The sequence below is a fragment of the Stigmatopora nigra genome, chromosome 17, assembly GCF_051989575.1.
Source record: "Stigmatopora nigra isolate UIUO_SnigA chromosome 17, RoL_Snig_1.1, whole genome shotgun sequence".
Taxonomy (NCBI): domain Eukaryota; kingdom Metazoa; phylum Chordata; class Actinopteri; order Syngnathiformes; family Syngnathidae; genus Stigmatopora; species Stigmatopora nigra.
In genome coordinates this window covers 9,687,480-9,746,848 of record NC_135524.1, presented here as the reverse complement: position 1 = coordinate 9,746,848, position 59,369 = coordinate 9,687,480, and the positions used below count along the sequence as shown (strand labels likewise).

The 59,369-nt window shown below is 38.6% G+C and overlaps 3 protein-coding genes across 9 annotated transcripts; 1 reads left to right on the top strand and 2 right to left on the bottom strand.

Moving 5' to 3' along the window:
- Nucleotides 1–2,696: 2,696 nt before the first annotated feature.
- Nucleotides 2,697–15,931, bottom strand: LOC144211036 (progestin and adipoQ receptor family member 3-like). The gene is made up of 7 exons (XM_077738021.1): nucleotides 15,746–15,931; nucleotides 11,564–11,798; nucleotides 11,323–11,485; nucleotides 8,974–9,129; nucleotides 8,697–8,894; nucleotides 6,711–6,801; nucleotides 2,697–4,514 (listed from the first exon to the last, which is right to left on the bottom strand). Exons 2-7 carry the CDS (start codon nucleotides 11,734–11,736, stop codon nucleotides 4,378–4,380), a joined length of 918 nt encoding a protein of 305 aa, XP_077594147.1. The 5' UTR covers nucleotides 11,737–11,798; nucleotides 15,746–15,931; the 3' UTR covers nucleotides 2,697–4,377.
- A 2,296-nt stretch (nucleotides 15,932–18,227) lies between these two features.
- LOC144210439 (anthrax toxin receptor 2-like) lies at nucleotides 18,228–33,144 on the top strand. 7 transcript variants are annotated; one of them, XR_013329386.1, is made up of 18 exons: nucleotides 18,228–18,543; nucleotides 20,541–20,612; nucleotides 21,829–21,900; nucleotides 22,020–22,101; nucleotides 22,187–22,291; nucleotides 23,417–23,485; nucleotides 25,186–25,266; nucleotides 25,352–25,412; nucleotides 26,730–26,828; nucleotides 29,063–29,135; nucleotides 30,202–30,280; nucleotides 30,382–30,477; nucleotides 30,557–30,601; nucleotides 31,059–31,276; nucleotides 31,389–31,484; nucleotides 31,629–31,802; nucleotides 31,905–31,985; nucleotides 32,653–33,144. XR_013329386.1 is itself a non-coding variant. In XM_077737105.1 (17 exons), the coding sequence occupies exons 1-17, from the start codon at nucleotides 18,419–18,421 to the stop codon at nucleotides 32,692–32,694; spliced, it is 1,452 nt and encodes a 483-aa protein (XP_077593231.1). In that variant the 5' UTR covers nucleotides 18,228–18,418; the 3' UTR covers nucleotides 32,695–33,144. The 7 variants fall into 7 exon arrangements, 4 of the variants coding, with proteins under 4 accessions (XP_077593231.1, XP_077593233.1, XP_077593235.1 ...); XR_013329385.1 differs by having other exon boundaries at nucleotides 31,614–31,802; XM_077737105.1 differs by lacking the exon at nucleotides 31,059–31,276.
- LOC144210438 (ras-GEF domain-containing family member 1B-B-like) lies at nucleotides 32,840–49,674 on the bottom strand. Its single transcript, XM_077737104.1, has 13 exons — nucleotides 49,378–49,674; nucleotides 41,874–42,395; nucleotides 41,678–41,800; nucleotides 40,590–40,727; nucleotides 39,918–40,133; nucleotides 39,146–39,220; nucleotides 37,467–37,559; nucleotides 37,297–37,399; nucleotides 35,321–35,400; nucleotides 35,033–35,224; nucleotides 34,592–34,715; nucleotides 33,978–34,050; nucleotides 32,840–33,901 (listed from the first exon to the last, which is right to left on the bottom strand). The coding sequence occupies exons 2-13, from the start codon at nucleotides 42,387–42,389 to the stop codon at nucleotides 33,868–33,870; spliced, it is 1,767 nt and encodes a 588-aa protein (XP_077593230.1). The 5' UTR covers nucleotides 42,390–42,395; nucleotides 49,378–49,674; the 3' UTR covers nucleotides 32,840–33,867.
- Between the last annotated feature and the right edge of the window lie 9,695 nt (nucleotides 49,675–59,369).

The following is a 59,369-nucleotide window of genomic DNA, read 5'->3' as shown; positions in this document are numbered from 1 at the left end:
CATTATCTTATCTTCTGAACCACTTTTTCCTCACTAGGGTCTCGGGGGATGCTGGAGCCTATCCCAGCTGACTTCGGGCCAGAGGCCTGAATTGGTGGCCAACCTATTGCAGGGTACGAGGAGACATACCAGCATTTACACTCACACTCATACGTAGGGCCAATTTAGAGTGTCCAATTAGTCTACCGTATATGTCTGTGGAATGTGGAACAAAACGGAGTACCCCGAGAAAACCCACGTAAGCCCGCGCAGAACATGCAAACTCCACACAGGTGGACCAACTTGGATGGTCCCCCACTGTGTTGCCAAAGCCCTACCTCTTCATTATGTTTTATTACATTTTATTTTACATCATCAAGATCTATGGATCTCTTTCATAACATTTCAAAACAAGTTGGCTCCATTTAGTTTCTTACAAAATTTCGATTTGCCTAGTGAGGCATTTATTGGTACCATTGTCTGGACCAGTGGTTCTTAACCTTGTTGGAGCTACCGAACCCCACCAGTTTCATATGCGCATTCACAAAACAGCACCAGTTTTATATGCGCATTCACCGAACGCTACTTTAGTGTAAAATAAAAATGTGATTTTTTTTTTCAAATTCAAGATATATAAATTCCCCGCAGCACTGATTGGCCAAGCAATGTCACGTGATCATCTGCACCCAATGAAAGTCAAGCAGGGCATGTCATGAATACACATGATGAGTCAATGTTTCTTGACCTCCACGGCAGAGGCTCCACCAAACCCCTTAGACCAGACTGGCGACAAGTCTAGAGTGTAGTCTGTCTTCCCCCCAAAATCAGCTGGGATAGGCTCCAGGAAAACCCACAACCCTTACGAGGATGTGCGGTATGGAAGATGAATGAATGAATGTAAATAAAGCTTGTAAGTCTACCGTACATGTCTGTGGAATACGGAACAAAATGGAGTACCCCGAGAAAACCCACGTTAACATTCATCTAAAACCCAGCCTAGATGCAACAGAGGTTAACATTCATCTAAAACCCGGCCTCCATGTTCAATAGTTGGAATTAACTAGTAAAATAGTAGAACATACATAAACATAACATAAAATACGTACATTAACAATGCTTATATTGTGAAAAGCTGCAAAAAAAAAAAGAAAAGGGTAAGTGGTACAATGACTTTTGCGAATCCCTGTATAAAAATATGTTTCTGTATATTCCAAGATTAGATGTGCCGCATCCGACTGAATTTAATTGAAAGATTTTATTCTCATTATCAAGAACAATAAGATTTGAAGATTCGCCATTAAGTGCAAAAACAAATAAAAAATAAATAAGTAAATAAGTAGTCAACGTGAATAAGTGGACATAAAAATAATTAGGTACAAAAAGTGACTAAAGTGGTAGGCAGTTTATGAAGTTTTAGTGCAAGTACATACAAGATAAGATCTTCGTCTTGTTTAGGCCGTCCTAGGTGCAGAACTGGAGTTGAGTATGGTGATGGCTCTAGGGAAGAAACTGTCCTCTGAGTTTGTATTGGCTGTTATGGTCCTTTAGCATATTCCAAAAGGAATGAAACATCGTGATTCACAGCTTTTATGATACAATTTTCAAACATAATTTCTCCTGTTACAAACTGTGATGTCTTGCTAAACATCAATAATTCAGCATGTAACTATTGAATAAATATTGTTACAAATTTTCGTACCATACAGCTCTACAGCTTAGTCACTGGTAGTTTGAGGTGTATGTTTACAGTGTGTTTTGCAAGGGTTTTAAATCAAGCAATATTTTTTTTACTGAAATTTGAAGAAGTCTACGGGGGTGGCGAACAATTAGACAAAAAGAGCAAAAACTTTAAACTGTGAATCAAAGAGCCACACAACACAGTGACCTGCGAAAACAGACCGACACACAAAAACGCACAATATAAACCATATTATTCACCATAAAACTTTCTTCCCCTTATTATATTCATTCATTTTCTGAACTGCCTAATCCTTATAAGGGTCACAAGGCGTGTTGGTGCCTATCCCAGCTGACCTTCGGGCACGAGGCAGGGGACAACACCCTGAATCGGTGGCCAGCCCATCGCAGGGCACAAGGAGACAGACAACCATGCACACTCACACCCACACTTAGGGGCAATTTAGAGTGTCCATTCAGCCTACCATGCATGTTTTTGGAATGTGGGAGGAAACCGGAGTACCCGAGAAAACCCACGCAGGTCCGGGGAGAACATGCAAATGCCACACAGGTGGACTGACCTTGATTTGAACCCAGGACTTCAGAGCTGTGAGGCCAATGTGCTAACCACTCAACCCGCCGAGCCGCCCCCTTATTATAATTAAGATAATGTATTGTTTTTAGTGGGTCCTGATTAATTTGAGTGTTTTATGAGAAAGAAAAATAATAGATAGATGAAACCAGACAAAGAGCCACAGCACATACAAAATATAAGAAACAAAGAGCTGCATTCATTCCCTGTCTGTCTCGACAATCAGGAACAAAGCCACCATTCCTCCCTACGGGCATCGCTACCAAGATACTAATTAAATTAGCCTTGTAAGAGACTTGTTTTTACCTACAAACCGATAAATTCCACAGAAGTTCAGTCTCAAAACCAGGAGACAACTAAGAACCTACTTATTTGAAAGCAATGAAAGAATAAAATTGAATATAAAAAATATATTTCTCTTCAAGACATTATGAGACCCAACAGTAAATACTTCCCAACATTCTTTATTCAAAATAGATTTTTGTTCACAGAAGGCCTGACATTATCTTAAGTTATAAAAGTCAGTTCCAGAACGTCATGAAAAACCTGCATTGTTGAATTTTAAAAGAAAGAAATTGTGCATAAAGCAAGACAGTAGATGTACTGTATACATTTTTTGAGGTACCGGGCAAAAGACATGCAGTACAACAATGACTGAGACAAAATATTGTAGAAACAAAAAAAATGATTCACTTCAAACTGGCAAAATGTTCACACACACGACATACATTACAATACAGTGGTCACACAAAGCTGGCCAAGTTATTTTTTAGCCTGTAAAACAGGAGTAATACAATGTCAGCTAATCTGCCATTAAAACATGCAGTCACTCATCCAAAAGGATACAAAACCTGATTGCATAGCATGCATTATGTACTGTAGTTATAAAAGATTGATAATGATCATGTCATATTTCTCTGAATTTGTAAGTTTTATATTTTAGAATACAGAATATGTACAGTATGTCATTTTTCTTCATTGACTCAATTGCTGTCAGTGGGTGGAATCCAATTTAAATCAATGGGAACCAAATTAAAATGTGCCAACAATGTAAACCAATTCAGTTGTGATTATTTTTCTACATTTACATCTTCTGACTTTTGCCATCATGACATTTTTTAAAAATAAAATCTTAGCTTTGTAAACCATCCCATTTGATGCAAAACACACAAATGATATTAAAGATTATTTGGCAAACAACAAGCAATGGAGTGTATTACCTACTATTACCTACTGGTGAAGTTCTCTTACTAAAGCCCCACCCTTTTCTAGTAAATTGCATTCCATGACAGCATAGGTGGGGTTAATTCTTTTTTGGTCAACATATTAAATTACAGTGTTCCCTCGCTACTTCGCGGTTCAACTACTGCGGACTCAGAGCTTCGCAGATTTTTTGGTGAATTTTAAAAAAAAAAATACAAATATTACATTGAAAAAACATATTTTAGTTTTTTTGTTATAACATGAATTTCACTCTCTCTACCCGTATTCTATATGGTGTACTGTATACAGGGTGGTAATTTTAAAAAAGAATATTTTTTGTTTTAATTAAATTCAAATTAAGCATTTCTGAAGGGGAATCCCTACTTCGCGGAAATTCACTTATTGCGGGTGGTCCCGGTCCCCATTAACCGCGATAACTGAGGGAACACTGTATTGGCAATATTATATACCTAGCAGCCAAAATATAATTACAGCAATTGAATTGTTTGATATTGTGATGCTGAATTGGCATCAGGTACATCAATCACAATGTCATTTTACTGCTTCTGAACAAAAATTGTGACATGCTGAATAAATATGATCAAACAGGCCCCCTGTTCCCTAATTTTCAACATTCACAGTAGCACTTTGTTAAATAAAAGGGTCCCACTATCACTTCAAATGTGCAAATGTATGTTTGAGTTTCCTGTCTCTAACAAGATACTGTAGTTCTATATAAATACAAACTTCATGCAATCAAACCTGGTAAATTGCAGTCATCTTCAATTGACCTGATACTGACATATAATCGTTTTGCTGATCATGCTTGTTAAAAAAATAATGACCAAATGTAAACATTTTTGTCATTAACAAAAAAGGACTTGGTTTGTTTGGTGAAGTGTATTGAGTGCATTGTTTGATCATTGTCATTTTGTTCTTGGCTGGCAAGGTTGGCTATGACGGAACCTCATGATATCCACTGCGGTCTGGTGCCACCAGTAAAGCATGGCAACCACCAAAACGTGCCACACCTGATGACTAGCGCCGATGTAGTTCACATGGCCTAAAAAATACAACATACATTTGAACATTAGGCTTTCACGAAGCTGTGCGTAAACTAAAACAAAGCAAAGTTGACCCAGTTTTGTGGAATTATCAGAACTACACATGCCAATTTTAATTTCTGAAAATACAGTGTTCCCCCGCTACTTTGCGTTTCAGCTACCGCGGACTCAGAGCTTCGCAGATTTTTTTGGAAAAAAAAATACAAATATTGCATTGAAACAACATATTTTAGTTTTTTTGTTATAACATGAATTTCACTCTCTCTACCCGTATTCTATATGGTGTACTGTATACAGGGGGTATTTTTTTTTTAATTTAAAAAAAAAAGTTTTTTTTTTTGGAATTAAATTCAAATTAAGCATTTTTGAAGGGGAATCCCTACTTGGCGGAAATTCACTTATCGCGGGTGTTCCCGGTCCCCATTAACCGCGATAACTGAGGGAACACTGTATAGCAACCATTGCGCCAATATTTTTTTAAATAAAAGGGTTAGCCCCTGAGATACTCTGTGCTTTTTACCAGTTACCATAGACATTATTCAGATTTTGCCTTGTTAGTCAACACCTTGCGCATGCAAGTATTATTTTTGTCCACATGGAGTCGCCATTCCCGAGTTCTACGGTTATTTTGTACAGCTTTTAAAGGACTAGACTGGATTGTTTAGGACTGGTCTGTTGAGTTCCATGGGCATCAATGAATTATTGCATAGTGACAGTCAAGCAAGCGTAGTTCACTCACTATCAGAGCTGCCAACCTCCGTCGACCCCATTTCTGGAGTTAATGTGATTCACACGTAATTGATATAAAATGTAAAAAAACAAAAGAAAACAGGACAATTTAAATCAAACTGTTATTATCATGTTTATGGATTAATTGAGATTTTGTGTTTTAGCAAACTATTGAAAGAGTACAGCATAATGAAAATAAGTTTATTTTTGTGTTTGGGTCCTTCTACGTGTGTTTTAGTCAGTAGTTCCACCATGTGTAACACTGAAGTTGCACTTGCATGTTGTACAATGTGTAAATGTCGGTCCTTTTGGAGACAGCTTCAACATGGGATATCTCGTCGAATACGAACCAATATATTTCCAGTGTTTCTGGGTTTCTTATTAGGGAGTTTTCTCTAAATTGCCATCCATTTTGTGCTTATCCCGAGCAGGCATATTGATAAAACATACCAGTGCTGGGTACTCCTACTTCCTATAGAACATACGATAGGATTTGTTTCAAAACAAAAGACCGGTGGTTTAGTCAGCCTTAATAATAAAGGTAACATAGTAAGCATAATCGACCGGAGGCGGTCGATCAGGTTTTTATTTGATTTTTGTGACTATTTTTATCGTATGCTTTTTTTGTGGGAAAATTGCGTAGACAAATATCTTTGAAACTATTTTTTTGTAAATCTGCAATACTAAAAATATATTTTTGTACTCCCGTGATTGAGTAAGATTCCATATTGCTAAAAAGTACCATAAATCACTAAAAATGAACCAATTGAAAGAACCATTCATGAATTTTACGACGCAGACGGGGCGCAGACACTTACAGAATCCTGCCTATCAACGACCTCCGGTCGAATAATTACTGAAGTCGCACAAGACAAATCATTTCTCAGAACGTTTAACTCAGATTAATCACAATGCACTCGTGTTACCAAATTCATCCGGTTAACAGTGCAGTCAAATCGAGGCATTTAAATTGGAAATTTGGTACTTTTCCAAAATAGTTAAAAAAAACCCAAAAAAAACAAGGACAACTTTATTGGAATAGGCGGCCTGGTGGTTAGCACATCAACCTCACAGCCTCTGGCCCTAAGTCAGCTGGTATGGGCTCCAGCACTCCCTTTCGGGCCTAGTGAGGATAAAGCGGTTCAGAAAATAAGATGAGAGATTTTTTTGGGATTTCCGGAATTTAGGGTGGTTGTCAGGAGTCCCGGAGTTTGCGTTACTTTTATGGGTCAAGCCCAGGAATTCTGGAGAGTTTCGCAGCTCTGCTATGATTGATTTTATCTCATTTATGACGCATGTATATGAATCTGAAATTTGGACTCTTTCCTCTGCAAACTTTATCAAATTGTATTATGTAAGTTTCATTAAAACCAAGGATTTGTACAAACACATTCTCTTAAATGAAACATGAACATTTGAGGAGGTGGCGCATGGTATTGGTCAAATAAGGAGTGAAAGAGGCTTACCAGGGAAGCAGCGCTCAGGCATTTTGGTAAGATAGAAGACAAAGGCAGCTGCTCCAATGAGGTACATGATAATTAGGCGAGGCAGGAACATCTGCACAAATGATAAACCTGCATTGGTAAAGCAACGTTGAATTAAAATGGTCTTTATGAACCAGGTGGGAGAATCACGAGCTACAGCAGGGGTTTGCACATTTTACCTTTCAGGGTACTTTTGAATTAGCTACAAAAACACATAACTCAACAGTCAAGATAATGTAAGTATGAACATAAACATAGGAAGATACAATACATTGTAAAGTCCCACTGCACCCTATTGGTGGACAATCACTAAATAAGTTAAACCTGTGCTTTAAAAAAAAAGATCCAACTGATATTGGTGTTTAATTATTTAGATGTTTAATTCATGTTGTCATGTCTGAGGTCGTTTCATAAAAGTGTCCTTAGGTGCCCCATATGCCATTGTTTCCCTGAAAGTACAGTAATACCTTGACAAACAAGAAATTTGAGATATGAGTAAAATTCCGAGCAGATATCTAACTTGAGATATGTGACACATTTTGATATACGAGCATACAGCCAGGTGGTTGACGCAAGAGGCTGCTTTATGATTTCACCGCACTGTCTCTCTTGCCGCATCTCCCTCGTGCAAAGATCTCTACGAGCACTGGGCCGAGCGTTCCCATATTTCCGGGTTTTTTTGGCTTAGGCAGTGCAGAATTAAGGAAAACACAATAGATCCAAAGCAAGCCGGTGCAATGAAGGGTAGTATGATGACAATCGATATTAAGCACAAAATAATGGACCTAAAAGTAGGTTTGCTGAACTTTACCTAATTGGTTTTTTTGCAGTGGCAGACAATTTAGACAGTGCATGCGTTTGTTTTCATTGGTGAAAAAAAACATACACAAAATTGTTTCAATGAATGTCAATAAAAGATTGAATGCCGAAGAAAGTGGGTGACAGGCTAAATTGCTTTGACAAAGCTTATGTTTTTACCAGTTAACCTTTATGTCAAGTAAAAATCATTTCAAATGTATTTATATAGTCAAAAATGATGACATCATCCCAGGCTGATTTTTATATGAAAGAGATAATAATAACAATAATCGGACATAGGCTTTGTCATCATCATTGACTCGACAAAAGCCTAATTGTCATCATACCCAGAAACTGCGTATAACGAAATTGGTGGTGCTTTTCCATAAGGTGCATTTTCCCGGCAAAAGACCCAAATAAGTGAAAATAATTTCAGACTCGTAATTACTCGTAATTTGGTATTCTGCCGTGATGGATACATTGCATCACCCCCGAGCGGATCACTTAATGATAAAATAATAATAAAGTACAGTGTTCCCTCGCTACTTCGCGCTTCAGCTACCGCGGACTCAGAGCTTCGCAGATTTTTTTCAGGAAAATAAAAAATTTAAAGATATTAAGTTAAAATTGTAAATTACAACATTTTACAAGAGGTGGAAACAAAATATTCAATAAGAATTAGTTATTGCATCAAAAAAAAAGGCCAAAGAAATGGTCAATAACATGGTGAGAGTTCAGGAATCGCATTGATGACGTCATGGCTGTTTACAGGCGCATCTTCACCGCCCAAAAAAACAATGTTCACAAATCCCAATAACGATGTTTCTTACATGCAAAAAAACTGCAGAAGACCCTCCATCCGGACTACTATGATGTTTTTGCTTGGTGGTGCTTTTGTGCACGTGTTATACATTTCTTTAAGCATTTTTGAAGGGGCACGCCTTCTTCGCGGAAATGCAGCTATTGCGGGAGGTCCCGGTCCCCATTAACCGCGATAACCGAGGGAACACTGTATTAACAGTAAATATAGAAAACAGAAATGCAATTACAGTATTCAATGACGACTCCCTCTGATCTAAACCCCTTGGGCATGAGGTAATCAAAACTTTTGATATCACCACCAGTCGGTCGTTAACATATTGATCACTATTTTTCAGTAATTTTCCTTACCTTTACAATGTCACACGTGAGCCCCCCGTTGAGCCACACCCAATGACATGTTGGAACCACGCCAATACACGCCACGGTGAAGAAGATGGACAGCCTCGTACGACGCCACTCAGCGGTCATATAGCGTGGGTGGAACTGAGCACCGAATACAAAGAGGATCATGCACAGCACCGTCAGCGAGTAGACCTGACGCCAAAACTGATGAAAGCCAAACATAAGAGTTGATCAGCTGTTGTACTGTAATTAGCGCCAAAAGAAAGATGGAGCTGGCACGTACATCATTGCAATAAAAGGAGTAAAAGATGCCTGGCACGTAACAGCCCAAAATGCCGATAGAAATGCCCGCATAGTCCAGCGCCAACCAGCGGCGACTCGTCTTCTCTGATCGGTGGCACAAGAATAGATGATACCCGACAGAACACAGCATGCATACCTGGGAGTAACATAGGAACAATATTATAAATAATGTTAGCATCCTAAGGTCAAGTTTTCCATTGTATCTTCATCAGTAGTACATAAAAGTAAGGGCACCACAGGTAATGATCAGAACTTGCATTTAAAAAATATTGCTCATGTAGATCAGCATTTTCTCTTGAATATGTCACGTATAAGACAGTAATATTTGATAAGTGAAACATGTTTTATAAAAAGTTACGGAAAGTGGGTAGTAATTGTTAAAACATAAGAAGCCAGGTGTATAAATTTGGCCAGATTCTCAGTAATCAGGTTAAACTGTCAATAAAGTAGAGTCGTACCTCTGATTACAAAATCAATTGGTTCCAGAATTTTTTATCTTAACTTGAATGTTTCGTAACTGGAGCAGTGATTTATATGTGATTTCATTGCACGGCCCTCAAAAAACTACCAACTAAACCCTTTAAAAACGGCCAGTGTCCCTCCCATCTTTATGTGAATGTTGTGAGAAACAGACCAAAAAGAAAAAAAAATGATAAGAAAATTATTTACTAATTCAATTAAATGTATAACAAGCAGGGCGGCCCGGGTGCTTGAGTGGTTAGCACATGGACCTCACAGCTCTGGGGCCCTGGGTTCTAATCCAAGTGGGTCCAGCTGTGTGCAGTTTACATGTTCTCTCCGGGCCTGCGTGGGTTTTTCCGGGTACTCCGGTTTCCTCCCATATTCCAAAGACATGCATGGTAGTTTGAATGGGCACTTAAAATTGCCCTTAGGTATTGAGTCTGAGACTGAATGGTCGTCCGTCTCCTCATGCCAAGAGATCTGGCCCGAAGTCAGCTGGGATAGGCTCCAGCACCCCCTGCGACCCTAATGAGGATGAAGGGGTTCAGAAAATGAATGAATGAATAACAAGCATGCAAAAACTTGTTCTATTCATGCAGTAGTATAGTCATGGCCAAAGATTTTGACAAAGCTTTCACAAAGTCTGTTCTCTCTGGGGTTTTAGGTGTAATATTTCCAGTGTTGACACTTCTTTTTCAAGACCTTTGCAATTCTCCCTGGCATGCTGTCGCTCAACTTCTGAACCAAACCTTGACTGATACCCGCCCATTCTTGTAAAATCAATGCTTGGAGTTTGTCAGAATTTGTGGGTTTTTGATAGTCTACCCGCCTCTTGAGGATTGAACACAAGTTCTCAATGGGATTAAGATCTGCAGTTTTTTTCCTGGCCAAGGACCAATCTCCTTCCCAGTCAGGCACAGAAGAAAGTCAGATCCAAAAGAAAGCCTACCGTCGCTCCCCAGTCTCATTCCTTTATCCCGTGTCTGCCAATCCACAACTTGGTTTTTGCAACTTAGTATTAAGAAAAGGCCCGTCTGTGACAAGTCTTCCCCAGACCAGGAGATTAGTTTGGGATCTCAGCTGTGACCTTCCCTGGCTCTCTTGACAGTCAGGAACAAAGCCACCATTCCTCCCTTCAAGCTTCCCTACCGAGCTAATTGAATTAGCTTTGTAGAAAAAGACTTATTTTTACCTATAGCCCAAAAAGGCTCTTAAATTTCACATACATTCTGTCTCCAAACCAAAGGATAACTTCTAATTTGAAAACAATTAAAGATTACACGTGATTAGAAAAAAAATATTTATCTTCAGGATACTGGAAAAGTATTTAAGTTTAGGGTGATTTTGTAACCTGAAATTCGTACATAGATGCATTTGTATGTAGAGGTATGACTTTAGTCGCCACCCAAAAAGGGGTTTACCAGATTGTGCTGAAGGTAACTGTTAAACACACCTTGAGTCACTGCGTAGATGTATTTTTATTTTATTTCTGAGAAAGTGCAGATGCTCAAGCAAATTAAATATCCCTTTACAGATAAACCAGGTTCAACTACAAAACACACCTATCTGAGGTATTACAACACAATACAAACCAGTTACTCACATTTTTGGGAGGAGTGAACTGAATGAACCTGTCTGAGGGAACGTGAATTTCTTGAAATACTAACGAGTTATCCTAAGCAAAACATCCAGTAGTTTCGAAAATAGGGCTTTTGCTATTGTGGAGTTAGATGCCATGACACAATTAACTGTTGGGTGTGTCGTCTTCGAGACAAAAAAAAATACCGTCATAGGCTGAATGACTTTTTAACCTATTTTATCACACCAATTTAAATGATAACACATGTACTGAATGTCTACATCTTACCTGAAAGCAAAAAAGACCTATGGCATAGATGACATAGTCCTCTCTGCTGGCTCCAGAGGCCGGCAGAACTTTCACAATGTCGTTGACCGCCAGAGAGAAGAAAAGAAGGAAGCCCAGAAGGTGGCTCCAGATGTTGATGGTCTCATTGGACAGAACAAAAATACTTGAGAAAAACAAATTGGACAGTTAAGCTGGCACATGAAAGTGTTTTTTAAAATATATTTATTATAAGTAATCTCACCTCTTTAGGCAGAGTTTGGAAGGCAGGTGGGCCCTATAACCATCGGTGATGTAAGGGTTCTCTCTGAGGTACATGGGGAGTTGGTCAAAAGTATACAAGTGTATCTTCTGTGGTATGAGCATAGTCCATTCTGCATAACTTCCCAGCTCAACGTATTGGGCCATCTTCAGCATGGTATATTTGCTTCTTTTTCAAACTAACCAGTTTGAAGTTGGGGCAGGGTGGGAAAATAAACCTGACGAAACACATTTTTTTAATTTTTAAGTTACTATCAAAATGATACAGAACCCAGAAATTGTTAAGATTTCCATTCATCAGTGTACTAAGATGAACGGATCAACAGAGAGATGGATAAGATAGTCAATTGCTTCAAAACCTTTGTGGAAAATTAAAATTCAAACGACTTTCAATTTACCTACGCAATTCAATTGAAAATCATTTAACATATTTTGGGGGAGCAGTAACAAAAATATATGTATTCATTCATTCATGTTCCATACTTATTTGGGGAGTGCTAGAGCTTATCCGAGCCAACCACAGGCAGCAGACAGGGAACACCATGAACAGGTTGCCAGCTAATTGCAGGGCACAATGAAAAGGACAACCACTCACGCTCACAATCACACCGAATGCAAAAATCTATATAACAGAGCCAAATGTATACAGTGTTCCCTTGCTACTTCGCGGTTCAGCTATCGCGGACTCAGAGCTTCGCAGATTTTTTTTGGAAAAAAAAAATACAAATATTACATTAAAACAACATATTTTACAGTTTTTTTTGTTAGAACATGAATTTCACTCTCTCTACCCGTATTCTATATGGTGTACTGTATACAGGGGGGTAATTTTTTTTAATTATTATTTTTTTTCTTTTTGTAATTAAATTCAAATTAAGCATTTTTGAAGGGGAATCCCTACTTCGCGGAAATTCACTTATCGCGGGTGGTCCCGGTCCCCATTAACCGCGATAACCGAGGGAACACTGTATATAACTTTACTTGCTGTGCTCATAATTTTATTCAAAGTCATTTAGATGAATGTCAGCATACACTGCCACCCTTTAATGTGCCTCTTACCAATATACCAATATATATCCTCAATTATCAACCACTAATCTCTTTGCCTCCACCTTTAGTGGGCTCAAATTCTAGCCGAACGAATTCCAAAGCATGTTGCTGCCACCATCACATTTTATTGTTGACGATTTTTGTGATGTATTATTTGAATGAAGAATGTCTTTTGGAATAATGGACAAAAATTAGACTTATATTTCGAAAGTGATCAAAAATACGCTTCTGTGTGAAAACGGACCAGTGAAACCAAGGTGGATTGTTTGAATAGTTTGTCATTTTATATGTAGACATTTTATCCCTTTTCCTTTTCTTCTGAGCCTGCCATCCTTTACCTCAGAGTGAAAGGCCAACTTTTTGGCCAAGGAGGTTTATTTGCTACATCAGCAGGGCAGTTCAACTGGTTTTCTATCTTCTTTTTTTCTATAGGTCTTTGTTGGGCTGTTCCTGGAATGCATTTTGTTATCCTTGTTGTAGTGACAATAAAAATACCCAGGCGTGGCCAACAAGTTAGACACAAAGAGGCAACATTTTAAACCAAGAGTCATAGAGCCACACCTTATGTCAGAAGCAGCATAAAAATTAAAATCTCCCAAATTCTCTTCTCATCTCATTTTCTGAACCTCTTTACCCTCACTAAGGTCACCAACTAACTTTAGGCCAGGGGCGGGGGACACCCTGAACTGGAAGTCAGCCAATTGCAGGGGACAAGGAGACAAACAACCGTTCACGCTCACACTCATAATTAGGGGACAATTTAGAGCAGGGGTGTCAAACATACGGCCCGCGGGCCGGCTCCGGCCCATCTGGTGGTTTGGTACGGCCCGGGGAAGAAAGCTGCATTGTATAAAAAAAATATGATTTTTTTTTTTACAATTTGTAGTTCTTGTATTATCCGCTAGGGGGAAAGTGTTTTAGTACATGCAGACAACATGAATTGACACTTATTTATGTTCTTATGTTATTCTCTTGTTCATAATATATTGTTCATAATGTAAAAGGAAAATTCTTTTAATAAACATTTTGATAATTTACTCATTCTTTGCACTAATTATTAGTATTAGTGACTAATACAAAGGAAAAAAAGTGGGCTTATTATTAGTTCAATGTAATTTTGAAATGAGTTTACTGATCCGGCCTGCTTGATCTCAAATTAAGCTGTATTCGGCCCACAGACCAAAGGGAGTTTGACACCCCTGATTTAGAGTGTCCTTTCAGCCTACCTAGAAACCGCAGTATTCGGAGAAAACCCACCCAACCCGGAGGAGAACATGCAAACTCCACACAGGTGGACGTGAACTGGATTTGAACCTCGGACCCCAGAGTTGTGAGGCCAACTCGCTCCAACGGGACCCCCTAACCAGTGTTAAAGGAAGAGCATTCTGTCTTCCTTCTCGGGTTCAATTAATTACAGATGTGGAAGATGTTGGTTCTCCAAATACAGGCTGGAGGTTATGAACAGTGTCTTTGAAGCTTTTATTGCAGAATATTCTGAGCACAGGTGAACCACAGGCAACGCTGTCTTCCACAAATGTGCCGAGATAGACTTACATACACCTTTATTTTTTTAAGAGAATGGTACCAAAACCAAACAGGGATTGAATTTTCCCCTACTTCACACAGTAAGCTATTTGTTATTAACCGGCAAATAGAAGATAACAACAACGTTGCAAGTCTTCAAGGACACATCTGGCTACAGGACAGAGCTCTACTAAGGAGCTTGAGACTCGTGGAGTCATGACTAGAAACGGGCAAAATACACATTTCAATATGAGACCCACTTCACCAGTATGTACAGTGTTCCCCCGTTACTTCGCGGTTCAGCTATCGCGGACTCAGAGCTTCGTGGATTTTTTTGGGGAAAAAAAATACAAATATTACATTGAAACAACATATTTTACAGTTTTTTTTTATTGTAACATGAATTTCACTCTCTCTACCCGTATTCTATATGGTGTACTGTATACAGGGGGGGTGAATTTAAAAAAAAAATGGAATTAAATTCAAATTAAGCATTTTTGAAGGGGAATCCCTACTTCGCGGAAATGCACTTATCGCGGGTGGTCCCGGTCCCCATTAACCGTGATAAGCGAGGGAACACTTTATTTGTCTATATAAATTTCATCAAGAATTTAAGAGCCAGGGCAGCCCAGCATCTTGGGTGGTTAAAATGTTGGCCTCACCGCTCTGGAGTCCTGGGTTTAAATCCAGGTCCACCTGTGTGGAGTTTGCATGTTCTCCCTGGCCTGAGTGGGTTTTTTGGGGGTACTCCGGCTTCCTCCCACATTCCAAAAACGTGCACGGTAGGCTGATTGGACACTCTAAATTGCCCTTTATGGTGAGAGTGTTCATGGTTGTCCGTCTCCTTGTACCCTGCAATCGGAAACCGGAGTACCCAGAGGAAACCCACACATGATTGGGGAGAACGTGCAAACTCCACACAGGTGGACCGACCCGGGAATTGAACCCAGGACCCCAGAGCTGTGAGGCCGGCGTGCTAATAACTCACTTCACTGCGCTGCCTCCAAATCGTCTTATTAACATAAATTATTATTTTTGGCCCCTAATGAATTCGGGTGTGTTTTAAGATATAATAAACACAAGAGAACCATGAAACGAGGCAAAGAAGCACAGTATACACCAAATATGATAAGAAGGAAAGAGAAGCATTATATTTGGTCGGGAGCCGCAAGCAGCTCGAGAGCCGCGTGTTTGCCACCCATGCCATAGTCATGCTCTTTTCATTTTAAAAATGCCCAATATGCACAAAACTAAACAATGAAGACACATAAATAGACACATGCTTCAATTTAGTAACTAAAATGTTTCAACAACGGTGTACTTTTGAGTTATTTATATCGACCTGCACGTCTTCCTTTGAATGACATCCTATATGTTGCAATATTGATCACATCAGACACCACCAACCCAAGGCAAAAGGCAACAATTTTAAATCAGACTAAGACTAGCGTATAGCATGTGCTCTTCACGTTTTATTTTTATTTTTCACCCGAATGAACATTTAGAAAATCTATACTCTCAGATCGGACTGGTTATCCTAGCATTGGCAGGCATTATTTGGGGCAGCTAAATTGATGGAAATAAAACTCACCAGTGAGCTCTAGTCCTCGCGCCACAGCCAGTAATGTCTCGTGTTTGCCATGATCTCCCCAATGAGTCAGGCCGCTGGCGTGTCTGCTTCCAAATAGATCATAATTGTTCAATAATGCGCCCAAGGCAAAGTCAGCAACCATTACAACGCATTTTTTGTATTCGTTGTAAACAATTGTGGGTCTCTCTACTGCCACCGACTGTTCAAACAGAAGTTTTTCATCCGCAGCCCATTCATTAATGAAATGTGATGGGAAAGAAAAACGTCTTTTATTTATTCAAATTGCTTGGCAAATTTCACATCCTTTAAGAGAAATCCTTAAACTATTCTCAGTTCCAAAGTGTTTTCCCTGATATTGATTGCTATTGTAGTTTTCTATTATCAATAAGAAAGGGGAATGCATTTTTTATAAGATTTAATTCTGTTAATTTACTTTAGGTTGTGCCATCAGGTATTTTCAAAATGCAATAGTTTTAATGTAATTGTAATTTCTGATATATATCTAATTGGTGGTATTTATACAGATTCATTATATATTTACACCTAATACCATTGCTTATGTACATACATTTTGATGGTAGCTGACATTGTTGTCAACACAAGTCATAGTTGACCAATTTTGACATATTGGCTGGCCACCAATTCAGGGTGGCCCCCACCTCCTGTCTGAAGTCAGCAGGAATTAGCTCCCGCACTCCCCGCGACCCTTGTGAGGAAAAGCCGTGCAGAAAATGAATGAATGAATGAATGAATTGAACAAGGGTCTTGGGGGGTGCTTATCCCAGCTAACTAGAGGCACCGGGGTAGGATACCCTTTAATTGGTAGCAAGCCAATTGCAGGGCACAAGGAGACAAACACCCAATCACGCCACACTCCTACCTTGGGGCAATTTAGATTGTCCAATCAGCCTACCATGCATGTCTTTGGAGTAGATGTGATGTGAGAGGAAACCGGTTTACCCGAAGAAACCCCACGTAAGCCCAGGGAGAGAATGCAAACTATACACAGTGAGGACCGACCTGGGATCGAATCCTGAACCCCAGAGCTGTGAGGCGCTAACCACTCGTCCACTGGAATGAGTTCCAGCACCCTCCGCGACCCTTGTGAGGATAATTGGGTCAGAAAATGAATGAATGAATTAATAAAGATTGGAGTGATTTCCAAAACAAAGCTGAATAAGGACGTCCAGAAAATTAAGCCAAAATCAACATTGTGTGCTGTAATGAAAGCTCTCCTTATAAAGATTGAAAGTGACACCCAAAAGCAAAAGAGCGACCATTGGACACAAAAACAAAGGTTTCCATGATGGATTCTACACAAGGCAAAGATTTGATGTCCTGACAAAACGACTTTGGTATGTATTTCATGTTATGACATCATACCCTCTCCATGTTGATGAGTAAATGATAGTTGATGCATCATGAAAAAAGCACAATGTAGATTTTTGTTTTGTTTTAAAAGGGTGGGACTGATTTCTGTCTTTTTGGGTAGTGCTGACCAGAACTGATCCCAAAGAGAACATGAACTATCTGGAGCTATTCTGGAGCCTATCCCAGCTGACTTTGGGCCAGAGGCAGGGGACACCCAGAATTGGTGGCCAGCAAATCACAGGGCACCAGGAAACAGACAACCATTCATGTCCACACTCATACATAGGGGCAATTTTAGAATGTCCAATCAGCCTACCATGCATGTCTTTTGGAATGGGAGGAAACTGAGTACCTGGAGTAGAGTACCTAGAGAAATTCCACGCTGGCCTGGGTAGAACATGCAACCCTAAATCGGTAGCCAGCCAATCGCAGGGCACAAGGAGATGGACAGTCATGCACACTCACGTCAATACCTAGTGTCCAATCAGCCTACCATGTATGCGTTTGGAATGTGGTAGGAAACCGGAGTACCTGGAGGAAACCCACGCAGGCCCAGGCTGAACATGCAAACTCCACACTGGTGGACAGACCTGGATTTGAACCCAGGCACTCCAGTGTGAGGCCGACGCGCTTAACACTCATGCCAGCCTGCCCAGAAAGGAAAATTATTTATATATATATATATATATATATATATATATATATATATATATATATATATATATATATATATATATATATATATATATATATATATATATATATATATATATATATATATATATATATATATATATATATATATATATATATATATATATATATATATATATATATATATATATATATATATATATATATATATATATATATATATATATATATATATATATATATATATATATATATATATATATATATATATATATGTAATAATAAAAAGAATACAAAAAATAGCAATTCAGTCATGATTTAGTGTATGTAAAGTTATGACAGTATTGACATGACTAAATAACAAAATACTGCTTTTACAGTATTACATGTCCAAAAACAATAATGTAACAACAACTGACCGCTTTAATTTTGAAATGTGTGTGTGGGTGGTCCCGTTCGGATGCGAACACATGCTTCGGACGGCAAAGGCTGATAGTATATAAACCGTTTAAGTGTACTCCCATACTCGAATTTCAGGATGTGAGCCCCCAAGAGGAATAATAAACCCGCTATGAAGCTAAAAGAATTATTGAATTAAAAGGAAGAGAAATCCAAACAGCTCATTTTTGGTGTGGCAACGTGAGGACTATGGGTCGTTTTTGGATGTGCTACACCATCATTCTTTTTACCGCAATTTTAGTCGATTCAACCTCCTCGGTGGATGACGAGGAATCCTGCAGTGGTGCATTCGACGTGTATTTTGTTTTGGACAGGTAATGGATAATATACTGTTTGAGAGTAAACATAAGTGCAGTGTTCATTCGTTGCCCATGTATGGTTGTTTCAATTGGGATGTTCTCCTGCAACGTTAACCTTACTTTACCTTTTACCGTTAACTTTAACCAAGCTTGGAAAAACACATTGCAAGTTCACTTTGGCATTAATGAAAGATTACCTATATGCTCACATTCATTTTTGTAAAAAACTGTTCGTACTTCTGTCTGTAGGTGTGAATGTGGTTGTGATGAATCAATCCTGGGTGTGTCACACAAGTTGCAGAAGTACTGAATCATCCATAACCAAATAATAACAAGTGTTTATATACATTTTGATTGATTGATTGATTGATCGTTCTAGTGGACCGGTGGTGCGATTGGTTACCGTGTTGCCCTCACTGCTCTGGGGTCCTTGGGTCGTGGGTTTAAATCCAGGTCACGCCCACCTGTTTATTTTTTTTGGCAGTGGCTCCTTGGCCGGTAACCGGTCAAATAGTCGCAGGGGATATTTAGCCGGTAACCAGTCAAATAGCATTATATGACCCCATCTGGCTATTTAGCCGGTAAGAATTCTGTGTGGGGTAAATAGTAAGAAACTACGGCTATGGAGCCACTGCCTAAATAATAGTCATTACATCCCTATTCACCTAATGTTAAAATATATCAATTGGCAATAAGACATCACATTTCAATAAGATTGGTTGAATGGTTTAGAGGAGGGATGTCAAACATACGGCCCGCGGGCCGGATCCGGCCCGTCTGGTGGTTTTTATACGGCCCGGGGAAGAAAGCTGCATTGTATAAAAAATGAATTTTCGTTAAAATGTGTAGTTCTTGTATTATCCGGTAGGGGCCCCAGTGTTTTAGTACGTGCAGACAACATGAAAGCAACACTTAAATATATGTTTAACTGTGTAAAAGTGTTGTTAAAATTGCACATACTTTATTTATGTTCTTATGTTATCCTCTTGTTCATTATATATTGTTCATAATGTAAAAGGAAAATTCTGTTAATAAATATTTTGATAATTTACTCATTCTTTGCACAAATTATTAGTATTAGTGACTAATACAAAGGAAAAAGTGGGCTTATTGTTAGTTCTATGTAATTTTGCAATGAGTTTACTGGTCCGGCCCGCTTGATCTCAAATTAAGCTGTATTCGGCCCGCAGACCAAAGGGAGTTTGACACCCCTGGCTTAGAAAATCCCCTATTCACTCAATGTTAAATAATAGGTTACCAGCTACCTTCTTTTTTAGATGTTCTCTGCGGGCCTGCGTGGGTTTCCTCCAGGCACTCTGGTTTCCTCCCACATTCCAAAAACATTCATGGTAGGTTGATTGGACACTCTAAATTGCCCCTAGGTATGGCGGTAGGTGTGCATGGTTGTCTGTCTCCTTGTGCCCTGAGATTGGCTTGCTACTGATTCAAGGTGTCCCCTCCTCTGGCTTGGAGTCAGCTGGAATAGGCTACAGCACCCCCCGCGACCCTAATGATGATAAAGTGGTTCAGAAAAGGAGATGAGATTATTAATTACATGAAAAAATATAATAATTGCTACCATTTGAAACATTTGTAAAATAATAATACCAAGGAGACAGACAACCATGCACAATAACACTCATACCTAGGGACAATTTAGACCGTAATTTAGTGTCCAATCAGCCTACCATGCATGTCTTTGGAATGTGGGAGGAAACTGTAGTACCCGGAAAAAACCCATGCAAGAACATGACAACTCCACAAAGATAGACCCTTTAAATTCTTCATAAAATTTATAGAGATTATACATTACTGGTTACGGCCCCAGTCAAAACATCTCCAATCACGATACACTATAAGCACAACCACAATAAATCTTGCAGTAAATTTCAGAGTCGTTCATTTCAAAATTGATCAAAGTTAAAGGGAAAATAGTTTGCTACCTCTTTTTACACTATGTCGTCTCCTGCTGCAAAAATTTACCTTCTGGTGTGTGCCGGTTGTGTTCACAGGTCAGGCAGTGTCTCAGAACACTGGCATGAGATCTATGATTTTGTGAGGGAGCTCACCAATAAGTTTGTCAGGTGGGTCAGGAGACATTTTGTTTATCCTTACAAGTTATTTCCCCACGTATATATATCCCCATGGCCACAAGAATGTTTATTTATGGTACACATGGGAGTGTAACAATGTAGGACAAACCTATTTTGGGAAGCTGACATGTCGGACATAGCTCCAAACCATTCTGTTTAATGTTGGATAAGCTGCGTGTGATATCTTTCGGTTTACAGTATTTTACTTAGACCTGAGAGATAAAACCTTCATGTTAATTATGTAAAATATCGATACATAATATATAATATGAAATATTTTTTGTCAACAGCAATGATAATAACTTTCAATAAAATTTGATGGATTTAAACTACAATTACACTACGCAAACACCATGCGACGTGAACGCTAAATCTTGAACAACATAACTGTGTCACGCTGACACATGTTTCTAATGAGTGAAATTTGTGAATGCTGCTCTGGAATTGGCTTTCACCGGCTTGTCCATGAGTACATAATGTTGTGATGGACAATTCAGTGTACCGTATTTTCACGACTATAAGGCGCACTTAAAAATCTTAAATTTTCTCCAAAATAGACAGTGCGCCTTATAATCCAGTGTGCCTTATATATGGAAAAAACAAAAAAAACAAAAACAAAAAACCACCACTGTCGGATATTAAAAAAACACAAACGCCTGAACTGAAACAATACTGTTAAATATGCAAATGCCATCTTAGTTTACAACATCTTCCATCATATAGCTCCTCCCCCACCGCAAGATTTTATACAAAAAAACCAAAACATCTACAATGGCTGGCTCTAGAGGTGACTGTGTAGTGAGTGGTTCATACCTGCAAGTCAATAGCAATTACCGTATTTTCACGACTATAAGGCGCACTTAAAAGTCTTAAATTTTCTCCAAAATAGACAGCGCGCCGTATAATACAGTGCACCTTATAATACAGTGCGCCTTACAATACAGTGCGCCTTATATTTGGAAAAAAATGTCATTCATTGAGGGTGCGCCTTATAATGCGGTGCGCCTTATAGTCGTGAAAATACGGTACTTTATTTATTGGACTTATACATCTGTAAAAATCAACCAACTCTCTGTCTGAAAGTTTTTAAAATACACCGCAGCTGATTTGGAATTTTGGTACCAAAGCTGTGGATAGTTTCAGGGAACATGCAATCCATATTCACTCTCATTTGAACTGATATTTCCCAATAAAATGTGTGTTTTAGTCCAAGGATGAGGGTGTCCTACATTGTATTTTCAGCTCAAGCAGTTGTAATCCTGCCATTAACTGGAGACAGGTATTTTAAATCCTCCTATATAATGCAGAACCAGAGATAACCAGATTTCACACACTCTTTTATCAACATTATGTTTATTTTAACCTGTGCTGTCCACAATGGGATTTCTCACTTCGCAGGTCCAAGATAGACGAGGGTTTGACAAAACTGAGTCAAATCAAACCTGCTGGTGAAACATACATGCATGAAGGTTTGAAAGCAGTACGTACATATTCTGTATATAATTGTAGCAAGGATCCATAAAATGTACACGCTCACACAGTTATATTTGACTTCATTTCGTCAGGTGGCGGGGCAGATGAAGGCGCAAAAGACACTGTCTCGTAGCATCATTATTGTTCTGACTGATGGCAAGCTAGATGTTTACCCCTTTGAGCTCAGCATACAAGAGGTGGCACACACACACACTTTTGTAGTTTGTTGGTGTCATAATGTGAGGTATTTTATGTTTGTAGCTCACCTGTGTTCAATAATGCAGTGCATTTACTATATTTTCCCGACTAAATGTCTCACATTTTCATAGTTTGGTTGAGCCTGCGAGTGCGACTTATATACCATATTCCCAGGTGCAATTTCTTTATTTAGCCCATACAATAGATCAGGGGTGTCAGACTCCCTTTGGTCTGCGGGCCGAATACAGCTTAATTTGAGATCAAGCGGGCCGGACCAGTAAAATCATTGCAAAATTACATAGAACTAACAATGAGCCCACTTTTTTCCTTTGTATTAGTCACTAATACTAATAATTAGTGCAAAGAATGAGAACATTATCAAAATGTTTATTAACAGAATTTTCCTTTTACATTATGAACAATATATTATGAACAAGAGAATAACAAGAACATAAATAAAGTATGTGCAATTTTAACAACACTTTTACACTGGGTCAGCACGTACTAAAACACTCCGCTCCCTGGCGGATAATACAAGAACTACAAATTTTAAAGAAAATTCATATATTTCTTATACAACTCAGCTTTCTTCCCCGGGCCGTACCAAACCACCAGACAGGCCGGATCCGGCCCGGGGGCCGTATGTTTGACACCCCTGCACTAGATGCTTTGGCTCAATGGGTGCAATATATGGTAGTGATATCATGAAACATACACTAACATGCATGTTAGCATATGTTTTAAAGAAGGCAGAAGGATCAAACCTAAGTTTGATTGTGCTTTATTGACGTAATAGGAACTCACGTCATGCTCTTCAAAGCATTCAAACATCTACAAATTCGCTATTTCCATTTTAACATGTTTCTTCTAAGTTTCTGATAAAATAAAATAAAAAATCCCCCGTGCCCCCAAAAATGAACCATCTTATATATATTTTTTCCTCTTTCTAGTGTATACTGTAGTTGGTGTGACTTATCTTTTGGAAAATAGAGTAAATATGACTGAACGAAATGGTCTTTTATTACCAATGATGAGTAGAAGTGAAGTAAAGTTAATGGATAGTTTATTCCACATCATCTTCTCTTTGTCAATGTTATCTGACTTGCTGTTTACGTTGTTGCTAGGCTGACAAGGCCAGAGCTTATGGAGCTCGAGTGTACTGCGTCGGGGTCATGGACTTTGACGACAAGCAGGTAGAAGCTCTATTATATTTTCTCACAGTCACACTAAGGGGTTTATTTGTCTCTCGCTGGTCCTCCGTGTGTGTTTTTGCCTTATCTGATGAGACAGGCCTTGCTAAAAAAGGAATTATAAAGATGCGTCTTTCAGGTTAAGTTTGACCGGGCTTTTGTAGAAATATTACATGCTTTTACTTAGATGGACTTTTTAAATGAAAGAATTATGTTTAATTTGATGTCCTTGAGTTTATCCGATTGCATCTGATGCCAAAGAAAATACTACTATTTGGACTAGGTAGGAGTGGTGAGGTTCCACCTCGCAAAGCCAAACGATTTGGGGTAGAAGGCAACAAATAAATAGAAAAAGAAGCTCTTCTCATCATTCTGTTATAAATGTCAATTAATTTATTACTAATAGACACCCAATCTATTTGAAAGCTTCGCTTCAATCCCTCCCACTTCAACTCAATAAAACGCCAATGACCAGCAATGGCTGCCAGTGTTTTGATTTTGTTTTTGTAGTTTTTGTAAAAAAAAAATGGGTTGCTTGGTTTTATGCTTTTTCCCCCTGTTGTCCTTGTCTGAGTGATTGTCCATTGTGTTCGTCGTTTCTTTGCCCCTGATGTATTCCATGCCTGTTCCTTCGTGTGTTTCCCAAGTGTTCCTAATTGTCTTGTCAACCCATGTCGGTCTATGTAAACTCCACTGATTGTTATGTCATTCGTCGGATCGCCTGCATTTGTTTGTCCTCGCCATGTTTCCACGTTGCCTCGATTCCCGTTCCATATACCTCGTTCCTCGCTTTCCCGTGTCTCCTTGTCAGGTTTGGTTGTGATTTTATTTCTCAGGTTTGGTTGTGATTTTATTTCTAAGTCTTTGTTATTTTCTAGGATCCTGCTTAAGTTATTAAAGTTTTGGTTTGAGCATCAACTCCCTCGTCCTCGCCTGCTTGCCTGCGATTGGGTCCTAATTCCTTGTTACCTCACCTCGCCGTCTTGCCAAGGACATAACATTTACTGTTAATTTTTGGTCACTTCCTTTTGATTTTGGGGGCATTTCTGGGTAACTTCCTGTTGCCCTTGGGGGAAACAAATCACCTTTAAGTCACTGAATAGGAAGTCACCCAAGAGTGTCCCTGAGGGAATTGGAAGTAACTCAAAATCAACTGAAAATTACCTGTATTTGGCCTACTATTGTAATACAATGACATAATGCAATATCTTACACTGCAATATTTTAAAATTGTCTTGCCCGGACGTGACTTTTTAAATTAATTATTTATGTTTTCACTGAAACACACTTTGTGCAGTAGCACCACTAATTTCGTTATACGCATCTGTTGTATAATGACAATAAATGCTTTTTATTTGATTTGAGTGTACTCACAACTACTACTACTACCACCACTACTACTCTTTCGGCATGTCCCGTGAGGGGTCACCACAGCTAATCAACTTTTTCCATTTTAACATAGTGCAATGATTATATCTACTACAAGGCTTGATGATAAGCTTTAGAGCAGGAAGTCATTAGAGTGGTCTAATCAAATAAAGCCAGATAGCTTCCTGTCCGGCAGGAGATGAAAGCATCTTTGTTTCTTTTCCTCCTTAAAAGCTGTTGCAGATAACAAATCCAACACTGAATGCATGCTGAAATGTACACAACGTTAACAGGTTAGTCATAAATTGAGGATTCTTCTTTTATTTGTTCTTCAGCTCGCTGAAATAGCAGACAGCGGGGAGCAAGTCTTTCCCGTGTTGAGTGGCTTCCATGCTCTCAAAGATGTGGTTGGCTCGGTGAGCTCCGGTCCGGTCAAAAGCGGTGCAAATCAGTCCCGTGCTGCGGCACAATAAGAATGTGTGTACCTCCTTTGCCACACAGATTCTGAAGCAGTCCTGCTCTGAAATTTTCACTGTAGAACCTTCGAGTATTTGCGTCAACGGTAAGGTGATTGCCGTATTTTCTCACATATAAGCCGCCCCCACGTATAAGATGCACCCTTAAAATTTCCGTGACCGGACGTTTGGTCGACGGACACTTGGTCCCCGGACGTTTCGTCGAACGGACGTTTGGTCGCCGGATTCGCTCGCTCTCAAAATTATAATCATGAGAAAGAGTTTACTGTTGAAAGCGATCAACCAGGTAACCTCTCGCTCTCAACATTATAATCATGAGAGTGAAAGAACTGACCGCTGACCAAACGTCCATTCGACGAAACATCCGGGGACCAAGTGTCCGTCGATCAAACGTCCGGGTACCAAAATTGTCTTTAAATCATTGAATTGTATATCGTGTTTAAGCCCCACCCCCTGATTGACAATTCTCCCCTCCATATTCATGGTTTTAATAGGGAGTACAAATGTGTTACTTTGAAGGGAAAATCTTAAGAAAAATAATCGTCTGTGGTATTTCTAACATACTTTATGAATCAAAAGCACATAATTAGGGTCAACCAGCAGAGCGACCCAGCTTCGCTGGTCCCAACTGCTTGGGCGACAAAGTCTCCACTTTCGATGCAGCCGTGCCGGCAGTTTCCATTGTATCTTTCTGGGTCTCGGTATTGAATTTGATGCAAAACAAAATAGTCCGGATACAAAGTGATTTTTGCGCAATCGCCCCGGGCCGTAAACATTCCTTATTGGAAGTGGCCAGAAGAATGTCGAAATATTTCCCAAGTGGATCCAGCAAAAACGACAAAGTAGTTGAGATAATCCCTAACAATTAGCCCCCACAAAATGAAATATAAGGGCGCAAGTGTACGCACCACACGAGCACACATTTGACCAATTGGTATTCAAGGTGAGCAGTAAGAACTGGGCAGATACGTGCCTAAGTGTGTGCATACACGAGCCCAAATTTAAAAATCGAGCACGGTATTAACCGCATTCAAATTGGATGTACGATTTTGTCTGATGTAAATGGACAAACACACTAACGAACACTCACATTCTCAGAAATAGTAATATGTATAGGTTTAGATATAAGGAAGTTAGTAACTCATCCAGTAATTGTTTTCCTTCGGCAAAACAGAAAATAACCAACAAATAGAAACATGTTAATTTGCCGAGATCTACTGGTGAAAAAAGTATAGCAACGCTGTAAGTCTTGTGTGCATATAATCCATGCCCTTGATTCAGTCATATTTTTTTTGTTACAAATATGGCTTATATGCAGGAAAATACAGTAAATGTGGATACGTGTATCTGCTATGACGCCGCTTAGTAACGCTGCAAACAATAGCACGCATGTACGTCTGCAGAATCTTTTCATGTGGTGCTGAGAGGAAGTGGCTTCTTCAGTGGATCCAAGAGGACACGCAGTGTTCACTGCTTCCTCACGGTCGGAAAAGTAAAATTCAGTGAGTACAATGCGCTTCGAACGAGACCATCGTATTTTCCAGACTTTAAATCACTGTAATTTGTTTTCACATTGACTGGCAACAACATGTTGTATTAATATGTTCCATTAACAAGTGCCTATTTTATCTTTTGTTCCCAATTTTACTATTACAGTCATACCTCTACTTACGAATGCCTGTAGGTACAAAAGTTTCAGGTTACGAAATGTTTAATATGCAAATAAGTGAGTCGAGATATGAAAAAAAATATTCAAGCTACAAAATCCCACAAAAAGTAAATGCATTTCCTTTTCCGTTATTTTATTGTGAATTCCCCTTATTAAGCGAATAAAAACTACAAATGCAATGTGGCACATATTTTCACACACACACATAGGGCACAAAGTAAAAGTCTAAAATTTATTACAATGTGAATGGCTTTCGGCCCTGGAAAAACACACTCTTTCCACCAACTAGCCGACAAACACAGGTATTACATCTTTAACGACCTTGCTGGATCTGTGATTGGATGGCACACACACCCAATCACCCGCCGAATCCTGGACTTGGCTGTCTTTCCTTTATGTCATGTTGGCATGATATCGTCATTGTCTTCAGAAAATGACTGTCTGTGTTTATGGATGAAATGATATAACATTGTCCTGCGATTGGTTGGCCACCATTTCAGGGTGTCCTACAACTGGTAGCCTTAGTTGGCAGGGATAGGTTTCAGCACCCTATGCAACCCTTGTGAGGGAGGATAAGCGGTAAGGAAAATGAATGAGTGTGTGATATAACTTGCATATCTGTGAGTCGCGATGGAGAGTCAAACAGTAGCTGCCTTTCATCGCCTGAAGCTAGTAAACAGAAGAGGCATTATGAGCCTGAGGAAAATTGGAGGAGATGGTATTATTAGATGGAGAAATTTGAATTTGTATTCTTTCCGGAAGATGCAATGACAGGCTAATATTTTATTCATTGCATTTGTTACACGTTATGTTTTCAATAATCGCACAAAGTATACAAATGTATACCCTTCATTTTCATATTGCTTTAAACACAGGGAGAAATAATCACACAGTGATTCATTGTTGTCTTCAACCAACTTTTACTGTAATCACTCACAAAAACACATAATATACAATTAATATATATATAATATATATATATATATATATATATATATATATATATATATATATATATATATATATATATATATATATATATATATATATATATATATATATATATATATATATATATATATATATATATATATATATATATATATATATATATACATATATATATATATATATATACATATATACATATATATATATATATATATATATATATATATATATATATATATATATATATATATATATATATATATATATATATATATATATATATATATATATATATATATATATATATATATATATATATATATATATATATATATATATATATATATATATATATATATATATATATATATATATATATATATATATATATATATATATATATATATTAAAAAACAACACCAAAACAATTAGAACCCAAAACAATTGCACTTGTTCCATAAACAGTCATAACTTGTTTTACCTTATTTTTTTACAACTTAGAGAAGTCTTTAACTATTTATTCAGCAGGAGCAAACAATGGAATCTCAATAAAATAGCTTCCTTTGCTAAGACCGTCATACACTCTGCATATAATGCTAACGATAATGGCGGCTGAGGGTAGCTTGCTAAATGCTATTCCATGTGCTCCACCCGAGACTCGCACATTCACGCACACACATCAAAAGTAAACAAACATTACTAAACATTATCTTCTTTCTCACATGCTAAACACTGTATCTTGCAAACCACAATAATCACACAGAGAAATAATCACACAGCGATTCGTTGTTGTCTTCAACCAACTTTTACTGTAATGACTAAAAATATCCCGTGCCTCATCAGACATCAATAATCAAATACCAATACAGACTTTAACATATTACTCTTGTTATTTGGATGAAGGCATCAATAATCGAACTCTGATAAACATCCAATCCAAACCTAGTTGTAATCCCCAACATGCAATCATTAATAACTTAAACACTTTAGCATGTCACACAAACACTGTATAAAGAATTCATCAAAATGATCTAACACTGTAACTACAAGACAACTATTTTTGTGACTTCAATGTAAAAAGTAAAAAGATCCCCCTTCTTGGTTGTGTCACCGTAGGCCAGAAGGCAACAGTGATAGGTGAAGGTCTCCTGCTATGTCCTCCCCCTGTGCTACTACATGAGGTGGGACAGTAAGTATGCGCATGAGCATCCATGCATACATACACGCATCATTTTTCAGGCCTGAACTATATTATTAAACATTTTTTTGAATGGCTAAATATCTTATTGTGTCACTTATGGTCACCAATTCAAGAGAAGTCACATAAAACCACACTGATTTAGGTAGCCCAATATATACTGTATTTGATTTGTTTGTATGCATCAACATGACACCTGCATTCTGATGTGGAATAAAACACCTGAATGACCATCATATTAGCTTGGTGGTGCTTTTGTGCATGTGTTATACGTTTCTTTAAGCATTTTTGAAGTGGCACCCCTACTTCGCGGAAATTCACTTATCGCGGGTGGTCCCGGTCCTCATTAACCGCGATAACCGAGGGATTGCTGTATATCAATTAATGTAAAAACATGATAATAATAGGGTCGACAGAGGTTGACAGCTCTGCATTCGCTACCGTTTCCTGACCCACGATTAACGCATGGATCTTAACCTTTCATCCTCACCACTGTGTAAATAATACCAATTGTGTAGTTTTCTGCATGAGGCGACTATAAGGCGCACTTAAAAGTCTTAAATTTTCTCCAAAATAGACAGTGCGCCTTATAATCCAGTGCGTCTTATATATGGAAAAAACAGAAAATCAAAAACGAAAAACCACCACTGTCGGATATTAAAAAAACACAAACGCCTGAACTGAAACAATACTGTTAAATATGCAGATGCCATCTTAGTTTACAAAATCTTCCATCATATAGCTCCTCCCCCACTGCAAGATTTTATAAAAAAAAATCCCAAACATCAACAATGGCTGGCTCTAGAGGTGACTGTGTAGTGAGTGCTTCATACCTGGAAGTCAATAGCAATTACCGTATTTTCACAACTAAAGGCGCACTTAAGTCTTAAATTTTCTCCAAAATAGACAGTGCGCCTTATAATACAGTGCGCCTTATATATGGAAAAATGTCATTCATTGAGGGTGCGCCTTATAATGCGGTGCGCCTTATAGTCGTGCAAATACGGTATGTAAAAAAAAAAAAAAAAAAAAAGGCATGAACTTGATCTTCTTGCAGGACAGTTGAGGTGCTGGTCAGTTTGGATAACGGGCAATCTTACATCTCTGCTCCTATCGCCATTTACGCCACTGGCTGTGTGAGTATCAGTCTAGTCATGAATAGAGTCAAACATACAAATATGAAACAAAAAAGAAGTTCTATTAACTCATTGGTTACCATTGACAATGATGTGGGCAGGCAGATGGGATTTGGGTGTTGTGGCTGCTGTTGGCTGCTTTGCTGGTTCTGCTTCTTGCTCTCCTTTGGTGGTTCTGGCCTCTGTGCTGCACTGTGGTGAGTGGGCTCATGTATTAGGTAAAACAAAGTCAGTAATAGCCATATTGGAAAGCGACTCTGCTTTTCTCCACCACAGGTGATTCAAGACCCTCCACCCTCTCGCCCACCTCCTCCCATGCTTGTGAGTATACCACAGGGTCAAAAAATAGAGCAGAACACAATCAGGAAACAGTCGATAAATTATATTTAAGCACAGAAATCGATTAGTGGAGGAATTTTTTGATAAATTCTGTTTTGCGATTTGGAAAATACTACTGACTATTATAGCAACATTATTTCCCTTATTGGCCTAAGTTCGCCCTCAAGTAATCAAACATCATTAGGTGTCACATTTGGAATGGTCATATTGTCTAAATATATATTGTAAAATTCCAAACTTAGCTTATGGCCAGACTACCCTGATCTCAGTGAGGATAAAGCAGTTCAGAAAATGAATGAATGATAAAGTAATTACCTTGAAATTGTCTCTAGGAAAAATAATTTCCATGGTGTTTGTTTATTGTTGTCTGTTAAAACAAGATAATCTTATCTCATCTCATCTCATTTTCTGAATGGGTTTATCCTCATTAGGGTCACAGGGGGTGCCAAAACCTTTCCCAGCTGACTGGCTCAGAGGCGGGGCACACCTTGAATCGGTGGCCATACCTGGTGGCAATTATAGTGTCCAATCAGCCTACCATGCATGGTTTTTGGAATGTGGGAGGAAATCGGAGTACCTAGAGGAAACCCACACGGGAGAACATGCAAACTCCACACAGTTGGAGCAAAATGGATTTGAACCCAGGACCCCAGAGCTGTGAGGCCAACGCGTTAACCACTCACCCCACCGGGCCGCAATATGATGAAAACATACAATGAATATTCCACCTAGCGTCTTTTGGCTTATCTTTGCTGCTGTTATTGTAAAGGAGGAAGAGGATGTGTTGTCCCCAAAACACAGGTGGCCCACAGTGGATGCCTCATACTATGGAGGACGAGGCCCTGGTGGAATCAAACGAATGGAGGTGATTTTAAAAAGTGTTTTTGATTTGCAAACCAAATAATAAAAATATGTTTCTGGTTGCTTTTATTCCACAAACAGGGGGTGTAACCCTAACCTATTACATCCACACTATATGTATAAACATATACAGTACTGTGTTCTGTAGGTCCACTGGGGCCAAAAAGGTTCCACAGAGGAAGGCTCGCGGCTGGAGAAAGCCAAGAACGCCATGGTCACCATGCCAGGTGAAGCAGAGGACAAGATCATCCCTCTACCACCGGCGAGGCCTCCACCTGTTTACAACCCCCTACCAGAGCCCAAGTGGTACACTCCCATCAAAGTGAGAGATATAGTACCCCAATTTTTTACAGTTGGCTGACCAACCCTTGCATTGAATAACATCAGTGCAATGTATTTATTTGTTGCTTTGCGTTTTCCTCAGGGGCGTTTTGATGCATTGATGGCATTGTTGAGGGGGCAATACGATAGAGTGGCAATTATGAGGCCAACAGCTCATGACAAGGTAAAGTTTACTCGTGAATCCTCACAATATCTTTCAGTCAATTGAAAGTACAGTGTTCCCTCGCTACTTCGCAGTTCAGCTACCGCGGACTCAGCTTCGCGGATTTTTGGGGATTTTTTTTTTTTTTAAATACAAATATTACATCGAGACAACATATTTTACAGTGTTTTTGTTATAACATGAATTGCACTCTCTCTACCTTATTATTTGTATTCTATATGGTGTACTGTATACATGGGGGGGGGGGGGGGGAATTGGGGGGAATTAAATTCAAATTAAGCATTTTTGAATGGGAATCCCTACTTCGCGGAAATTCACTTATCGCGGGTGGTCCCCATTAACCGCGATGATCGAGGGAGCACTGTATTATCATTGAATTTTGTTTTTCTTTCAAGTAAGCAATCCTGCATACAATAACAGATATTATTTAGATATATGCTAATAAAATAGAATGTTACTTTATCTCAGTAGTTCAACTTTTTTTTAAAGCTTCAACCAAGTAGTGAATCCATGATTTTTAGTTCCAAACAAATGATCTAAAATTGTTCTATAGTCTGTATCCCTTAAACTAATAATTTTTTGGTTCTGCTTATCATGTTTAGGTCTAATTTCCATATAAATTTTTTAAAATAATTTTTTACAATTTCCTGATTGTTTTTATCTGCAGGGCCGTTGCATCAACTTCAAAAAAGTTCACTCAGATGGATAAAATTTGTATTTTCGACCAAACATGTTTGTTTTGAGTGATCAAAAATGTAAATAATTATTGTAATTCTACACATTTAGCCTGGTTCTGTTTCAATTAAATATGATTTGTCTCTTTGCCCCAAAAAATATACTAAAATATACAAAAATTTTGATTGATTCAGTTTTTTGTTTATTTGCAAGAAAAATATAGCTGACTTTTCACAATGGTTTAGTACATGTGCAGGTATAAACATGTAATACACAAAAAAGTTTGAACAAAAGTAGAAGGAATTTTTTTATAAACATTTACAACAATCACATTGATCCAGACGTCTCCCATTGTAGAAGAGAGCCATGGAGGATGACTTGTTTCCTATTTAAACTGTTCATTAAAAACGTGCACTTCTATCAACGCTGAGCTGGTGATTTGTGTGAATAATGCCTTACAAACCAGCATGGTAATTACATGGAATTTTTTTTTAAAAAAGTCTACTTTCTGATACATGTTAATACTATAGGAATAAAGTCCAGTTAAAGGGTTAGATACAGATGAAGTGCCTTGCTTAGCTTGCATGACATTAGACAAAGCGTTTACCAAAAGTGCCACAACGTCGTAGATCATGTCAAATCATTGCAGTCATTTAAAATGAAGTGCTCAACAAGACGAAAAGGCATAATGTTTGGTTCTGGATCTTTATCTATTGTGTTGCAACAAAACACTTTGGTCCTCAACTTTTTCAGATTTCACAAAATATACTGTTGTGGTGTTTTTGTAAGTGTTTGCTGGACACATCTCTTTCCATACGGGTGGGAATTGCTCAAGTCCATCCAAATTTTCCAAGACAGTCTCGACAGTAAGTGCCTCAGATAAAAATGATGATCCGGTCATGAAATCATGCAGTAACTAATCCTTCAACAGAGAAGGGCTTCAATGGCAAAACAGTATACCTCCGATCATATAAAAGTTGTTCGCTCATTGAAGGTGATCATTCACTGGCAGTTCTCATAGTTTTAAAGGATTAAATGTCCATCTCCATAAAAGGAATCCAGTGAGCTCAAGACTTACACTGAATTGCATATCTGAGAAAATTCAGATAGCTCTTTGCATGGTTTAGCATACACATATATGGCCATTTATTTTTAACAGGCTATTTGACATGTTTATTTACACTCTGCTGAGTGGAACAACTCATCCTTATGATCGATTCTCACGATGCAAAAGGGAGGATCTACAGGAGGGAAAAGAAGAACAAATTAAAACATTACTCAGCATGTCTGTGATCACTTCTATGAATTTTAACTCACCGGAGAGATCGACGACTATCCTTCTCCATATTGTTTTCTGGGCCTTCACTCTCATAAGAAGCAAGGTGCAACTCTGCACAGACAAAATAACCATATGCAAATTACAACCCAGAGAGAAAACCAAATATATCACTTCAATTGTTGTACAGGGGCCATTTGACACTAATCCAATGAAAACCACTACAGTGTTCCCTCGGTTGTCGCGGTTAATGGGGACCGAGACCACCCGCGATAAGTAAATTTCTGCGAAGTAGGGATTCCCCTTCAAAAAAGCTTAATTTGAATTTAATTCCAAAATTTATATATATATATTTTTTTATATTTTATTTTTTTACCCCCTGTATACAGTACATCATATAGAATATAGGTAGAGTATTTTTTTCCCCCAACAAAATCCGCAAAGCTCTGAGTCCGCGGTGGCTGAACCGCGAAGTACCGAGGGAACACTGTACAGGCAAAGGTAAAATAACCAATAAGTAAAATTCAACTGTATTGACATTAATCAAAGAGGTGATTGTCTACACACATTAGAGTGAGGAAAAATTATATGTACTGGCAGCCATGTGTTGTGTAATAAAGACCAAAACAAGAAGGTAAAAAGCAGTTTAACTAACCGTCTTCGGCAAAGATCGGCGTGGTAACCAGATACTGCAGGATCCTACGGTCTCTGTCAAATGGGCAAATCACCTGACGCCACACAAGGAACTCGCTAACCTGCTTCGCCAGCTCCCAAAGTTTCTGGGAACAAAAAAAAAAAATCTAAAATTAGAACATTTAGCCTGAAGGGGGCAGTATTACATTGTTGTGAATGCGATATTTGGTAAGCCGACAACTTTGCTTTACATGCTCTCCTACTGTCTGTTATAACTGGAATTGTTGGGTCTCAAGTGTAACAATTTGTCAAGAGGGGAAAAAAATGCAGGAACTACATGAATACAAAACCGAAATTGTGCATGCCCAAATACCCTACACTGCTAAACATGTTCTTGAACTGTTATTTTCAGCTTCACCAAGTAAAACGGGCAACAACAAAAAAAGTCTGATTATGGGCCAACCTCAAAGTTGATGTGTCCATTAGGCAGCCTGCTGGCACAGCCTTCGTTTAGGAAGTAAATATCTTTGATGAGCAGGCTAAAGAAAGGAATCACAATCTTCTCCTGGACGCTGTGTGCCGTCTCTGACCTTTGGGTGGCGCCGCGCAGGGCAGTGCGGTAGTTGCTAAAGTTACTGGATGGGTCCATTTGGTGCTGGGGGAATACAGATGCACATTGGTCAAATGAGCACAGGATTCTTTATACAACTGCACATTGGGACAACCCAGGAAACATTTAATGTGTTGTCACCTCAAGAATGTCAAACTTGTCAGTGTTTACTTTACTCCAAGTCTTTTTCAGTCTGGCAACGGGACTCATATTCATCCCAGCTGAAACAGAAACAAAAACTTATTAGTTAAATCTCGTTATTGTGCCACCTCGTTACTATGCCACTCTTGCTATTGTGCCACTTTTGCTGGGTCCCAACAAAATTCAATACAAAATTAATTTACTATGCCCCTGCCTAATCTTTCTACTACGTCACTATTTTGTGTGTTGTACTTTTAAATTTTAAAATCATTTATTTTTCAAATTTAGCCCACAATGTCAGCTCAGAAACGCCAGAGAACCGACTTTCGAAGGAGTCGAATCAGTCCAAGATAGCCAGGAAGATAAGCAAGAAATGGGGCGTCAAAATTAAAAGAACCAATCAAATCCATTAAAAAGCTGGAGTTCCATCAAAGAGCATGACGCAGGCTCCAAGTTCGAAACCTCGATGAGGGGGTGCTCATGTAGCTGAAGTAAGCAAGAGGACAGAGTCTGCCTGTCAGCAACGATCTCATCAAAGTGAATGCAGTGAAACTGGCCGAGCTGATGCATATCCCGGACTTCAGTTAGACAATAAAACATTTTTAAAAACCTTCGTTGCCATGCCACTCTCGCTATGCCACATTTGCTCGGTCCCGACGGGTGGCATAGTAATGAGATTTAACTGTACAGAGATTCTATTCCAGTCTTTCCGAAGTGCAACAATGGTATACAATGTTTAATCGCATAAAAACAAAGCCCCCAGATCTCCTTTTACAGAAGCTAGCATTCCACATCTCTGAATAATAAATCCTGCAAAGAGGGACCAGAGGGAAAGACCTTCTGTTCATAAGCCTTTGGCAAACAGGCGGCCATAGCAACAAATCGATAGTTGCGATCTTTGTCATGCCAACAGTGGCTATTTAAAAATGCCACCCTGAGGTGGCGCCATGCCTGCTGTGTTTGGCTCAGTGCAAAAAAACCCAACAACAACAACAAAAACACTCAATAGTGAGGCCAAAATGGATGCCACTTAAAAGACTAAGTAGAGTGAACAAACCAATAGCATGTCAGAGTAGACATGATCTGCTTGGCTGTAGACAATTTCATATTAAGGCTTAGAGCCAATAGGTTATACAAAATTATTTATCTTCAAATTAATTGTGTCTTGCTTATCCCAAATATGACATTATGACAGGATTTGATAGCTAGACATTGCTCAATTTTTTTTGGAAGTGATTCGTAGGGACAGCACTCCAACCAGAAAATGAAGTAGGCAATGAAAAATTAAAGATGAATTAAGTATTATGTATATGTAATTTCTACCTGCTTTCTATTGTCACGCTTTCTATTGTCACCTAGTTGGACTTCGCCTGCATGCTTTAAAGGTCCACTTAGTTAGGATTTCGTCAAATGGTGAACACCGATATTCCCACAAACTGGCTGCTGCGGGTACTTCCCTGGCATGGTATACAGTGTTCCCCCGCTACTTTGCGGTTCAGCTACCGCGGACTCAGAGCTTCGCAGATTTTTTTTGGAAAAAAAAATACAAATATTACAGTGAAACAACATATTTTACAGTTTTTTTGTTATAACATGAATTTCACTTTCTCTACCCGTATTCTATATGGTGTACTGTATAAAGGGGGTAATTTTTTTTAAAATAAAAAAATAAAAAATAAAAAAAATTTGGGAATTAAATTCAAATTAAGCATTTTTGAAGGGGAATCCCTACTTCGCAGAAATTCACTTATCGCGGGTGGTCCCGGTCCCCATTAAACGCGATAACCGAGGGAACACTGTAATGAATTTTTGTTCTAACCACCAAGTGATTTTTTTGGGTGTTGGTGTTGAGTATTTCAGCAAGATAACACCCTCTGACAAAAATGTTTGTTTTCACTCAGCCGTTGTGCAAAAAAAAAAAAAAAAAAAAAGGTCTCATTTGTTGGAAGAATAACATAGAGAGCCTAAATACTCACTAATGATGGCCATTAGGGAGTTAAAGTTGCCAATGTTAAAACACTCCTGTGCCACATCGATGAAGAACTCGATGATCCGTGCTCTGTGTTTCTTCTTCACCGGCTGCAATGCAAGAACCCAGTCAAACAACACACCCTGGATAAATGTTCTATCCAGACGATGAACGTACCATACAGATTTCAGTGGCCACGAGGTAACTCAGTCTGTTGAACCAGTTTACGTATGCCTCTAGGTTGGTTGTCTTGCGCTTTCGGAAGAAACCCTGAAAAACACAAGTTAAGTGAGAATGGGGTGAAAACGAAAAACAAATCGAACTAAATAAGTGGGTTGAATAAAAAAATGCTTGAGCAATTCATTCATTTTCTGTTGAAATGACTATTTCAATGAATTAGATCTTTGAGAGGGGAATATATAAAGGATTTTGAGATCAAGCAATGATACAATTTGAATAACATTCAAATGTGAGTTCTCTTTTGCCCCTCTTCGTTTTAAGAAAGTTTAAATCCACATATTTAGCCATTGAAGCAGACCAGCACTTTATTAATTATAAGCAGTCGCAGTTTTCCTGTGCAAATACAAGTACTGGCCAAGCTCAGTTATATGTCATGATTTTTTTCACCACTCACTCCCACATAAGATCTCCTACACAGTGACGTCAACATTGTTTTTTTCTATCTCATCTACATCACCTGATATACACGGTGTTTGTCAAAAGAACCTTTGCAACTTCATAGAAAAATTAGATGCATGTCCATTATAATAGTATAATTCATTCATCTTTCTTTTCCAGAAAACTTTTCTGAACCGCATTATCCTCACTAGGGTCGCGGGGGATGCTGGAGCTTATCCCAGCTCACTTCGGTCCAGAGGCGGGGAAAACCCTGAATCGGTGGCCAGCCAAACGCAGGATACGAGGACATGGACGACCATTCACTCTCACACTCATACATAGGGGCAAATTAGAGTGTCCAATCAGCCTAAAATTCATGTCTTCGGAATGTGGGAGAAACCAGAGTACCCAGAGAAAATCCACACCGGCCCGGGGACATAGGGCCAAATTAGAGTGTCCAATCAGCCTACCATGCATGTCTTCGGAATGTGGGAAAAACCCGAGTACCCAGAGAACACCCACGCAGGCCCGGGGAGAACATGCGTACTCCATACAGGTGGACTGACCTGGATTTGAACCCAGGACCCGAGCATTGAGGCCGACACGCTAACCACTCAGTCACCGGGCTGCCTATAATAGTATTAGCAAACTCTAAAATTGCAATTGTATTTTAGCTAATTTGACATGGAAAATCTCGTCAATTTGGATTTGATAATACAATCTTTGACATTCACAACAATGGTAGCACAGTTACTCCTCAAAAAGCTCTTTTATTAATCCTTCCACAAAGTGGTCTTACATAATCTTATCAGGGGCTCAAAACACAACACAATGAGAGTGCTACACTGCTCATTGCAAGGCACCTTTTGGCTGACTCACCGTTATTTCCCATTGTTTTTGGTGCACTTTGAAAAGCTGCCGTAAAAAGGTTGTGGGGGTTTGGAGCTGCGGGTCGTAACATTCAAACTCACCAGCCAGTAGCATGCTTCATGTGGTTTTGAAAACAATTTAGCACTTTAAATGAGTGAACAACCACTGAAATAAACTGTTTGCTTTATTTGATCTCGTTAATCACAAACCTAACAAACCACATGCAGGGGCGGTTGCTTTATAGAGAGCACAGAGCGCTTTTATCTAAAAAAAAAAAACAACAGCAAGAAAAAAGCACTCGAGTGTGGTTGTACTACTGTCTGTTTTAAGTTCAAATATTGCGCAAAGGGTCAGTGTAATTTTGATACCTTGTGATTCTCCAGTGGGTCCTTTAAGGCGAAGGTCTGGATAAACTCTTCTGGTCCAATAAAACTCAGCCTGTCCTGTGTGGGTGAGACGGAAAACACAAACACCAATGAGGACCGACGAACACTAACTCTTTAACGCACAAAGAAGTGCACACATCCCTAAAAATAGCTTTTAAAGGCCCACCATACAACCAACATGCCTGAAAGTTTAGTTTTCCCAGAAAATGTAAACGGACAGTGAAACAGTTCTGTAAAGTTTCATATGAAGCTTCAAATTATTTCAATGAATCTTTGTTTTATGTACATTTATTTGAGTGCTGGTAGCATGACACAATGAATAAAAAGACAGTCCCCAGTAAATACAGTGTTCCCCCGCTACTTCGCGGTTCAGCTACCGCGGACTCAGAGCTTCACAGATTTTTTTTGGGGAAAAAAAAAATACAAATATTACATTGAAACAACATATTTTACAGTTTTTTTTGTTATTTCACTCTCTCTACAGGGGGGTAATTATTTATTTCTTAAAATTAAAAAAAAAAAAAAAAATATATATATATATATATATATATATATATATATATATATATATATATATATATATATATATATATATATATATTTTTTTTTTAATTTAATTCAAATTAGGCATTTTTGAAGGGGAATCCCTACTTCGCGGAAATTCACTTATCGCGGGTGGTCTCGGTCCCCATTAACCGCGATAAGCGAGGGAACACTGTACCAAAATACATACGAAGAAGCAAACAGTGCTAACCAGTTCAATGTGAGTCAGCTGTTGAGCGAGGACAAAGGGGTCATCGCATACGCTCAGCATGTCACTTCGTGGCAGCGACTCCCTTTTGCTTTTCAGAGAAGCAGGACGCTCGATGGCCACTGCGTTTAACGCTGCTATTGCCTCCTCGTATTGGCCGAGGGCAGACAAGCGCTTTATCAAGCGTTGCGTCATCTGCTGCATGGCACGCCATGAGTACTGGTGAAAACAATAAAGCTATTTAAAATGTGTTTCCAGAAAACAATCGTTAGTCTGCAAGGAAAAGGTGTGTCGGTGCTGTTTGTTTTAGAGCAAGGGTAGGGAACCTATGGCTCGGGAGCCATATATGGCTCTTTTGATGGGTGTATATGGCTCTCCGCCTTTTTAAAATCATAATTTTTCTTCATTAGACTCTTCGGCATGCATTCTCTCATTGATACTCAATGATTAGCAACAGTGAAATAATGTTCTCAAAAGAATTCAGACTTTTTTTTAAGTTTTAAAGTGGTGAAATGAATAATAAATGCTCACATTTTCATGTATTTTTACTTTTAAATTCTGAGTATGGATTTCAAGGAATAATGATATGAATTGTTTATGGCTCTCTTCGTCAAAAAGGTTCCCGACCCCTGTTTTAGAGTCTGTTTCAACCAAGGAAGAAAATGAGACACTAACTTCATCTCCTCTGGCTACGTGGTGGGTCATGTCTTTGAGGCCACGCATCATCCGCTCGTCCCTAAAGTCATACGGGAAAGTCTCGGTCCACTCGGTCAGCAGCTGCACAAGCTTTGGCGCCACATCGCGGAAACGGATCTGGAAAAATATCACGTTGCACTGTGAATGGCTTTGCTCAAGGAGGGTTGTTCTGGCAATATTTTAAGTTGCTTCTTATCTACTTTGTCAATATAACATATTGTGGCTTTATACAAGTTCTCTATCTTTGTGCTACCATATTTTCTTGCATATAAGCCACCTCAGCGTATAACCCACATCATAAAATTGCCTTAGAATCGTTGAATTTTGAAGTTTCTCATGTATAAGCCGACCCCTAATTCATAATTCTCCCCTCCATATTTATGGATTTAATAGGGAGTACAAATGTGTTACTTTGAAGGGATAATCTTAAGAGAAATCATCGCACGTGGTATTTCCGAGATACTATATGAATCAAAAGCACATTATTAGGGTCAATATCATTAGGAAGTTAGTAATTCCTCCAGTAATGTTTTTTTCTTACTACAAAACAGAAAATAACCACAAATAGTAAATGTTGATTTGCAGACATTTACTGGTGAAAAAGTGCATAGCAATGCTGTAAGTCTTGTGTGCATTTAAGTGTACCCTTAATTCAGTAATATTTTCCTTTCGTTACAAACGTGGCTTATATGTGAGAAAATACGGTAGTTCAATACCCACGATCACAGCATGTGTTCAGCTAAACAGGTCAAGATTTGAAAATGAGTAAGTTTAGTAACAGTGAGAAGGTAATTAGGATTTGATTACCGCTTCAGTACACAGTATGAACTTTTCTTGACATCTATGTTTGGTGTTCTGACTAAGAATTTTGTAATGTTAAAAATGTGGCTTCCCTTCATATGTGCTGTGAAACACCGGCTTGTAAAACTGTCATGGCCGCAACTGTGCTCTGATGTGCCCATGTGTGGCTGTTAATTAACAACTTTGTTTTGGGAACATGAATCCCTTTGCGAGGTAACAATGTTAGAACTCATTTGGACAGAGGTTAAATAGTATAATCTGCTCACTTTGTCCAGCAGGATGTCTCCAGACCGCTGCTGCTCCACACACAGGTGACAGACTTGTGTCATGAGCTCATACAGGTGCAGGAAGAGGCGTGAGCTCAACAAGAAGGTGAAAACATATGACCTCTGATCATTAGAAAGACACAGAAAAGAAGGAGTGAGCACATGTTAAAAAAGTAAAGAGGTTTCTTTGGCTTACATCGGGGTAGTAGTTCAAGGTTGGGACCAGGTGTTGGATCAATGCTTCGAGAGATGCTGAAACCAAACTGTTGTCGTGGTAGCACATTTCTCCATAGCTGGCAATGACGCCGTGTCTGAAAAGCCGTGTTTTGGGCGCCGAGTTGCTTCGACATGACTCCTCGCTTGCACTACTGACTTGGCGGTGCACCCGTGCAGGACAGGTAGTGCTGTGGAATTGCGGGCTTTGAGGCTGCGCGCCGTACCGCTTCTCCGAAATGGTGCTCCTGCTACTGTAATGACGCTCTTTAGAGCTCAGCGAGTCCGTTGGCATAGCATAATATACATTGTGAGGTTGCGGTATGTCGTAAGGGTTCTCCGTCGCAGAGTATGCACCATAGTAGGCACTTTCCTTGGTGGTCTTTTCTGATATGCAGTGATGGTATGGGGTGTGTGACTGCTGGTAGTTGTTGTTGCTGCTGCTCCTGTAAAGTCCACAAGTGCTGAACTTTTCTGCATGTGGGGTTGTGGGAGGCATGCTCAACTGGGGAGAAAACAGAACAGAGATTACAGTGGTACCCCGAGATACGAGCGGGGGAGATTTTTTTGCACCGGTGAATTGTAATATAACCTACACAAATTTAAATGAACTTTAACTCAAAAATAAGTTTAATCTAACCTTACACTAAACTGAATTCTAATTCTGTTTTAAATTTTTATACCATTGTTTTCCCGGCCGGGTTGACTGTTTGCCCTGCCTCCACTCTCACTTTTATTGTCGATGGGCTGTTTGCTTTTGTATTCCCTTCAAAATATTCCGAAAATGATACACACAAATGTCCTCACAATAGGATAACGCACGACCACTTGCCAACGAGAAGTAGTCTTGTATTAGCGATCGCTCCGCCAACGAAGGCTAACAGGCTAGGACACTGGAAAAAATGCAACGCTCCGCCCAGTGCTCGCAGAGACATTACAAAGAGGGAGTTGTGACCAGAGACATTAAACGAGGGAGTTGCGGGGAGTGAGCCAGTGCCCCTGATGTTCTTATGAGCAGCCAACGAGAAGTAATACATATACTCCTCGAATTAGCGATTGCTCCGCCATTCGTGCTGAGTGATGGAAAAAAAACACTGGAAAGACTGCACCGCTCTGCCCAGTGCTCATAGATATCTACTATACACGAAAAGGATGCGGTAAAAAGGACAGTGCGCTAAACAGCCTTTCATGTATTGGCCGTCTGGCTTTCCCGTATCTCGAAATGTTTCTTGTATCTAGAGATAATTATTTCATATCTCGAAATGCTTAACTTGGACCTTTTTGTGGATCGGATCCGTGCTGTCATTCATCTCATAATTGCTCATTTTAGCCGTGTTATTGTCTTTTTGCGTTCATGTTCCGTGTTAGCCTCTACTGCTAACATACTCAAAGACATTTTTCTCTTCTTCTCCTAAGGGTTGGTCTGGAAATAGCGTTGTTTTTGAAACAGCACCTTAATTCTCTGTGGTGGCCGAGTGATGCAAGTACAGTCTTATCGAAAGTTAAATATCATTGACAAAAAGTATTTCACGATAATTATCATTATTATTTTACCGCACAGATCTACTTAAAAGGAAAAACTGGCAGCTGCAAGGTCTTGGGACAGCAGTGGGTTTTATTGTCTTAATGGTGAAGATAATTGGATCTGAGTAAGGTAAGCTGATACTAAATCACCACCGAGGCATGCTTAAACTCTGGAGCCCTCCTCATCCTATCTTAGTACCATATGGCAGTGTAAATCAAGCTGAGCTTACATGCACGCGCAGAGAAAAACACATACTTCAAAAACTGAAGTGCGTGTCAGAAAAGAAAAGCCCTCAGGAATCCAGCGGGCTTTTGTTCGTCCGTCACACAGCCAACAGGGGAGGGCCTGCTTCAGCCAACATCATGCACGCAAATAGCCGTACACTTGGTGCCAACACGAGTGCCAATCAATCCAGCTACCAAACTCTGCAATCTGCAGCTCTCCTCCTAAACGAGTTAAAAGATTACCATAGCTTTAACTTGCTCAACTTACAATATGCCATTTGGAAAAGCCAAGAAAGGTGGTCCAATCCAAATAAAAACTGTTAGACGTGAAGTTTTATAGTCAACAGAACAAACCCTTTTTTTTCTTCCAAGCTTGCGCTGAGGAGTGAGCATCTTAAAAAAGGGGGGAAGGGGTTCTGGTGGCATTTAAAGCATTTGGGGCTGACTGCCCTCAAAGTTCACCCTTATGAAATTTAGTACTTCCATAATGCAGTTTGAAGTCTTACACTAAATTGTAGGTTGGACAGCCTAATTATGACATGGAGAGGATAATTTAAAGTTAGCATTCACTTTGATTTTAAACTCTAAAAGACTAAAGCATTTGAAAAGTAATTTGATGTAGGACTAAAAGTACAATAAATGCCTGAACTAAATACGAGAGGTATAAAGACTCTCTGTTTAGCCAATGACTATGTTAAGTCATCCTTTTAGAATTCATTGACTCTTTAATCTGGAAGCATTCATTTGCATGACATAACAGCCAATAACTTTTTTTTGTAGGCTAAAAAGTAGTACTCTCAGTTCCTCAAAAGGTTAAATGAAGTTAAGGAGGCAGGCAAACATCATCTCTTTGATGGTTCAAAACTACACAATGCTCTAGTTTCAATGTGATGTACATTGTAAGGCAATTAATCTAGAAAAGCCCAGATCTGAGAATGTTTTTGTTCGTGTTGCAGAAAATTTTTTCGCGAATCAAAGTCTTGAGTTATGTAATCAGGTTGTTATAGCTAAATCTAACCACCCAGCGATTTGAATGTGCGGACACGTGTTTATTTTGTTAACCTTTCTTCGATAAAGCAATAGTGTCCACTTTATGCGACTGCTTCTGGGAGCATTATGATAAATTAAATAAAATTAGCAGACATTCATTCATTTTCCATACTGCTTATTTTCACAAGGCCACTGCAGCCGATCTCAGCTAACTATGCATGCATCATAACATTAAAAATAAATAAAATTGAAGGGCTGAAAGATGAATAGGGGTCGGCTTCCGACAATGGTGGTTTCATCTGTCTGGTCATGTTTTTAATAATCAAACAAAGACCCACGGGAAGAGATTAGCGCATATCACACACTTGCTACTGTCAGACTTTGCAACGCCACTGGCCTGTTTGTGGGCTCGCATCAGTTTCACTTCACTCAGAAGTGATCTAGTTTGCCATTGTAAATATTATCTAACCAGACCTTGCAAACTGTAAAGCCATACTCATATTTGTAAAAGGGCCATAAACAAATGGCCACTTATATTGATGGCAATATAAGGCATGCCTACATTAGTTCATTTACAGACCTGACAGATACACACGGTGTAAAAGGCAAGGGTCAGTGACAATTTGACTTTATAATGTTAACAAGTATATGCTTAGCGCACCAGCCTGCCAGTTCAGTCCAAAGTTTGGACCTTCTTTTGTGGGATAGGCTCCAGCACCCTTGTGAGCATATGCGATACAGGAAATGAATGAATGTTCTGGATAGAACAGCTGGCTCAGCATAGGGACCATCATTTTGTCCCAATGGAAGCCAGTTAACTCCTTGGATCTTCTAATACATGTCCCAGAAAAAAATGTTGTAAAACAGTTCTATAAGAGGAGGGACTTTGTACTACTAGGTTTTAGCCATGAAATACCTCCCAAAGTTTTTGTTTCGTTTTTCCTCCTTATTGGTTACTTATAACAAGTTTAGACAAAAAAACACTCAGTATGTTGGTTGGTGGGTATAGAAAATATTTAGCAGTTTACTGGGAAAATATTTTTATCAGACAGAAACCACTGGTAAGAAAGCGCGGGGCGGGTAAGTCCGGCCCTCAAGAGCCCATATTCAGTCTGTTTTCCATGTCTCCCTCCACCAACGCACCTGAATCAAATAATCTGAATCAGTATCCAGCTTCTGGACACTTTGCTGATGAGTTGATCTTTTGATTCAGGTGTGATAGAGGACGGAGATATGGAAAACAGACTGGATAGGGGCTCTCGAGGACCAGACTTGGCCACCCCTGTACTAGACACTTGTTTTTTCTCAAGGAGAAAACTTTAACAGTTTGGTCGTTGTCAGTCAGGTAACAAGAAACAATATTAAAGTCCAAGTACAGTCGTACCTCTACTTAGGAAAGTGACACATACCTAGTGGTTTAATAGTAATAAAATGTGTTTAATATAACTAAAATTAGACGGATTTCGCGGAGGGTACAGAGAGGCAGGCGGGGAAGACGGGGACTATCTTCCGTAACACAATCTTAACAGAACAAACAAATTTAAATTAACTTGAATTAATATATACAGACACACTCAAACATACGTTTGATGTAGCTTTACACAAAACTAAATTCTAATCTTGTTTTAATTTTTTTTCGTTTGTTCTCCGGGGTGACTCCACCCGGACGTTTAGCGGGAGTTTGTAAAAGGAACGCATCAAGAGTTGGGTTTTTTTTGACTTCCCTTCAAAATATTTCAAAAATGACACGCACAAATGTCCTCACAATACGATAACGCGCGACCACTTGCCGGCTTGTCAGGGTGCCTCTTTTCTACAAAATCAGAAAACTCCACTACGCTAGCATGTCTTTGATATATTTTGTAGCCAGGCAGCCTCCCTCTTCCACCTACTCCTCGCTACGAGTTCCCACAACACCTCCAAATGTTCACTCTGATGGAGCTCGATTAAATCCCGTGTCATCAGTTCTTCGTGGTGCTCGGCGATTAGTTCATTCACATCGGCCTCATTAACCTCCAGCCCCAAGGAATTTCCAAGTGACACGATATCATACATTACAACGAGCAAGCTCTGCGACACGGGAAAATGCAAGCTCTGCCCAGTGCTGGTAGATATCTGTTATACCCAAAAGAAATGCGGCAAAAAAGAAAGTGAGCTACAATGATAAACAGCCTCTCATGTCATGGCCACCTGGCTTTCTCGCATCTTGAAGTTTTTCTCGTATCTAGAGATAATTATTTTTTCGAAATTTTCCTCACATCTCGAGCTGCTCATATGTAAAGGTACCACTGTAGTTAGCTGGGATAGGCTCCAGCAGACCTTACGACCCTTGTGAGGATAAGGTGATCAGAAAATGAATGAATGATTGATATAAAAGCATTAAGTTCAGGAGTTTTTCATTAGGCACTCGACTTCAGGGACATACAGAATTTTCCAAAAACTTTATCATTGAACAATCACCATGATGTCCCCATACTGACTTTTTTTTAAAAAGATTTTTTCAGATGCCATCTGTTGATCAATTTCTCATAATTTCATACCTCTACAAAACATGCAAAATATATGATAAATCACTTATTTTGTACCCAGTGATTAAGATCCACCTACACCTTGGTTTGATTTACGGCAGTCGAAAAGCACGATAGAAATGGAAACTCACGTGACTGCTGGATCAAATCTGATCTTGTGACCAAATCCGATGCTCCAAAAACACTAGTATTGAGCTCCAATACGGAAACTAAGAATTGGATGAGGACATCACTAGTCATTGATAAAATATCACAACAGTATGGTAATAGGAGTCAGTCAACTGTTCCCACCCCCACATCAAAGACTAAATGTAAGCAAAGAAGCCAACACCCACTGACATTGTGTTATAGAAGTATTAAACACTTTTTCAGTATCAGCATGGTTTCACTGATATGGAAACAAGTAGAGCAACTCATAAGTATCACTTTTGATATCCTGTTTCTTTTCTTGTCTTTACAAGTACGGGAATTTGCATGGATGTTTGTACAACTATAGATGTAAGTTTTCTACCAATGCCACCACAGTTCCAATGTCTTCCGCACCTACCGTATTTTCTCGCATATTTGTAACAATAAAAAAAGATGACTGAATCAAGGGTATGGCTTATATGCGCACAAGAATTACGGCGTTGCTTTTCTGGTGATAAAAATGTCGGCTAATTAATTATTAATGTATTATTTGTTGGTTATTTTCTGTTTTGCAGAAAGAAAACAACTATTACTGGATGAACGTACTTGTGATATTGACCCTAATAATGTGCTTTTGATTCATACATCTCAGAAATACCATGTGCGATAATTTTTCTTAAGAGTTTCCCTTCAAAGTAACATTTGTACTCCCTACTAAAACCATTAATATGGGGGTAGAAGTTATGAATTAGGGTGCGGCCTATAAATGAGAAATTGTAAAATTCAATGGTTTTAAGGCCTTTTTATGGGTGCGGCTGTGCGAGAAAATATGGTAAATTGATGACCCAAAAGAAGAGCTCAATCCAGAGACCATGACAGGATTGAAGCTTCTACCTTCTATACCAATAAAATAGATAAGACATTGTTTGCTATCTTTGTACATGTGCTCTATCCACACACAGATACACACCCTTAATGAGCTGGTAGGCTAGTACAGTATTAACCTAGAGTCAGGGGGGATAAGGACGCATTATCACCTCTACTACAATGATATAATAAACCTAAGCTTTGCATATGGGCTTCGCTCCCCTCATTGTCGCTTTAAAAAGGTGAAACAAGATTATTTTGACAATAGGTAGAGCAGTGGTCTTCACACTATTCCACAAAGGGACACTGGGTAAAGGTTTTCATTACAACCCAGAAAGAGGAAAACTTTTCACCAATCTGGTGTCACACAAGTGCAATGATTGGATTTCAGTCAGGTGCTCCTTGTTTTCTGCAGAAATCTCATTGGTGAAAGTGTCTGTACTGGATCGGTTGGAACAAAAACCTGCACCCACAGCAGCCCTCCACGACTGGTTTGGATCTGGTAGCGTATCAAGAGATGCTTACTGGGTGCCTTCATATAAATTATTAAGTGTTGGGTGTAAATTTAGGTATTTCTGTGCAGTGTATCAGGTAGACTGAGATGAAAGATTATAAAAAAAAAGAGAGCAGGAAAGCCTTTTAAGTTTTTTTTCCGGACTGGAACTTGGCAAGGACCATACATTTGTTCTCCCAATTTATTTCCCCTGTAGGCACACACAATCTGTTATTCTCTCTAACACACATACACAACTACACGCAGAGACGGGCATCATGCCTGGTCCACATTATGGGCTTGTGAGTGAGTCAGAACACAGTCAAGTTAGACACAGAGCTGCCTGTGGAGGGTGAGAGAAGACTGTGCAACCACAGTGCCTTCACAGGTGCTGGAGAGCCATGTTTGTTTGTGGGGGAATGCAAGCCTAATTATAGCCTCAGTGATGGTAAACAAATAATAACATATGGGGCAACAGCGTAAAACCACGTGTGCCCTTTCCACGAGTACTACGTTTTATCGTATAGGTTGACGTTAAATAACCGAGTTGACTTGAATTTGTTTCAGTGTGGAACCTTGGATTAAAGTAAAACTACAAACAATATAATTAGAATTTAAAACTTTCATTAAGTAGTTTTAGTAACACGAAGGAATATATCATGCAATTATATTATTCAATAAAATTTGACGTACTAAAGTCATGTCCGAAAAACATGTATTTAACTTCCTACCTTTGGATGCGATGAAGCTCAGCGTTGAATAGCAGTTCGTGGGGAACACTGTCCGTACTTTTCGCCGTTGGCTCGAGCAGTTTTATCACAAGCGAGTAGGACTGCACGACATGTTCTGTGTGCATAAGTTTTTCAGCAGGTTATCCGTTATGTTCTCAGCTCCATTATACGACTCCCCTCATATTATTTGAGTAGGCTTGAGGTTAGAGAGTCGGAGATTCGCTCTAACTCTCGTTTACGAAGCCTATTCAAATGCACCCAGAGAGCCGCGAAACCTGACCAATCATAGCTCAGAAGGCGGTGCCTATAGGCTCTCAGTGGGCCAATAGAGCCGAGAGTGTGCAAAATTGAATACTTGCCAAAGGTTGATTGGTTAGTTGGCCATCGCTTCAGCTATTTTTCTTTTTTTTTTCTCAGCAAAAGCTAGCGGCAGCAATGTTTTTGATGGCTGTGCGCATAATGAAAGGAAGGTGGGAGGTTTCTGAATGGGATGTGGGTTTGTAGTTTAACCCTTTGTTTACCTAAAACAGTCTAGGGTAGGAAACCTATGGCTCAGGAGCCATTTGTGGCTCTTTCCATATGTGCATATGGCTGTCCACTGACCTGTGAAATATGGAAATCACTGGTGAGAGAGCTGACACACTAGTAGGAGCGCCGCTGTGGTGTTAACACTACCTCTACCACCACTTTAATCATAATTTTGTTTTTTTGTCACTCTTCTGCATGCATGGTATCATTGATACTGATTTATTTGCAACATCATAACAATGCTATCAAAATAATTCAGAGACTTTTTGTACTTTAAAAGTGGTGAAATTACAAATAAAATCACAAATTTTTATGTATTTTTACTTTTCAATTCTTGCAAAGTTTGTTTCAGTACAAGAAAATATTACTACTCTTGTTCCAATCGTAGAAACATCAAAGATTAATTAGCGTATAATCAGGGTTCATAATACTTTTCCATCAGTGAGAAATTTTAATTGGCTGGCTCGTTTTAATTCAGTTTTTTTATTTTTTTTATTTGGCAATATAGTACTGCCTGATTTGGTTTTACTGGGTTAGGGATTATCTTCGTTGTTTGCTTCAACACCACATTAAAAAGACTCATTTGAGCTATCGAGGAGTGATACTCAATATTTTTAAACCTAAATACTTAAAAGTGGGCACCAATTATTTTGATTTCATTTATGCAACCGCTGGATATTCATAAAAGGGAAACAATAATAATAATAAAACAATAATTATATTAATTGGACATAGGCTTTGTCATCATCATTAACTCGCCAAAGCCTAATTGTCATCATACCTAACTGCGTATAACGAAATTGACAAGTTAGTAAATAATGAATGACACCAAACTGGAGAGCACAGAGCCTCTGCACCCGTGCGCACCGCCATCTTGGAAAAGGAAATAACATTGCATACCAATTGCATAACAAACAATACAAATAACATTAGCATTAGGTAAATTGTGTTGAAAGGGCCTTTAAAAGTGCGTACTAAGATCGGAATGGCCACTGCGCAGTAAGAAAAACAAAAGCTTGTTTCCTGTTTGTGTCCCATTGAAACCCAATTCCCTATTTCCATCCCAGGGGTTGATTTGATTGTGCACCTGCACCTCTATGGCCGACAAAAACAATGTGAAGGGTCTCGACTTTAACTGAATGCTTCAGCTGGGCTTGTGTGCAGAAACAATACATCATCTGGCTAAAAACAAGTTTGTTGTCATAATTCTTTCCTAGATTGGCTAGATGTCAGTGATGGATGTGGTATTAACTGAGAAAATACAATTCTATTTTGACTGTCAGATTTATAATATAGTACTGTGATCCTTCACCACGTCGTGTCTTCAACATTCGCGGCAGTACATGGTGGTTTTTTATCTTAAGTCTAAAAAAAAGTTCATAAAAATGTCAAAATCCACACTGAAACTCGCAAGCGGGAGACAAGAGAAATTAGCCCACATAGAAGTCAGGCAAGTGAACCCCTACACCAGTCTTTTGAAAGAGAGAGACATAAACAATTCCTATTTTCAAATGATATTCCTTACGAGCCATACTCACAATTTAAAAGTCAAAATACATGAAATGTTGCAGTCATTTTATCACTTTTAAAGTACAAAAAGTCTCTGAATTCCATGGACAATGTTGTTCCGCTGTTGCTAATCAATGAATATCAATGAGTTCAATGAGTATCAATGAATGAATGAATGAATGCAGAAGACTAATGAAATAAAAAACAATGCCACAGTCTCGATGTGACGTTCCTATCGGTGCGTTCAGGACTCAGCTCTCTCACCACTGATTTCCATATTTTAGCTCAGTGCCATATGCACCCATCATAAGAGCCACATGTGGCTCCCGAGCCATAGGTACCCTACCCCTGCCCTACACCATAAGGTGGCGATAATAGTATAAAGGTCAAAATGTGCTTACTATTTGTAACATTTACACTTTTTTTAAATTAAATACTTTTATGAAGCTTAAATTCTACTTTATTTGGAAATAAAAAAAATAATTTTAGTGTTTGTTGTGGTATTCTTTTGCTGATGAGTAGTGCAGAAAAATACTGGCCAATAAGTTCAGCCTTGGTTTCAGTGGACTGTAACAACATCTCCCAAACACATGTGGAAAAATGTGTTATGGTCTATTGAAACCAAGGTTAAACTCTCGTTGATTCAATGGTGTGCCCCACCCTCCTCACCACAGGTGTCAAAGTGGCGGCCCGGGGGCCAAATCTCGCTCACTGCATCTTTTTATGTGGCCCGAGAAAGTATATAATGAATGCTGGCTTTCTGTTTTAGGATTAAATTCCAATCACTATAGGTGTATATTATATTTCCTGATTTTCCCCTTTTTAAATCAATAATTTCAATTTTGTAATCCATTTTTTGTTTTTAGGTGAAATAGCATTTTGTAAAATAAAAAAAATATAATATATATATATATATATATATATATATATATATATATATATATATATATATATATATATATATATATATATATATATATATATATATATATATATATATATATATATATATATATATATATATATATATATATATATATATATATATATATATATATATATATATATATATATATATATATATATATATATATATATATATATATATATATATATATATATATATATATATATATATATATATATATATATATATATATATATATATATATATATATATATATATATATATATATATATATATATATATATATGGAAAAATGAAAATATTATATATTTATTAATTTTACAAAATGCTATTTCAACTACGGTCCACGAGCCACATCCGGCCTGCTAGGCTGTTTAATCCGGCCCGCCGAAGTTGTCCAAATGTTTTTTTTCAAGATGGCGCCATCACGCGGAAGTGGATTCAGCTCTGTCCACTCTTATTTGTTTTTCGTGTCAAATTTTTAAAGTCAATGTGACCCCCGGGCCCAAAAGTTTGCCCACCCCTGCTCTAGACAATGTCAATTTGGATAGATTCCATTCAACTTGCAACTTAGCACACAAAAATGGAAGGATTACTCCTCACTTCTAACCAGCTCACTCAGGCACTTTTTCATTTATGACAATATCCATACTTAGTGAAACACATCTTTCTGCACAGCCTTCTCCATCTCTAAGTATTATTTTCTGTGTGAAAACAACTTGGGTATTACATTCCAATGGGCCTTCCCCCAAACCTTAAACACCACAGCTATTTCCAAACCCCAAAATTTAACCCAAACTGAATTCAGTTGTTATGCTCAAAGCTAAAACCGAATTGACATTTTAAAGCTAACATTTGACAGAGAGAAAAAAAATAGGATAGAATTGATTGTGTATTGTCCTTGGAAACATATTCGCTCATGTGAACACATTCAGTGAATCAACATATGCTTCCCTCCAAATTCATGTTGGTAAAAGTACCACATCTTCAAACATCCTAGGAGTCGTTTACAGTAAAAACCACTAGAACCCATTCAAACTACAGAACTAAATCAAAACACTGCATATGCTGCTCTCACTCCCAGATGGACTGTGGTTTGTGTTTTTTTTTTTTACAAAGAATGTGGGCAGCTCACATCCTACATCTGACCTCTGCTGCCTTTAACACTTTTTTGGGAAACAGCTTTGTGGGGAATTCAGGCACACCATGTGTGGGAGGACCCATACGTGTCTATGAAAAAACACTAGTTTCAAAAACAAGTTTCACTTAAAGGCGGTCCCAAATAAACAGGTCTAGTTCACCGACACAAAAACAGAGAACAGTAATGTGAGATTAGAGCCCCAAACCTTTCAATTTCTTTTTTCTTTTTTTTTAGAGAAACCCTCACCGCTTACCCCTAGAACATTGATCCATCGTGAGTCCTTTACATACTTAAGGAGAACCTGTCATATCATCAGACTTTTTGTTATAAATACAGCCTTTAAAACAACATAGCATGATATCGATGGTCGGGGTGAGGGAAAAAAGAAGTTGCTCTTATAATATAATATAATATCAGTGGCAGGCCCAACCAAATTATGAAAAAAGTATGAGTTATAGTCCAGAAAATACAGTTGTTGAAAAATGTGCTGGTTTTGTGATTATGAAAAAGCAATTTGGTGCTGACAAACAAGCCCGCAGTCCGACTTCCTTGCCTCGCACATTAGTCAAACAACAAAAATAATAAGATCCATGTTTACCAAATTTTGAGGCATGTCCTCTCGATGTAGAAAAATTCTACATGGTAGTCATGAGTAACGTGTGCATGACAGCCTTCATACAAAACTCAGCCCTGGATATAAAATATGTTTTTTTTAGCAGTAAGGACAAGAGGAAATCAAACATGTTCTTTCCACAGAGGATGTTAAAGTACAGTGTGTTATGAATGCTTGCCAATGTAGATAATGCATGTGAAAGTTTTTGTGTGTGTGGCAACCTCCTCCCTATCCTTACAGGATATCTGTGTGCGCGACACAGAAGTTAAGGGTACATGCAGGAAACTGGCCCTCTGTCCTCTCTGACATCCATCAAAAGCAAACATGAGCCTAGTTTGGGGTAGAGAACTCCAGTGGCTCCCTGGAGCTTTTTCAAAAATGTTTGAAAATGAGGAAAATATACTTTTTTTGGTTTAATATGGTTTCCGTAGCAGGACAAACATGAGACAAACAAGAATGTGTATAATAAATATTAAATTTCAACATTTCTGTCAACGAAGATTTGTGTCATATCCTGCGACACATTTATCAGCAGGGTGGGATGCTAGGCAGGTCACAGTTATAAACAAACTGGAGTATAAGTCGCTCTACACAGAGAATGTATAATGAAAGGAAGAAAATAAATACTATGAAGACCCGAATAATAGTAGGCACTGGAATACTAGTAGGGAGTGGAAAATTCCAATAATTACAATAAAAATTTCCACCGGAATAATAGTACCACTACTACTAATATTCATTATTTTTGGAATTTTCCACTGCCTACTATTATTCCGGTGCCTACTATTATTAATTCATTTGGAATTTTCCACTCCCTACTATTATTCCAGTGCCTACTATTATTCGGGTCTTCATAGTAAACCACACTGGACTTTAAATTGCATTTTTGGGATGGCAGTTTTAAATTTAGCAGAAAATAAGAATAAACATATGTTAAAGTAGTGGTTCTTAATCTTGTTGGAGCTGCTGAACCCCACCAGTTTCATATGTGCATTCACCGAACCCCACCAGTCTTATATGCGCATTGACTGAACCCTTCTGAAGTGTAATTTCTTTTTTCCAAATTCAAGATATGTAAATTCCTTGCAGCACTGATTGGCTGAGCAATGTCACATGATCATCTGCAGCCGGTGATGGTCAAGCGGGGCATGTTATCGTAAATAGACACGAGGAGTCGATGTATCCTGACCTCCGCAGCAGAGGGTCCACCAAGACCAACTCACCAAACCCCATAGGGTGTGATTGAACCCAGGTTAAAGACTACTGTGTTAAAGTAATAGTAAATTAGGGAACAACAGACAAACAAGGTAGCCTGTGGCCTAAAAAAAACACAACATAACATGCTTGTGGGGGCGGCCCGGTGAAGCGAGTGGTTAGCGCTTCGGCCTCACTGTTCTGGGGTCTTGGGTTCAAATTCAGGACGGTCCACCTGTGTGGAGTTTGCATGTTCAGCCTGGGCCTGCGTGGGTTTCCTCCGGGTACCCTGGTTTCCTCCCACATTCCAAACGCATACATGGTAGGTTGATTGGACACTCCAAATCTCCCCTAGGTATTGGTGTGAGTGTGCTTGACTGTCCATCTCCTTGTGCCCTGCGATTGGTGCGATTTTTTCCCCCCCAAAAAATCCGTGAAGCTCTGAGTCCGCGATAGCTAAACCGCGAAGTAGCGGGGGAACACTGTATAAATATGTTGAAACGATAGATGACAAATGTTTTCTTTTTGTTTTATCAACAACAACAAAATAAACACAAATAAATAAGAGATAAACAATCGTTACTACAGCAATTTTATTTGATCTTTTTTCCTGCCTGTGTTCATTTCGATGAAAGTGAGTCACTTTGGATTCTCAAAGTTGCTATAGAAACTCACTTTGTAGGTCATAGGGTCACACAGAGAGACGTGTCACACCAAAAAATAGAACAGAACAGGCGGAAAAATCAGTGAATGGTGCCTACTGTGCATGTGTTTGAGGTTATTTCTGTGGAAGAGGGGAGTGATGAGTGTACACCTATGATTCATGTTTTTGTAAAATCTATCTTTAAACCATTCTCTCTGCAGACTCAAACAGCAGAAATGTCAAAAGCTTGTATAACATGGAGGAAAACTGTTATGAAGTGAGAAATCTGACAGTTTCCATGCTGGTCTTTGCAAGAAAATCCATTAGACCACAAAAGACATAATGGAAGCTGCAGCTTACATAATTGGCGGATTCACATTTTGACGACCTTCCTACTATTTCTGCGCGGAAAAATGAAAAAAACAGATGATTCCTTGTGTATTGTATCAACGCAGATAGGGTTGGGGGCTTCCAGTAGCTAAGACAGAGCTTTTACTGGAAGAAGCTGATGAGTCAGTCGTTTTCGTCTACCCTTTCCACCTAAACAACTCCCACCCCACTCAACCAAATCCCTCTGATGGGGTACAATCTGTTAACTTGTCACCGGCTGCCGGTTTCCAATGTAAACAAACATGAACGTACCGCTATAGTGTGCACGTTCTTCACAAGAAAAACATTCTACACTCTTTTCTGAATTCCACCCTTCACCCGTTGCCACATATTGAGACAATCTCACCCAGCTGTCTTTGAGATTCCACCCAAAAAAATTAAAAGATACATAGTAAATTGCTGGCGCAGCCGAACTAGGAAAAATAGTGCAACTTAGAGTGCAGAAATTACGGTGTACATGTGAATAGGGACTTTTGCTAATGTGTGCTTTTGTGTGTATTTCATGGGATGTTCCACACAGTGTGGGAACATGTCCCAGGTCTGTACAAGAAAGACATTGAGAGCAGCAGGAGCGTTATGGCAGAACGGCAGAGACAGAGTGGGCGTAGGGTAGGGGGTCTTTCAAGGAAAGGAGGAAACGAAAAACGAACACCCTCCACTTTTTCATTTTTAAAACAAAACCCCTCCCCCTGTCTCCTTACCAGCCACCTCTCCTCCAAACAAGTGCAAAATGTCCCTCTAGGACAATAAGAGCACTGCAGCGTAGCTCAACAACAAATAGTGCGTCACTAACAAGTGACGACAAACATTCCTGCCTGTCTACGTTTGGTTGAGTCCCACTTGTTCTCACCACTTTGTCCTTTTTTTAACTTGAGGGCAGGGGGGTGTGCTAAGCTTTCATTCCAAGGACACAGGGGCTAACTTAAAATCCTCTAGATGAATTAATTACATATACATATTATATATATATATATATATATATATATATATATATATATATATATATATATATATATATATATATATATATATATATATATATATATATATATATATATATATATATATATATATATATATATATATATATATATATATATATATATATATATATATATATATATATATATATATATATATATATATATATATATATATATATATATATATATATATATATATATATATATATATATATATATATATATATATATATATATATATATATATATATATATATATATATATATATATATATATATATATATATATATATACACACATATATATACATATATCAAAGTGATTCACTGATTCATTAGCATCCAACCAGGAAAATACATCTAAAAAATACACATCTAACCACGTAGTTGGGTTTATAAGCACTTTCATTAAAAAGTAATGACGTTCTGCTTCCCATTTTTTATTGACCTCCAGCAAATAATGAAGATATAACTTATTGTGGCTTCCACAAGAAGCTTAAGTTCATCCTACACTCTTATTGCAACTATTACACTAGATGTAGCCCGTCACTTCAACAGTGCCTCTCCATTAGCTCCGGTGTTAAACCTATTGACATGTTGAAACAAATAAGTGTACAGAATTTCAGTTCCCTTTCTTCTGCAGTCTGTTTTATTAGTGCATATATATCTTTATAACTGCATTTTTTTCTTGCTTGTACCCTTTAAGTCATTCACTTCCACCGACAGTTCATTATTTCATTCATAATCTGTGCATCCTCGCAAGGGTTTTGGGAGTTGCTGGAGCGTTTTCCATGTGTATTCGGACGATAGGCACTCCCGTTTCCTCCCACTTCCTAAAATCATACAGCATGAATGTTTGTCCATCTCCTTGTGCTCCGTGATTGGCTGGTCACCAATTCAGGGTGTTCCCCTCCTGGCACGCATACTTAGCTGGGTTAGGCTCCGGAACCCCCTGTGACCTTTGTGAGGATAAGCAGGTCAGAAAATGAATGAATAAAACTAGATCAAATCGTGAAGAATATCTTTCTTCATATTTTTGTCTGTTAGGGTTTAATCCCTACAGACCTTGTTGACGTCAATTTGGAAACATTATCTCCAATAACAACACAAATGTCCGACCTCTCTTTATCTGGATCAGCTGGTCTTTGACAAACATCAGTCATACAAGAGACCAGCCTTCATGTTGTCTTATTAGGCGTGGTTTTATAGTGTTTCCTGAAAGAAGATGATCGGACAGTTGATTTTGGACAGCTCACAGGACACCTATGAAAAAACAAGAATTCACATCTTTTGACAATTCTGACCCTGTCGGAAGGCCAGATGTTGCAACTTCATTGAGGACTACATTGGCCAAGAGTCGACCTCTGACTGTGAGCCAGACATGCCAGAGACTACATCACCATGCCGTCTGACAACCTTCATTGTGACAACACAAATTTGAGGAGATCATTTTTAGGGACTGTCAGGTTCATTAATAATTACCTTCGTCCGTAATTATCAATAACTGCAGGAAGACATCTTATTCAATTATTGACATTTAATTAAATAGAAATGGATACAACAATGGGCAAAAGCCTCCGAAGGGGAGAGTCAGCAAGTGTCACCTTACAACTTCCGAACGTCTCCTCGAATAGACGTTTTCGTCCCATTCTTATGGTCACAAGTTACAGAGTTGTTGATCATTCCATCACGTATGAGTAAAAACAACATCTGGGACTACAATAACAATCAAAGTATTTTACTAATAACAAAAACAGGGACTAGACCTAACAACATTTAGATTAGAGTAATTATACAACCTCCTTGACCTAAGAATCATATAATATAATCATAATCATATAATCGTTACATACAGAAAAACCCGAAGTGTACGGTTACATAACGATAACAATATTCTTGTTATTGTCCGAATAGCCCTGTCCTCGTCACCAAGGGCCCACCAAATCTCAAGGACCCAGATTGGGTGGATTGTTTGTATAACCATCCTGGAACAGGCTGTCTAGGTTAAAGATGACTTGGTGTGACCTCAAGACTTTTGAAAAACAGAAAGAGAATGATTTAAC

Bases quoted from the DNA above. Each gene is read 5' to 3' on its own strand.
- LOC144211036 (XM_077738021.1), bottom strand. From the start codon at position 11,736: ATGCTGAAGATGGCCCAATACGTTGAGCTGGGAAGTTATGCAGAATGG. The intron at 6,802-8,696 runs GTAAGGAAAATT...TCATTTGTGCAG, and splicing joins TCACGTGTGACATTGTAAAG to ATGTTCCTGCCTCGCCTAAT. The intron at 4,515-6,710 runs GTAAGCCTCTTT...TGTATTTTTTAG, and splicing joins GCCTGAGCGCTGCTTCCCTG to GCCATGTGAACTACATCGGC.
- LOC144210439 (XM_077737105.1), top strand. From the start codon at position 18,419: ATGGGTCGTTTTTGGATGTGCTACACCATCATTCTTTTTACCGCAATT. The intron at 18,544-20,540 runs GTAATGGATAAT...TTGTGTTCACAG, and splicing joins GTGTATTTTGTTTTGGACAG to GTCAGGCAGTGTCTCAGAAC. The intron at 23,486-25,185 runs GTAGAAGCTCTA...TTTGTTCTTCAG, and splicing joins TGGACTTTGACGACAAGCAG to CTCGCTGAAATAGCAGACAG.
- LOC144210438 (XM_077737104.1), bottom strand. From the start codon at position 42,389: ATGCCTCCCACAACCCCACATGCAGAAAAGTTCAGCACTTGTGGACTT. The intron at 41,801-41,873 runs GTAAGCCAAAGA...TCTAATGATCAG, and splicing joins CCTTGAACTACTACCCCGAT to AGGTCATATGTTTTCACCTT. The intron at 34,716-35,032 runs GTTGGCCCATAA...TTTTGTTCCCAG, and splicing joins ATGGACACATCAACTTTGAG to AAACTTTGGGAGCTGGCGAA.